The sequence below is a fragment of the Aphelocoma coerulescens genome, chromosome 3, assembly GCF_041296385.1.
Source record: "Aphelocoma coerulescens isolate FSJ_1873_10779 chromosome 3, UR_Acoe_1.0, whole genome shotgun sequence".
NCBI lineage: Eukaryota > Metazoa > Chordata > Aves > Passeriformes > Corvidae > Aphelocoma > Aphelocoma coerulescens.
In genome coordinates this window covers 58,218,666-58,284,178 of record NC_091016.1, presented here as the reverse complement: position 1 = coordinate 58,284,178, position 65,513 = coordinate 58,218,666, and the positions used below count along the sequence as shown (strand labels likewise).

Here is a 65,513-nt window from a genome sequence, read left to right as displayed (position 1 = left end):
TATGATGAATTGAAGACACCTGAGGGTTAGTTGGTTGATTTTTTTTTTCCACTTGGGGCTTTTAGGGTGATATTTTTTGTTGCTGTTTCTTTTATTTAAAATGCTGATTACTCATTAAAGCAGTGAGGAAAATGCTGTATCTTCTTTGCTGATCACTGCACTGGCAATGAATTCTATCTTTTAATAATTGTAGTATAAGATCTGCTGTGCTGTTTCCAAAAACATATGTTGTCAGTAGCACAGAGTTGATACTAAGAAGCCAGTCTTTGAAGACCTGAGAGAGAAAAGAAAAAGAAATAGAAAAGATTTGCATAGACAAGGAGATGGCTATGTGGCAAGGTACTATACTGTTTTCATATCTGTCTGTTTTGAACATATTAAGCACTGATTTTATTACTGCAATGTAATTATATCATGAGTAGGAGTTTTCTTGAAATTCAGTATATTAGCTTTTAGTTCGTAATTGTTAAAACTGGAAACATACACATACGTAAATATATCTAAAGAGCAAGAACTCACCTTGTGTATGCAGCTGTATGAGCTACAAAGCTTTCTGTAGAAGTTTTTTTTTTGATCTGTCAAATGCTTGATGAAAACTGCCTTTTTGTCAAAATGATCTTGAAAATGCTGTAAAATAAATATTTTCTATTTATTATTTAAAAATGGAATGCCAAAATTTTAAGATTTTTGTTTCTTGAGTAGAAAATAGTCATGTTCATTGTTCCAGGGCTTTTCAGCATCATGAATAAGAGATGGTGGGATATTTAAATGGAGGTAGGTATCAATTGAATTGTGTCCTGGAGGTGAGATGGTGGAGGGGTGGAGGGTTTGTGCTTGGATAAAAACCCCCAGCTTTTTGCCTTCCTAATAAAATTCAGAAGAACTGTAACAATGCATTCAGGCAGACAAGTTGTAGAAGAGAATTCAATGGGAAATGACAGGAAATTTTGCTTCCCAAGGACATGGGAAAACACCAGCCCTTCTCTGAAAATAGTCTTTGAGATGTCTCCTTCTCCCATCTGGGAAACTGAAATATGCTTCTTGACAGCTATAAATGATAGGCATTGATCCATCCCAGCATTTTGTGTCCTACCTTTACTGCTTCTGTATAGAGCAAACTACAGGGACTCCTGACTCCTTCTCTGCAGCTCACAAACACTGTGGCTTTTTGGTGACTCCTGAACTGCTCTGTGCCCCAGCAAGATGTATTTTGGAGTGCTGCTGAGATTTTCAGACGAGTGGCACTAAACATAGAAAATCTAGACATTTTTGTCTGTACACTTGTGAATAGGTTTGTGGCTCCTTTGCTTGGATCTGGCCTTGCAAGAGCCCATGCCTGAGGAGTCAGTCCACCTCCAACTACTGCAATGCAAGAGTACAGACAATGACATTGCATACAGTGGTAAGTGTCAAAAGTTTGGTCTCTTGGTTCATAGAGGGTTTTTTTCTTATCCCCTTATATTTTTGTTTTCAAAACCTTTTCCGTCTGTCTTAGTAAAGGTTCTGCTGAACCATTCAATTACAAAAACATCCCCAGAGAAACACAGCACTTAACTCCCCTCCAGGGTACCCAGTGCAATGTTGCACAAGCTGCCAAAAAAAACATCTAAAGCAACTTTTCAGTGGGTGAATGGATGACTGGACCAGAACCATAGAGTAGCAAAGCATACTTGAGATTTAGTCTTCAGCTCCCTGCCAAGGACAGAGTGTTGGCAGCTCCACCAGCCCAGTCCATGGCTGTCCACCCAAGCTCTGCTCAATAGCTTGGATCTCCAGACTGGTGTCATGTATGCTTTGCATGGAGTAAATGGCTACCAAAAGAAAAAGGCAATGGAAATTTGGAGTTCTATTCATCATTCTTTAGAGCAAAACAGAGGAGCAGGTTGCTAATATCTGTTCTACACAAGGTCTGAGTAACTGTTAAAAATGCTTCTTATATGGGAGTGGGAAAATGTGGGTTTGCAGATTGCATTGTTGTGGTCGTTTTTTTTTCCCAAATAAATGAGTCACTAGACACTTGGCAAGTATCTGTCTGCAAATCATTGGGAAGGAGAAGCAGACACTGTAGGCTATTTTTATCTGTGTAAGATTCCCAACAGGGATATTAGCAAAAAAGAAGATAACGAGTGCCATGCAGCCAAGTGCGTAGTACTACCACAGGCCCCATATCTGGACCTGGACTCACATTTTGGCAAACCCTGCCAGCTCCCAAGCAGAGAGGAGTGACTTGATGCCACTTCCAGTGCTACAGGTAAAATGTATCCAACTGAGAAACAAGCAAGCTATTCTTTGCCTTTGCTAATTCAACTTCCAGGTCTCAGTAAATCACACAAAAGGGGAGTGCTCCCCACCTGAGAGAGCAGGTCACTCTTTGGTATCAAGTAAGAGCACTTGTTTTCTACTTGGTTTCAAGGTGGGTGTAAGCAATGTATCTCTACAGAAGTGAAATATCTTTGTGAGTTGTGGGTTTCCATAACCAAAAGGCCTCTAGGTAGGTGGAGAAGCAGCTGGCACAGATACCAGTGCAGACAGATAAGAGTTTAGGAGTGGTATGTATCTATGACATTTAATCCACCCACTTTATTTATTGCACACCGTGCAATGTGTAGGTGCCATGAGATCCATTCCCCCACCCACTCCACGGTATGGTGTGTGGGACTCCTACCTCCCCGTGCTGCTCTGAGGCTGAACTAGGAACAGATCTGCAAGACAGATCCTGGAAAGATGGTGTGCCTGGAGGACTGGCTCAGGGAGGGTGAGTCTTTGGTCAGCTCCCTCTAACTCCCTGTTTTCCTAACACAGGGTGTCTTTGCAATGCACTGACAATGTATTTTCCTTGCAAGCATCACCTACAGAAGGGGGATTTCAGTGCTGTGGAGTGCCTCGAAGTAAGTTAACAGTTTAAAAGGAGCTGTTTCCCAAGCTTCCCTCCAACAGCCCATGGTGAGGAGTTCCCCACTACAGCTGAAAAGACCTGTCAGTCCTACAGCCATAATCCAGGGGGTGATGAGCTGTTGCTTTATGGAATGCCCAGCAGCCCATGCTGCCAAATGCCAGCAGTGCACGTACAGCCCTGAGCACGTGCTTGCTGAAAACTTCACGCTGTTGCTCCCTGAGCTGCTGGTGCTCAGAGGTCTGAGGCACTGAGGGCTCGTTGTGGCCTTCACTGTTCTTAATGGCACAGAGAAAGAGGAAGAGCAAAAGGAAGACAACAACTTGCCTTTATCTCTCTTGCAAGAAAGGCAGGCAGGATTGTGCTGTGGAGCCAGCAGTGTATCCCTTATGGCTTCTGACAAAGTCCTGACAGCTGCTCTGATTTGTCTTTCCACAGACACAAAGAGTTGGCCCTTCATTCTTTAGCTACTCTTGTTAGGTAACACTAAAATAGGCAAACTGCAAAATTATCAAGGCAAAATGCTTAAGTACCACCACTGGGAGTGATGTCTCTCATGGAAGCTTGAATCTGAGCAATGTTTTCAAAACTGTATGGTACAGGAGTTTTTTAATATGTCTTTTAGACTTAAAAATGCACTGACAAATGGATGTCTTTTTATTTGGGGAAGGAAGCAAGAATGAGTGTGTTTTCCTGGGATGTGTTATACATGTTTTGTTTGAACACTTACACAGAACAATTACACTGTATTTTAATTTGGCAGGTACCTTGGTAATTATTCAGATTTTTTTGCTGCTTGGGGGTGGTTGGGTTGATTTTTTTTCTTTTCTGCTTAAAAATAATGCCTATAATACTTAGCAAGATTATTAACTGTGCCAGGATTTTCATGTGCATCTGTGTGATGCTAATTTAGAAACTGAGCCTCTAAGTGCCGAGATCCTCAATGTGTGTGAATCAGCGTTAAGTCCTGAATTATGTCATTTTCCTTGAGAAGTTGGCTGAGTACCTATGCTATTAACTTTTGATTTTCCTAAAGATTCATTTCCCACCCCAAGCTCCATTTCACAGTTGTGAGGATCCTGTTCTTATCTCTCTTTTTGAGGCTGCTGTTGCTCATTGTTCTTACGATTTGATGCGGTGCCTTTGCACCAGCCTTGGCACAATTGCAGGGGGAAGTGCCTGTCAGGCTGCAGTTCCCCAATAGTGCCAAGAGATTTTCCTTCTGAGCTCCATTTCCCTTTTTGAGAGGTGGTTATGCAGCATGGCCTGCTCTCCAACGTGCTGTTTGTGCTTGGGTAATATGGTTGTTCACTTTAAAAACAACAAAATGATAAAGTTTTGCCCTCCTGTTGTCCCTGACATCAGCATTTTCCCAGGTATGTGTATCCAGTGCTCATACAGGGCAGTCTGGCACAAGTTACACTGTTGGGCAGGAACTTGGTGCATCATAGCCCAGCCCTCACCTGAGTCCCCAGTTCAGCACTTGATCCTTTTAGTGACTTCAGGACGTTCATCTACCCAGGGGTGTTTCAAACCCGTATACAGGAGCTGGGTGACAATTTACGATGGACACAAGTGAAAACTGGGCTTAGAAATCCTTTAGATACCTTTAAAAACTCAGCCGGTCTTTCCTTCCAACTCAGGTCTGGACACAAGAGAGGGGTGTATAAATAAAGGAAGATTTTCACAGCCCTTTTATTCTCTTTCTCACCTTGATCTCAATGCCAGTTCACTCCTGCTCATTCTTACCCAGCCTCTTTTTATAGCATATATCACACAGCTGTGGAAGTGGCACCATCCAGTTCAATAATTTAGTCTTGGGTCCCTCATTTTCCTTATTTCCAGTAACTTCATGATCAGTGTTAAAGGAATATTTGGGATATCTGTGAAAGCTTGTGGAATAAAAAGATCACACAATGAGAAGGCACAACAGTCACATCAGCTGGGGCAAGCTCAGGTGCTGCAGCCATATAAATCATCAAATAAGACCACAGTCCACAGCACAGTTAACCCTGAGGAGGACAGAAAAGCCAGCAGGTCTAAGAAGAACTAATTTTCCCAGCAAGATCCAGGCTTTGAGCCTCAGCTTTAGAACAATGATGTTTGTCAGATTGCAATACCATCATTTGCAAAACCCACTTATTGCTGGGTTGTTTATTTAAGATAGCTATCATCATCTTTACTGGACAGACCTTTCCCCATCACTTACAAAACATTCCAAGCCTTTCTCTCCTTAATGCTGTTTTTTAAGATAGGTGTCATCAACTTCAATGCAAGGCATACCCTGCCCACAGCAGACTAGGCATGGGGCAGTGCTGGAGCAGGATCAGGACCTGAGTAGCAAAAGCTTTCTTGTACAGTGCACTGCTTTTAGACATTTGTGTATTACTGTATCCCGCAGCCGTAGGGAGGAGAGAAGATCCAGCAGGAAGGAATTGTGCAGCAAGATTTATTGATTTATTGATATATTTAATTATTTTACAAACTCTTTTATAGACTTTTTTTCTTCATAGTCTAATTGAACAAAGGATCAGCCACCCCCCTGGGGTGATTGGCTAGAAATCCTAAACATCCATTGTCAAAATATTTTTCTACTGTACTATAAACAAGGCTCTGCAAGGTCGCAGGTGTTCACAGTTCATAGAACTCTGCTACTATCTTCCATGAGAGAGAAAAATATCCCACGGCTTAGAAATAAGCAGGAAAATTCCTTGCTAACAGCATTTTTGTATCCACATTTGTGTTGTGCTTTCCTTCTGCATTTAGAGCTCTGTGAGGCTCAGCACCTCTGTTCACAGCGGCATGAACAACACACAGCTGGCAAAAACACCACAGCAAGCAGTGTTTACTTTTTGACCTCAGTTTCCCAGGTCATTTGCTAGGACTTTCCCTTACCTATGTGCCCCATCTTCCTGTCACAAACAGCTTGTCACCTGTGACACAAAGTAGCAAGCCTGAATGAAGAAACAGGGGAGACAGACACTTTTCTGTGCAAAGACCTCTTGGTGCTAAACACAGGTAGCCCTGGGAACGCTGATTTACAGAGGCCAGGCGTGTCCCACAGCAGAGTCCCCTATGTGCACAGGAGACCAGGTGCCCACACTGCCACACTGGCTGAGGATGTCAGGCAGGGCAGATGGAGCCCTCTCGGGTTCTTTGAGACCACAGGGAATTTCACAGGTGCTGTTCACCAATGCAATCGAGATGTATGTGTGACCAGTTTGGGACAAAGAGCTTTGAAAAGGGCAAGGATGGGAAGTTCCCCCTTGACATTCTCCTCCAAGGGACTCAGGTCATAGTGTCTGTGTGAGTGTAGGACTTGCTGCTACACTCACATAGACACTTGTGTCAGGGACAGCCTACAGCCCACCAAGCCTCAGCATCCCTTCACCTTCAGACCCTCCTGAGCTCCAGCCCTGGCTCTGCACAGAGGTTTCTCTCCTTCCCCAGGGGAAGATGCCTGCAGGGGGTTGCAAGATTCTGGTTGGTTTTTTTGCTTGCTCCAGAGGTCTCTGCTGATGCATTTTCATCTGGCTTCTAAGCAAAATGCAAGCTGAAATGGGAGCCACTGTTTGTTCCTGCAGGCGCAGGAGCCAGTGGGTGGTCTGCTGTCCCTGTCCTGGCTGGGAAGGGAGAGCAATGGTGCCAATACCCAACCATCTGGGTACTGCACACAGTGATAGAAACAAAGGGAGAGAAAGAGCTGCATGAAAGGCCTCTGTGAGTTGTTTCACTCTGATGTCTATGAAATCCTGTCTAAGTCATGAAAATCCAGAGTTCTGACTGGGCTGGATGAGAGAAGTGGTGCATGCTGTCCATTAGACCTTCATGTGTTTCTCCTTATGGACCAAGCTCAGACATCCCTGTCAGCTGTGGATTCTCTCTGAGTCTCTACTCACTGTCCCAGTGGATCACACTGGAAAAGACAACAGAAGGAAAACACCGAAGAGAAGGAGCCCCATTAGGCAAGAAGTGCATGTCTCAGCAAGAAGAGCTAACTTGAAAGAGCTACTGGACTTTATAGCTGAGATGTTACAAGTTATTTCAGGATTCTTCTACTAATGTGTTAGGCTCAGTCCAGCCAAAGGCTAGGAGTAATGCTTAGCAGAGTATCAAGAAATGAGAAGAGTCATAGTTCTGTTGTAGTAACACCATGACAAGGATTTCTCCATCTTCTTCTTTTCCAAGAAAATCTGAACCTTTTAAAAAAATTTTTAAGTGGTACTCTAACACCCAAGTTTCACAAGGACAGCTAATATCAAGTGACCAGGACAGAGGAATAAGGATCCAGCCTCTAACATAAGAGTTACAGAATACAGTGGTAAAATGTCTTTTTCTTCTTTAATCCATTGAAAGTATAACTGCATCTGTATAATAATTAAAAGGAAACTTGTATATTTTCCTACCAGGAAAGGTTCACTCAAGCAGTGAAATATCAATTTTATTATTTAGTTTACCATACTGTAAAAAATAAGCCTCCTGCAAACCATTGGGTCTACATAGAAATTGTATCACAGCTCTCACATCAGCCAGGGGGCAAGTTAAGTCCTACCTTACTGAAAGAAGGAAAGGAAGAGGATTCTCCAATTACAAGGATTTTTCCCGAGGCACTTGGTCATGTTTTCTTCTCTACAAAAACAACTACATATAAAGATTCAGTATGCAGGTCTTCCATGTTGCCTAACACATGATGTGTTCAGCTAAAGCCTGATGCTAGTCATCCAGGCAGGCCAGTTTTGCTAACTTTTCCAAAAGCTCTCTCTCTTGCAGGGAACTCATACCTGCCATGAGTGGCTAATATGTAGTTACCAAGGTTAAGAAAAAGAGTCCTTAACAGAAGGCTGGGTTTGATTTACTTCCTTGATTTTGAGAGGAAAGCCCTGCATAAAACCATAAAGAAATTACACTTTACACCATATCTTTCTCTAGAAAGACATAATTAGGTGTTTTTCAACAAAAGATTGAACTACACTTGTCTTCATCATTGACAATCACATCAAACCATGACGAAAAGGTACTCACTGATTTAAATCTAATAATTAAGAGACATGACTCCCCCTTTGAATTGTCAATAAACAGCACTTTAATTGGAAAACAGAGAGTGAACAAATTTACCTTCTCATGCCTACTGAAACACTGAAGTTAGTCAAGAGAGATTTAAGCCTCATGAACATCTGCATTCTCTGTCACAAGTACCTCTAAGATTTTTTAAACAGATGTCATGGCATCTTGCAGAATATGTGTTTGAGCAGCTTGAGCAGCTTAGCCCCAAGTCCTTTCCGCCTCTGATATTCATGTCATTTTTCATCCCAGTACAAGACACTCCAGCTCTTCAAAGACTTCTGGAGGGCTGTGAGCACTCCTTTGCTAGAGCTTTACAGAGCATAAAATAGTTACGGATTCAGTCTCTCTGTAATGTAGCGTGTTTGGGTGGGAAGTAGCACTGTCCTCCCCATTTGGCAGGTGAGGAGGCTGACACATCGTATACTAACACCAACATTTGCAAATATTTTCCTAAAGCTAAGCACTAAGTTCTTACTTTGATATTCAAAGAAAAAAAAAATTAGCCTGTTTCAGTTCTCGTCTTCTCCTGAAGTTAATGGCAGCTACAGATATTAAGCACATATATATAAAATGTGAGCTGTTGTGCTCACTTCTAATGGTTTTAGGTATTCTTCTGGAAAAATGTTTCAAACTATTGCTCCAAGGCAAGGATCCTCTAGCACAAATGAGAACTCACGGCAGTGAGCAGAAAGAGAAGAGATTCTTGTCTTTCTACCCTACGATTATTTATCAATACTCATATTAAACATGAAAGCCTGCACTAATGACCCTTGGTATGATCTAGCCCCAGACCTGGCATTCTGGAATAGGGCATGCCCAAAGCAAGACTGATTATTCATCTGTAGTTCAGATTTCTTTTGACATTCCTTAGGTCAAAGTCTTCAATTATGTCACTACATGACCATCTTCCATTTACAGGAGCTCTTCCTCTCTTGCAGTGCAGGGAATGTGCTGAGATAGTGAGTAGCTTCCCAATGCTTTACTGGTTTCCACTGATGAGAAGGTGAGCAAGCTTTCTTTATTCATTTTTTTTCAAATTAATCACACTAATTTTATGTTATAATTCTCCTGTGAGACATGGGGCTTAGTCACAAAAAGATGTATATAAAACTGAGACAGGGAGAGAAGGGTCACACCATTAACTGTGGGTCCTCATTTTGACCAAGCTACTACAATTTACATAAAATTATAATACTATATAGAAGTCATCCATAAGATCACAGCTTTGCTCCTTTGGCACCACATATGACTGCCCAGAGCTGGAAATAAAGCCTAATGTTTTAACTTGATGAAAGACCGATGTCTTTCAATCCCCCTCTTCATTTACTACATGATTTTCATTTACCACATACTTTTCATTTACTACATAAACCTCATTCATTCCTAAAACAAGTTAATCCTGTTATTGAATAGGAAAATAGCCCATAGGAGAACGGTGTTTGCTCCTGTCCTTAAAAGCTCTCTTCACTTCTCTATACAAAAGGAACAAAACAAGGTTATGGTTTTTAAACATGTTAGTATTGTTCATATGGGGAATATTGACCATCTTTTTCAAGCTGTAACACGGCCTGGGTTTGCAGTCAGCAGCAGAGCAGCACCACCCTCATGGCTGCTGCTCACGGTTTGGGCTGTGTCAATTCATTGCTCAGTTCTTGCAGTACCTGAGTGGCAACAAGGGATCCTCACCCCCACCACAGCCCACTGCTACAGGACGGTGGGATGCTTTTGCCAGGGAGTTTACAGCATGTACTGGGATCTCTGACTCACTCTGGGAGAAGTGATCTTTGTGTCAGATGTGTCTGCTTCTCCACTGTTCTCCTAGAACTTCTCTGCTCCAGGGAGTGTCCCAGTCTCTGTGCCCAGTACCTCATACCCCTTTGGCAGACACAGTATAGGCCCAATCCCCACAGTAAATTCAGACTGAATTTCAGTGCTTGTTAAAGAAAATGTTGGATGTATTTTCTTTTAGGTGACAAAAGGAAGTCTTTTATTTGAACTCTTAAAATATGAGATTGGTTGAACTGTTGGATAATCACAGCCCAAATAATTTAACAATGTTTCAAGCAGCTTCAAGCAAAATCTTACAGCAGGAGATGATCTAAAGCTTTAAGGCAATGCCAAGCAGCATTCCTCAGCAACACATGTTGGAGGAGACCATCAGCCAAATTCAGAAGTAAAGGAAAGCACCTTTGCTGCTCTAATTCATGTTCAATGGCATATTTTTTGCAGTCCCAAACTATCGTCAAGCAGTCTTTCTGGTTGAAAATCTAGATGCATCCATTATCCCCTGACATTTATTGTGACAGTGTGCTATTAATATGAAAGAAAAGTTATTCATCTGGGAATCACTTGACAAGATAAATGGTGCTATTTTGAGCTTTTGTTGCCACTACAATTAATCAAGTGAGAGGCAGTCAGTTTGGTGGTTTGTTTTCTTTTTTTGCCTAGGTTATAGTTCATTTAAGAAATCTGGCAACTTCCTTTGCTAAGTAGTGCTAGTTTTGATATTCTGTCCCATTATAAGGCCAGTTTTTATCAGTTTAGCAAGAAGGATTCTATTCATTCAGTAGTGTCACACGCTCAGAGTTAATGGGCAACATACAAAATGAAGGATGTAAAAAATGCAGCAAAGACCGATAAAGCTTTTTTCCCATAGCTAGTGACACGTACAGACACTGGCAGCCACGCACACCCAGTCTGTTCCACCTGACAGCATTCCCATCCATTTCCCTTTGGTGTAGTTATGTGTATGTGCAGTGGGGCCCTGGTATTACATCAGATCCTTTCAGTGGAAGGGAGCATGAGCTGCTGGGGAATGATGTAAGAAGCCACAGAGGAGCCATCAGGTCTCTGGTGTCTCTGTTTCAGTGAAATAAATGGCAGATTTATAAGAACACCAGAAAGTGCTAATATATTACTTCATAATCCACTCTATTTGTGAGAATGCTACTTACCTACTGCAGATAGATGTAACATGAGATAACAGCCTCTAATGGATAATTTACAAGTGACAAATAATTGGTACTGCCAACTTCTTCTTTTCTATAAATAAAAGTCAGTGAGCTTCTCCACAGCAAGGAAAAACCTTCCCAACTGCAATCTGAAAAGAACAAAAAATCAAATAGTACTATGGTTCAAAAATGGGATAAAAGATATCCCATGTTCATTAAGACAGACAAGCATCTCAGTGAAGAAAAACAGGGAGAGAAAAAAGAGAAAAAGCTGTAAATTTTGGTTACTTAGGCAATTTCCTTATAGCTTTAGCAACGTATCAGAAGTAAGGGACAAAAAGCTCAGGATTTTTAATATTTTACTTAAACCTTTCATCAGCTTCAAAAGATTCCATCTCTTTCCCCTTTCACTCACCTGAACTTAAAAGAAATGTATATATCAACCAATAGGAAAATAAGAAATAAATAAATAAATAGATAAATAAAATGGCATTTTATGTAATTTGCAAGTACACAGCAAGTGGAACTGGGAGTAACCAGGAAGAAATAGTAGATGTGGTTTTATCTTTTTGCTTGGATGCTCCTTCCCTTCTTCTCTTATTTTGTAATTCTCTCTGAATTGCAAATTTTATTCTATAGATGGAGAATTCGGCACATTTTTGGATTCCATTAATGCAGAGCTCATTATTCCTGAATAAATAAGTAAGGTTTCTGTTATTGGAAGGTAGAAAAGCAGAGCTTTTTGCACTAATCCATTTTGACTGCTGCATCCAACCTACAGGGTCAGTGGGATACCAGTCATACAGGTAAATCATTGATATTCAGTGGAATTCCTAAAAAGGCCATTGATCAGAGACTGTGGTCTCATAACATCACTAAGAAGGTAGTCTTTTATTATTCCACAGTGACACATTGAGACTCCAGACATCCACAGGGAGTCCTTGAGCACATTCTCTCCGCAGGACACCAATGTACACATACACTTGAATTCCAGACCTCCTTTCATCTGGGGTTATTCACAAAGCATGGTTGGTGATACATAATGTGAGGCTGACAAAGCTGGCAGTATCCTCTTAAAAAAAGTAGTCTGAGGTGAAAAAAATGAAGCATTTTCACGGTTCAAAATAGAAAAACTTCAAAAAGATTTCAGAAAGTATTATCTTGGCTGCGCTCCCAAGCACTTGAGGGCTGACTGCCAAAGTATTAAGTCTCCAATAAGATAAAAATATCTGTTCATACACACACACACACATTCAATATGCATCTAAACACCTATTCAAATAATATTAAATGATTCAAACTGGCACAAGTATGAAGCCTGCAGAGAATATGGCAATCCCTTGTCCACAGAAACTTTGCCAGAGTGAGATTCTATAAAAAGCCAAGCTCCAAGCACATCTCCTGCCTTACTGCCACAGCACAGGAGGCATCTCTTCCAGAAAGACTTACAGCTTCTTTCAAAATTTAGGGCACCATGTACCCTGCAACACATTATCTCCCACACTAACAGGGAGACTACAAACACAGGTGAACATATTTTTCAGCTACTGGCTTTTAATAATTCTGGAAACTTGCTGTGAGTTCACTTATTAATTAATATTTATTTGCTAAGTTTGTTCTGAAGGCAACTGTTGCTTTTACCACTTTCCTGGTAAAGGAATAATATCTAAAGGCACAGTTCTAAAGTTATAAGGTTCTAATGGTTCTTCTCTTGGTAAACAAGAAGCTAAATAGCAAGTGTGACTGTAAATGTGGGAACTAATAAAATCAGTCTTTGACCACAACATGCAATGAGCCCAGAAGCTTTGCAAGTGGCCACGTGGTCATGACCATAAACTTCACACCTCCTTAGTGTTTATGTCTTTCTTCTGAACCTAGGAGAGAGAACAGGGGGTTTAATGAAGACAGGTGGGACCTGGAACTGACAAAGCAATATCTTTTCCTCCTGAATAAGTACTTCACTAAAAGCTCCATGCCAGTTAGCCACTTGTAAGTCAGGATGAGATAGGGAGGAAATCTCTATTAAATAGTTAAGTGACTTTCATGTCTTTAATGTCTTACATTTCTACTTTCTTATACCACAGGACACATCATAACTTAAAAAATTACATGAAAGGATAAGTAAACAAGAGAATTCTCCATGCCTCCAGGCCAAGTAGTGCACCAGCTGCTCCATTAAAATGTCCAGGTAAAACTACTCAGAGCTGTGCATCTTGCTTAATTTGAGGAAGATGAACATTCAGCACATTTAAAACAGTCCACATGGAATATTCCTCAGTACTGAGGAGCTGTCATCATTTTGCATGAAGAAACTACAGGAGTATTTTGTTTTAGAGTGGTTTGGCTGCTAATCTGCACCTGCCTGTGCCTGATGAAAGCTGTAGTTTGAAAGCTTTGAGTTTTCTTTATCATCTGTAGGCAAAGCCTTGTACCAAGCCCTATATCTTTCCACTATGCCATGGCTTCCTTTCTCCACATTTTCAGTCAGAGGAAAGGCAGCATCTGATGTACATCTCTCACCATCTGCAGCAGCAGCTTCCTATTTATACGTTTACAATTGCACTGCTGGTGCTGAGGTCAGGGTGGCTGTATGGATTTTGTAGAAGGAAACATTCTGAAAAAAACTATGAGACATAAGAAACTGTAAGATGTTTATAATCTTTGTGTAAACATTTGAAAATTGGGATTTATAATAACACAATTGACCGGGTATTAGCCAAAACACCTATTGAGAACAAGACAAATGACCAGTCTAGACTAAAGAGGAGGGTATTGCAAAAATGAGGGTTGATGTTACTGCTTTTGGAGATTAGCTTAGAACTGCTGAAACACTCAGCTACTGTTCATTGTATATCCAAATGCTATGTGAACCTGATGGTGGGATACTGAGTCTACAGATTGCATAATTGTAGAAAGAAATACATTTTTCATTCTCTTTTAAGTGTAAAAAGTGAACTTTAAAATTATTGCTATCATTTGGACAAAATAATTCCAAAACTCTTTCAGTAAAAAAAAAGAAGTTATTATTACCACTACATATTTTAATGCTAGAATAAGTGAAGGCAAGTGTGCTTTAATTATGTGCTGTAATTTGAACCACAATTCAATCACTCAGTTTTTAATTCAGACACTCCACTATTTCAGTGTTTAGATGAAAACAAACAACCAAAAAAACCCCAACAAAACAACCAAAACACCACAAAACAAACCAAACAAAAAATAAGTCAGAAATGAGCTTCTGTTAGATAGACGATATTTCACAGAAAGATTGACAAAGGCAAAGATGTCACTGGGTTATTTATAAAGCACAATATCATTTGAATCTAAGCTGAGCAAAATCAGCTGTCAAAAGCTTTTGTCCTCCTGATGTCAATTCAACAGACTGCAATATTAAAATGCAAAGGTCACAGATCAAAGTATACAATTAACAGTGACATTTGAACTGCCATTTTTATTAATGGCATCAGTATTCTTTGAAAAGAAACTCCAAACATAGGCACAGGAATAATTTAAGACATGATTTAAAAAGCACAGGGTGGCAAATCACAATTTTTTTTATTAATAGAAAGAAGGCCATTAGCTTTTGCACACAATCTGCTTTCTTAAGAGTATTTGGAGGAACCCCCAGTCTGACTTTGTCCATGCTAATGTTCTTAATGATGTTTCTTCCATCTATACTACCCCAAAGGACAATTTCTTCTTGAGTTTGGAAGCTGGCTTTTCAGAATCACACCAACATTCCAGTAAGGATAAAGGCTTTTGCAGGTGAGAAGGCAGCTTGGCATTACAGAGCTCTCTTGCAGACCAGCCTCTCTGATGGGAAGTTGAGACATTGCTGTGGGTTTGGTCTTGCTTCCTCCCAAGTGCACAAAGTTTACCAATACCAGGGAATTTGCTTTCTGGGTGCCTGGTACTGTATGACCTTTCAAATTCACTCCACGTGGAGCAGGTCAGAGGTGTTGTGAGTACAGAGGCTGCAATCAGGCTGTTTGTAGAACGCAGCAAATGTGACAAGGACAATTGTCGAGTTCAAGTGTCAGGCAGCAGCAGGAAGGGGCAAGGCTTCTTCAACTCCAGCTCAACGTGTGCTGCTGTATGTAGGAGCCCCAGTGGCTACAGGGATGCTAAAGAGAATAAATCAGATATAATATCTGGCCCTGAATCATACTGGAACAGCACAGCTTGAACATCAGCAGTTAAAATTCCTTATTCTCCAACATCAGCAGTTAAAATTCCTTATTCTCCAACATAGGCTTGTCATACTTGGATTACGTTTGGGGATGGCTCCTGTCCCATGCTGGTGTTTGACCAACACGGAGGAACTGCTTGGGGAACTCCTCACAGGCATGTACCAAAAACCAAGATGGCATCTTCCTTAGTTTTTCTTTCATAAGAAAAAATATAAACAGCTCATCTCATGGAGTTACTTAGTCCTTGGAAGTGGTTGGCTTAAGATCGACAAACTTAAGAAATGAAAAAATTTATATGTTAGAGGAACACAGAACTGCACTTGAGTGGTGGTGGGAGCATGATTCTCTTGAATTTGCTGTATATTTTAGTGCCATGCACAAAACCAAAATTTAATTTTGTTCAGTCACTGGCATTTTTTAGAGGATACATGACAATAGGTATCAGCTGCAGTGAAAAATTCAATGAAAGCTTGCTGGAAGCCACAGCAGATAGAAACACCAATTCATAGATTAGCATTTCAGTGTTATTATTCTTCAGGCTGCGCAGATGGTGGTTTGCCTAGTGCCTGCTCTTTTCAGGCACTGGCCCTTGTTTCAGGCACTATCCATGCTTCATCTCATTTGCATCATTTTAATTTAAAACAATAGTCTTTAAATTTCACATTTTCAAGTCAAAGGTGCCAGAATGACCTGGATAGTGGTAGACATCTGGAGAAAAATACGGACAGAATCTGGCAGTTCTATGGATTATGCTTACTCAAGCTCCAAGATTTCCAGTTGTCTTTGGTTTAAAACTTTCTTCTCTCCCCAGAGGAGGTTTATACTTCAGTGCACTTCCATGCTTCTGAAACCACTGATGCCAAGAGCAACGCTGATTACTTTATCAGTCAGGAAGAATTGGGTTACTGATCTCAGTACTGAATGGCTGCTGTGACCTGCACTACATAGGACCAGTCTTATTGATCAGACCACTCTTCTACCCTAAAAGTATGAAAATAATTTATGGAGACTACTATGTTGATTTATTTTTGTTGACACTACAGGATTTCAAAGTCTGCCAAGAGGCTGAAGTCCTGGAAATTGTGGCCAGCTTGATACAAAGCTCCTGGACTCAAGAGACAATGGAGATTAAAGAGGGAGGCAGGTGCAGGAAACAAAGCTTGGCATGACAGATTATTCATCACGTGGCAGGGACAGGAGATGGCACCGCCAAGAGAGGGGCAGCACCCAGCAGCTGTGGATGGACTATGCACAGGCCAGTCTGCATCAACCTGCTGTCGAGGAAAAACAGCTCTCAGAAACTCCTGATTTTCCTTGTGCTTGGATGAAATGCTCACCACGGCCCCCCTTGTAGTGCAGAAAACAATTCTCTGTCTGTTTCTCACCTGCCCTTTAACTCACCAGGATTCTTATCAGCATGATGTAGTTTTCAGTCCGAACATGAAATCACAGCCAGCTTCTGTGCCAGGTGTGATGGTGAGACTTTAAGCCCATGCCTGAGATTGCACTTGGAGGCAGCATTACCTGTAAGTGGCCAGACTGGAATGTGTTTCACCCTCCTGGGGAGCACAGCCATCCACAGTTAGTATTACTGTAATATTACACTGATTAGGAACAGAAAAACCACTGTAGGTGCAACTACTTGCTCATGAAAGTTTCATCAGAACAGAAATACTGACTTCTTAGAGTTTTAAACAGTTAGTTTCCAACCAAAACTAATTTCTTAAATACCTTCTCAGTCATTCCTATCTAAAAATTAATATTATCAAGTTCCAGGTAATGCATGTATAAGCCTTAAAAATTGCAGGAAAACCAGGGTTGTAAGACAGCCTTGGACCCCAGGGTCAGTGTAGCACATTTAGCTCCTAGCTCTGAAGTTTACATCCTCTTAACAAATAAGCATACCTTATCTTCAAAAATATTTGATTGGAGTACATATCTATGTTATAAACACATATAGGTTAAACTATTTTGCTATTTGTTCCAACAGAAAAAAGCAAGCAGAAATACTTAGGGGGAAAAAACCCAAACAAACCCAATCCCAAAGCATTTAAAATAATCTTTTTCAAGAAACTCCTAATTCTGTAAGTGCTAGTACTTTTCTTAACATTCTCATAATTATATGGTTTGAATTTCTGATATAAAGGTCTTTTACCTAAATTTCCTTCTACTTAATTTTCTAAGTACTGAGAATACTCAAAATGGGATTTTAAAAATCTTTTTTATATTATTATTTTTCTGGAAAACATTTTTCAATTTATCTAACTGGAAATGAATTGAAAATCCACTTTAGTACTGTTTGCTCTGTTGATAACTGACTTTGTGCAAGTAACATCACCTGGCATTCAGTTTATCTTCTATCAAATGAGAACAATAATCCTTCATAATCCTGTTTCTCTCTCTGTCTCTTGGGTGGAGAGAGACTCCACTGTGCTCAGGGATCCCAGGGAATGCCTGTCCTCCAAGTGCTGTTGGACTTAATATAATAATAAATTTAATATCACTGAAGTGGAACCAAACAGTCTTTCTCTTGCCTAATATTTACAAGCATGATCGAATATTTTCAGAGAGTTTCGCAGTGTATGTAAAACTGAGTAAAGCTTTCATTTTGCTCTTATGAGGCAGCCATTCCAGTTTAGAACTACTTTATTTTAACTTTATTTTCATAATTACATTAAGGTTTTGTTATATTCACTTTCATTAAACTGAATTAAGTCTTCACTTTATTAAACTGTAATTCCCTTAGGTTAGGAGAGAGGAATTACAATAGCATGTGAATATTTCCATATTAAACTGACTTCTTTTTGCTCAGAGCTTTATTATTTAATAATTTTAAGATTCTTTCCAGTGCTAAAAAAAAAAATCCAGTTTCTTAGTATCATTCATGACTACAAGATTTAACAGTAAGCTTCTTAAAAATAAAAGCAGCAACACTACAAAAGCACCAGAATGCATTTATACATGGTACTCACCTAGAGATACATGAGGGATGCCAAGCCTTGAATATTGGGATCATCCCGTGGCTACAACACAGGGCTGTGTCCTGCTCCTAAATTTTCTTCGGACCTGCTCTGCAAACTTTGTTACATCACTGTAGCTTTTTGGAAACTCATCTATTCATATGTGAAAAGATCAGACTGGTAACATCTCAGCTGTGCTTGTCGACTGTTCCTGAGTTCCAGCTCTTCAAGGTGGCCATTGCAATTTCCCGATCACTTTTAGACTAAAATGTATTTTGTGAGTTCTCAGTAAGATATGCACAGTATGTTGCAAAATAAACTCCAAAAATGGAAAGGGCGTTGCTGGGTGACCTTAATCACTAAGTGGATCAAAATGCCTGTGTAAAAACTTTTGATGAGGGTTACTTGGAACACAATTTGTCTATTTGGTCATGATCCAAAGCTTATTTAGCTCAGTGCTCAGTGCAAAGACTGCCTACATAGGATTTAGGTTATAGTCTGCACCTCCATTAAATCCTTTCAGCCACTCCCCTCTTTCAGACAATCTCAGCTTCATTTATCTGATACTTATTTTGTGTCATGTCTTAGCTCCCCTTTTGCACTGAAGTGCCTGTGGGACATTGTGTCCTTATCCTCTTAAAATATTCTTGTTATGTTTTCTGAGTCCAGGAGATATTGAAAAATAAAAAAAGGTTCAAATATTTATTCTCACTGTAAGTGGCATGCAATTTTATTCAAAAAGTTTAAGTAATCATAAAGTCAAAACCAAAGGCAATGAATGACCTGATACAGATCTCTGACTCTCATCTTTGCATGGTGCAGCCCCACTAAGGAAATGCCTTCCAGAGGTTCAGAGTTCTCTGCTGCACTGACTCCAGCTCCTGCCTCATTCCCACGGGGGCTGCTGCTTCGGCTCCTCGGAGTTCCCCTCCAGATGTGTGGGGCAGAGGCAGCTGAGCTGGTCTTGCACATCCCTTATCTTATCTCTTGGGAGTGGTGTGGCAAAGATGTCATGCTTGCAATACAGAGACTCTACTGTTGTAACTAATTTACCTTGTAGATATCAGCAGGCTAGGGAGAAGTGGGGTAATATTATAAATAAGAATGATCACAATGCTTTGCTCTGAATTGATAAAAGAGGTGGAAAAAAGCTTATCAGAGCAGATGGCTTGATGAATACAAAAAATACTTTGTGAATACATGATTAGACATGACAGTCCTTATTGTTTCACACACCCAGATTTTGATGGCAGAAGCGATACCAAAATTTTTGAATTGTGAACAAGGCTTTTTCTGCAAAGCTCCTGAGTAGAGACTTAGCATATATGAACAACTTCCCTGTGGGTTTGGCCGCATCAGCCACACAGATAACATAAGTGGAGCTGACAAAAGTTGCTTTTCTTCTATACAGTTACATCTGCCAAGGGGGCCTGGTGGCACAATGTCACCCAGTAAGGTGACACAACTCCACAGCACCAGCTGACTCTGTTAGACTGCGCAGCTCGTGCTAGACCTACCCCCCAAAGAAGCAGCGTTCAGTCTGGACACCCATACTCAAGATTCAGATCCATCTTTAACCTTAGTAGAGCACTGTAAAAGTTAACTCAGCCTGTAAAAACAGCAAACATAGTTGATCAGTCATTTTCAGAATAATTGTGAAGTATTTGTCCTGACTGCTACGGAGTTAGACCTTATCCCTTAAAAAGTCAAATGATTTGTTCAAATGCTCTGTTCAGGCACCTCTACCTGGGAGCTGTTTAGCCCAGCAATGGCTGACCTTGCATCAACAGAAGATCCTTGTCCCATTTTAGTCAATGACAAGAATGTCAGGGAGTCACGATAATAGGAAAGATCTCCATTAATCAAACAGAAGTGTTGGCGTCTTCCCTTCCTCAGAAAAACTGCTGTGCAGATAGAGTGAAAATAGTTACAGTAAGAAAACAAAGGACAAGGAACACTCTCTGTCTGACACATACAATAGGAAGTTATAAATGTGTTGGCTTTGCTAATGATTTGGTTTTGCTACAGTTGATCATAAAAGCAGAATCTTCCTCCTCTCTGGAGATCTTGTGTCTTTTTTAATGCAGGTGGGGATATCTCTTTGTCTACATTGTCAAAAAGTAGGAAAAAGAATCTGAACTCTGTACTCAAAATATCTCAAAATTGTCTAAAAAAGATAAAAGCTGTCATGATACTTTCAGGAGAAAAGATGGCGAAGATGGGAGAAAACTGGAGTGTGGTTACAATTGCTTTTTGCATGAACATCATTTTGCTCTTGATGGAAAAAATCACAGAAATTAGAGGTTTATAAAATACTGTCTAACTTCCTATATTTCATAATGCTTAGGGACAAGTTTGCTTTCACCTCTTTCAGAATTTTGAAAAATTATCACTGTCTGAGAGTTCTAACATTAAAACTAATTAGCAATACTAGGGCTCTCCTTGTCTGACTCTTGACTACAGTTCAACAGGTGGAGATGTGCACAAACTTTGAACACAAGTAATGCAGTGGCAATGTGCTACAATAACACAATAATTAGACAGGTCACTGGTGCTTCAGTCTTCTGTAAGTCAGGTCATAGCGAGAAGATGTCAGGTTACCGGAAAGAAATGTGACATTGTGAATGAAAAATTATCATAACCCAGCCTTATGGTAACTTCAAAAAAGGGTGAAAAAACCCTGTGAGAAGAGGGGACTTGAGCCATAAAAGTAATGATTTATGCCTCTGCAATTAGACCTGGTACCGTTATGTTTGGTGAAAACTGTACCATAAGCAGTTTTAAATTGAGAAGAAGTACTATCACTCTTTGGATTTAAGAGAGTAATTGATTCATTCAAATAACTACACATTCTAACAAGTTAAATAGGGAAATGTGATTAGTTTACAGAGAAGAACTGTAACTGTGAGAAAAATTTACACTTTTATATACTTCTTCTGCCTTATAAGACTAATCTTATTGGGATCATTATTGAATATAAGTAGGTCCCTGCAGGCCTGTTTTTAATTTAAGGGTGCCAAAGCTGAGAAACATGATGTACAAGCAAAAGCTTGCAAAGTAGAAATGAATGATTACGTAAGGAAACCAGATCAGCTGGTGTGAAGTTTCTCATCTGCACAGTTTGCTCATTACATTTCACAGCAACCCTACAATTCAAGAAACTCATTGTCAAGCAACGAAGAATACATTAAGCAATGTTTGCAGCTCAACCAAAGAAGTAATTCCTAGTTATGCTTGTCCTTCCTAGCAAAAAGAGGAGCAAAAAAGAAAGGACGGCCACGTCCTGTTCATAATCTGTAGAATGGATTTGTTTCACTGCAAATAGGGAGAGCTGTCCTGGAACAACCTAGGAGCATGTCATGCTGTGTGGAAATGTTTTCAAATGCTTCCATGCCTATTGCATGATCTTTCCTGAAACAATATGCACCTTAAATTATTTGGGAACATTTTCTCTTTTCCCTTGTTAATATTACATCCAGGAGCCCAATTCACTCAAGGGAGTGAGGTTTTATTCATTTTTGATATAAAAAACAAAGAAAATAGACAATGTACTTCAGGTTAGAATAATTTTATAATTCTGCTCAACTTGGCCATTAGGTTGTGAAGTTCATAGCGTAGGAGAATTGCCTTCCTTGGTGTCTTCTCTATGTGCAAGTAGGCTGCAAGTTCTTGGGGTTTACAATGACAGTAATTTCCCTTTGTAACTGCAAATATTTCCACTGCTGTGAGTTGCTTCTCTACTCTTTGAGCTCTGTGGGTGTCATTACAGAGGTTTAATTATATGCCACACATATGCTACCATCTCTGCACTCAGATTTTATACATGGGCTGCATGAACTTAAAACCCAACAATTTAGGTATTTAATTTTGGGGCTGTTTAAAATACTGTACCAGTTACCAGAAACTCCCAGATAACAGTTCTCACAGCTGTTCAGAGTTCTCATGGAGTGAGGATGCAAAATGGAAAACCCTGGTGTAATACAGTGATAGCTTAGGGAAGGCAGAAAAGGTGAGTCGTCATCCAAACTTTGAGCAGTCTCTAATGGCACAAGAAACACCCAATTCTCTTGATAATTTGGTGGCGTGTTTTGATCATTGTGAACTATTTGAAGTGAGCATAGCATGAGACAGACAGCAAATGCACATGCTAGTCAATGGTAAAGTGGAAGAAGGTCCCCCAGGCTTCACTGCATTTGTTTCACAAAGACTTGTTCTGGTATTTCCCAACCTCCACTAAAGGCCAGAGTTTCTTTGCTTGCAACCACGTTACCCAAAATGCCCATGGATCAAAGCACATATGATCTAGTTTTAAATCTCATCTGAACATATACCCCATCCAGCCAAATTAACTGCTTCCAAAAAGATCAAGGTTTGGCTAATTATCTATAAATGTCTATTCTAGACAAGCCCAGGAAATGGGTCTGTTTTCTGAAATTCTTTTGAAAAATATGCACTCCAAAACATTCTGAGGAAGGCATTTTAGCAAAAAAATGGACAATCACCATGCATTTATCATACAGCAATTATCATGGGACATACTGCCTTTGTTCTTTAACAAGTTTAACTGAACTAAATTATATTAACCAAGAGGCATATTTTGTCAGAAATATAAGGAAATTACACGATCCCAGGCACTGGTAAGAAAGTGCAGAGCTTTTAGTTTCTAGATTTTCAAACCAATTTATGTACTTATTTTGTGTCTGAATACATTAGCACTCTGTTGTCTAGTTTAAGAACATGACAGTTGAAAGAAAAGTATTTCAATTTACCTATTCAAACATCTTCTACTGCTATTATCCCTGCAAATATCTGAGCAGCCTTCATCTAAAAGAAGCTGAAAGAGCAAAACCTCGTATATATCTGTGGGTATTTTTGCCTTCTCAGAACTAGAAATACTTCTCTTGTTGAACATTGTTTTCTTCTTCTGTAGGAAATAGAAATTGCTCATGGTTTGCCAAGGAAAGATAGTCTATGTGTTTATAAAGACTGCATGTTCATTTGCCCATCCATCCTTCAAATACCAGGTGCTGAACAAGCTCATTCATTTCAGTCATATGTAGGAGGCTTCCAGCCTTAATTAAGTCCTAATAACTTTCAGAGAAGTAAGGAACGGGATTTATGCTACATGCCCAAATCCCACCACAGGAGAGCAGATGGAACAGCCCATCCCACACTCAGTTGGGAAGCAGTGTTCCAGTTCCTGAGTGGTCACACTAGTTCTGGCCTGACAGTCACCCCAAGTGTAGCTCTGTGCCATCCCTAGCACGAGTGGTGTCTTCCCCAGTGGGTACACTGAAGAAGTGACAAGGAAGAAATGTGGGTTTTGAAGTGAGAAGGAGGAAGCATTAGGACAACAAAAATACTCAGTTTCATTCAGTTTCATCATTCCATTGAAAAGCTTGTTTAAATTAGGCATTTGCTTTTGTTGCTCCAGGTGTAGAACCGCTGCATGTATCTGGGCTTTTATCTTCTGGTTGAGCTTTTTAAGATTATCAGCACTGTGATGGTGAACAGGCATGATGAATGCTCAAAACTGCAAAGTCAGTGAGAGCCAAGGCTGCTCAGCACTTCCTGGAGGAAAATAGTATCATCCAGGAGAATGTGCACTGGGTTGGGCCCCAAATTCCACTTCTGCCATTGGCTCCTTGCATGGCCTCCAGAGAGGATTTTGTTCCACTTTTGTGGACATCAAATGGAGATAATGATGCATTTAATCTCATAGCAGCCATACGATCATTAAAGTTCATGATTCATTTGGACACCTTTGCACTCTAGTATGCTCTGGAAAGTATCATGGAGAAAGAAATAATTCTGCACTCGTTCCATGCTCTAGCCACCAGTCAAGCAACAAGGATAAAAATAGTGAAAACAGATGTTGGATTCTCTAAGCATACTGCATTACAATGAATGGAGCTGGGAACAAGGGAAGAATATAGTTGTGCCGTTAAGGACTGGCACATATATGGTGCCAAATTGAGGTTGGATGGACAGCCGCATTTCTGGCATTTCATAATTTTGAGTGCTTGGCTTTTCAAGTAGAACATTATTTCCTAACAAAGCAAAAAGGCAGTTTTAGTCACCTGTACTGAGCGAAAAAGTCCACTGAAAAATACTCACCAAAGTGACAGCACGTGGTTAGAATTCACGGTTTCTAGAATGGGCAGCAGTTGCTGGCATATTAAACAAAGAGGTTAAGAGACCACTGGCTGGTTCTTCAATCCAGCAAAGGAGGGGCAGGGAAGAAACTCTCACTGCTGGATGTGGCAAATCTGTGTAGGTAACCTGTAGACTTTGCTCTCTCAGCAGTCATTTGAGGGAGCACTGGAACATGTTAGCTTTGAGGCATAAATCTCAGCTTTCCTACACCAACTCATATATTTGACACTAAACATAACTTAAGTACTGTGTTAGATTGAGACTGTTTTTTGTCAGCCTTGTAGTTTTCCAAAAGTACTAAATTTTCTCCAGGCCTTACCCCATACCTTCTTCCTTACTCCATACTGTAGCTGAGAGATATAAACTAAAAAAACATTGAAAATAAAATCAGGACTCTTGAAATACATTATTGATTTTTTAAAAAAATCAAATTTGCTGTTAGGTCACACTCCTCAAATTTCAAACATCTTGACTAATTTTCTGAGAAGAAGCAGAATAGCAGGTCATCTGGGGGAAAAAAAAGGACTTGAGACTTCTTTGAAGTAGTTTATAGGAGGCTGCCAGAAAAAATTTTTTTCATTTAAGAGAAAAAGAACAAAAAGAAAAAAAAAAACTTGGTTGGTATCCATACATGTCGTGTGACAAGCTGCTTTTTGAAAAGACTGTTTATGGTTGTTAAGCTTTATACGCATTTCAGAACCAATTTTGATAAAAAAGCTCTCTGATCTCTAGCACACATGCAATCACATGTAAGACAGAAAATGTTTGCTACGTCCAGCAGAAGGAAGTAATGTCAGCTGTAGCTCTGGGACATTTTAAATAAACACCTTCAGTTCTAAATTGAACTTCTATATATGCAATCTGTAACTCTCTGTTCTGTAAGTGATTTTCCTTCTGCCAAGAACTGGATTCTTTGGTGTTTTGCATCTATGACAGCAAGAAACTGCAAAAGTAGCTGAGAAGAGATGAGACCTGAGCTCTATGACCAGCCAGCTTGTTAGGAAGAAAAAGTCCTTCATCTCGGAGTTAGGTGTGAAGAACTTAGTATATCTGTCACAGAGACAAATCACTGACTCAGAGCTGCAACAGCTTGGAAAAGGAGTGGCTTTGCATTTTGTGGTCCACAATACTTTATCCTGCTGAATTTGCTGTGTGGATGTTTGAGACAGGGTTAATGCTTGAGAACTAAGACGAAAGCAAATAGACACCCTTAAAATTGTTGAGCTCAATACCATTAGTTACAGGATTAGATTAAACAAACAAGGCAACAAACTGCAGACTACCTAATTTCTGAAGTAATCAGGTACTTTTCTTCTATAAATTAAATGACAGACTAACAAATAGTGTCTGGTTTGTACACTTAACAGAGTATCTTAATAAGATATTTAGAGAAGTTAAATCTCTTTAGTAGAATGTCTTACCAGGAGAAAATAATAAAAAGAGACATTGAAGAAACTAAAATAGGTACTGATAGAAAACCAGCACTTCCTTTTAGGCTACAACAATTTTCATCATGACTGGACTGTGAGATGTCTGTGCTGAATTAGCTGCTTGTGAATGATATAAAGTGTACAGCCTGAAAATATTATCTCTGACATAAACAGACTGTTCACAAAATGAGGTACTTGGAAGTAGAAAGATTTGGTACATAACTCACGTTACCATGGTGAGATGGAAAGTGAGATAAAGATTGTAACTGCACTCCAAGTACTCCAGCTGGAAGAACAATACTGAACCTAAATATGTAACCCAGTGGTAGTTTTATGTACTCTCTTGGCAGTACTTTGAAAACTACCAAATAATAATCTTGATAGCGGACATTAAACCAGATGCCCCTTTCCTTGCTCATTGCTGCTCATGGAATTAGCAACATATACATTCTAATTTTCAGCTTGATTGTTATTCAGCTTGCAAAAAATTTCCATATATATTTATCTGAGATGAGTATAGCTTATTATTTTCTTTAATTAGTTCACCTCTCTAACTAGCTACAGAGCCTAATGGATTAAAATAAATCAACCAAGCAAAAACTAGTGAACCGCGGCTTTTGAAATATTATGTATGGACAAGTGCAAAATTATTTACTGACAAAACCACCTGCAGCTACCTTTTAGAAGGGTATTTCAAAAGCATTAAATGCAGACATTCAGTCCCTGGGATTTATGCCTAGAGTGAGGTCTTTATTTCCTTTTATGTTCAGAGATGTGTAGGCAATGAAGTCTCCACAGAATAGAGGCTGATGCACTAAAGCTGCAGCTTAACCAGATCCAACTGACAGCAGCTTATGACTGTTGCTAACAGTGCAGAGAACAGGCAGCAGTGGTTTAGATGGTCACCACAAATTAAAGTAAAATCATGCAAAAATGATGCATAACTACAGCAAAAAGAAGCTGTGTGTATGTAGAACAGCAGTAGAGTGATGAAAACTGGCACTGAGCCAAGAGTCATGCCAGTCTGAAGGACAAGAATGTCTTGGGAGCTGACCAGAGCAAGCATAGATAAACTATTGTCTTTGTCCCTCAGCTGATCAGCCAGCTGGCAAAAGTGCTCAGACCCCATTCCCTGGCTGCCAGCTCTCTGTGGACTGAGTGGTGCTGCTCCTCAGGAAGGATCTGGCAAAAAAGGCACATACAGCCAGGGGCAGGTCAAGAACTGGAACACCGTGGTGGAATACGCACTCAAGAAAGAAAATGGCTTCAAGGGCACTCTAATCCTGCTAAAACCAATTAAAAAAAAAAAAAAGGAAAAAAAAAAGAAGTGTTTTTCTCAGTGAATGATGAATCTAAAGACTCTTTTTTCTGCAAATACAGGTAAAGTGATTGGGCATTAAACCCAGCTTCATTCTCACACAGCTATACACACACTCATAGAAGTCACACACGGTCTTCCAAATATGTTATTTCCATACTTCTCCTTAAAAAAAGATGACGAAAAACCCACTGTTTTGTTTAGCAATATACATCTTGATGTATTATTTATCAAATACAATTTTATATAGATTGAGTCTGACAGACAGGGTTTTGTTTTGTTTTTTGTTTGTTTATCGGTTTGTTTGTTGGGTTTTTTTAAATGGTTGAGAGCAGGGCCATACCTATAAAACCATAGTCCAAATACCTACAGAACAGAGGAGCAATGAGGATGATACAGTATTGCAGCAGGAGCTACTAGCTTTCCCAGTAATGAAGACTGGGAATCTCCATTACTGTTCTCCATTATTTAGCCTGCTTGAAAGTTAAGCAAACCTTATCCCTGCCAGCTATCTGCCTCAGGCTGAAAAGCTCTAAAACCTGTCAACAAGACCTGTTCAAGCATTTCTCAATAACAAACTAGTGGGGGGGGAGGGGGGAAATGATTGTCCCAAGTCAAAGATCAAAAACATTTAGACTGGAAAGGTTTGAACTCCTGTGCTTGGCAGCAGGATCTTGAAAACTGACATGGGGAAGCCCACATCAAACTTCACGTATCCATAAAAAAACCTCTTCAAACTGGTCAGGTTTTGGACACCTCAGTTCAAACATTAATTTTTGCAACTTGCAGTTAAAACAAGTTTTAAGAAAGACATGCAGTTGCAACCTAAATTCCAACACAATCTCCACATAAATAAGATTGAAAATATTAATTTTTTTTATCATAATATGGCTTGCTTCATTATGTGGCCTCATGGTCTGTTTAAGCCACACAGCAGCACTGAGGTCAACAAAACATACGTAAATATGGTTACTAACCATAATTTGTTAAAGCTTGCCCTTTTGAATGTGAGAAGAGAGAGGAAAAGGCATAGCCATGTCTTCTGTCATTGCTGTGAAATTGTGCAGCAAAGAATGCAGAGGAAAGCATCTATATTTTCAGGTGAACCTGTAATGAGTGAGTAAGTATGATGTATATTTGTGTCTACATGCATATTAGCTGTATTTCCAGGTCTGCTGTAATAGTTATCTTTTCCATTCTGTGTCCCACCACAAAAAATAAGAAGCTGGCTGCATGTGATGAAGTTCATGCACAGGAATGAACTCTAGAAAGTGCAGAGGATGGGATGAGTATGATAACTGAACTTCTCTTGCTTAAGTGTGTGAGCAGAATGGGGACTTACTACAACAGTTTACAAAAGGTCACAGAATGCTTTTTGTTTCAGTTTTCCTGCTTAGCTCCACATGTAAGATGCAACAAATGCTGCTGCTTTAAAGGGTTGTTACAAATTAAATAAATTTTACTGAATTAAAATTAAATATGTCAATCAACATGGATTTATTTATAATATTGTGTAGTTGTCACTCATCACTCTAAGTATCTACGTAATTTGGTATCTATGTTTCCAAGTCCTATCTTTAGTCACAATTCTGTAGCTGCAGATATTGTGCAGTGTGGTATAGAAAAAGTACATTTCTTAACCAAGATAAGCTAAGAATGATAAGGATTTTTAGTTGAGTGACACAAAACATTATGGTGAGTTATCAACATAAACATAATTAGGAATTTCTAGTGCTTTTCAGTACTTCAGTTTTAGAACCATTTAAAACACACAAAAAATGCTTTCATAGGGCAGCCTATGTCTGGGTGGTGCCTACTGCAGAGCCCACCCCTGCCCAGGTGGAGATGCTACAGTTTGCTGCTGATTGAGCAAATCCTCTCACCTCTCCCCACCTAGAGATGCTAACAGCCTCCATGTTCGGCTGTAGATGCTATGGTTAGTCATCCCCACACAGATCATTGCCTCATCTTCTATGCGGATGAGAGATCAAAATGACCCTGACTTTATGGAAGAGATCAGATGGAGTCACAGTGCATGGAAAGTGAGGGCCTTGCATGGAAGAACTTCTGTTCCCTTCCTAGCACATGGCTTGGGAGTACGGAGAAGAATGAGGGCATGGCTAGTGAATGTGGGAAAAGGTGTTGCGGGAATAATGTCCACACACAAGCTAGAGTGGACAGATAGTAAAGGAAGAAAGTTTATCACAATTCCCTCAGTATTTCAACAACTATTCCATCTTGCTTATCTGAATCCCAGTAAATGGCTGTCCTCCATCCTGGCCTCAATCTTCAGACTTGCAATGGTGCTCTGTAAATATTTACCTATTTCGCCACAAATCTGCCTGCCAACAACACTCTGGAGGCTCAGCGCTGATAATGAAGGCAAAGAATTTACCACTCTCATATGTAAAGAGGAAACAATAAATATTTGCAGTGGAGACAATTCAAAAGCTGTTTCTTTCAGTCTGTTGTCTATGCAGATGTAGATTTACCAAAAGAAGTCAGGGAAGAAAGCAGCAGATCTATAGCATTTTCACTACTGCTTGCTCCTGCTTTACATGTTGCAGTCTCAGGAAGATGATGAGTCTCTCAGTCACTCAGTGCCTCAGCAGTACGGTATCCATTCACCTCCTGATAACTGAAAAGGCACAAAAGACTTTTGAAAAGAACAGAAGTAATGATAAAACTGACATAGTCCAGAATGTGGGTAACAGGAAGCCTGTAGCTGAGGAACAAGTAAGCTTGATAGCTGTGTGAAAATGGTATTCCAAGTCCATCATTTACATGCATAGATTACAGGTGGGCTATTCTGAGGAAGGCTACCCCATCCTCTGTGCAAGACCATGAGGCCTCATGAAAGAGGCTTCTCCTGTGATCATCAGGGGTCTCTCCAGGCGTTTGCCAAAGACTGGTAAACATCACTGTTTGACACGACCTCAGCTGGTTTCTCTCACTCTTCTGGACAGAAGGATCCCTCCATTACTTCACTTTGTACATCATTATTTTACTGGCTTTAAATAAAAATTAATAATTATTTTTCTCTATTTTCCAATATATATTTATGGTTGTCTAATAATAGTTTTGCATGTATGCATCTGAGATATATTTTACGACTGACACAGAAACAGTACTTCTGTATTTTTCCAACTACATCTTTCAAGTATCAGTAGAACTCTCCTATATGCTGAGAATGTATTACAAGTTCACATCTGCATCGCTCAGTTAAATTTGTGGTCAGGAGACAAGAGTGTGTCATATTGCCTGGCAGGAAGTGAAGCCCCAGGCAGGCTAATACTAACACATAATCCTAGCTTTCTGTTCATGCGTGCTCTCATACAGCTGATAGACAACATTTTAAGTGGGCAAAAAGTAGTCATACATTTGTAGACTGTGAACTCATATCTAAGTTTCAATTAACATTAATTCAGTCCCCTTGTGTATATGCTTTGTTGTCCAGTGATTTACTTGACCATAGAAGCATTTTTCCAAAATATCCCCAGCCTTCCATTCCTACCTTGGTCTCCACTGTTTGTATGTTACTATCACTAAAAGCAGTACTTTGGGATTTCCCTCAAAATCCACTGTTAAATGAATGCATCCAGTCACCTGTGCTGCTCCAGCAGTACACTCTGTCTGTGGTCACGGTATTCTTGTACCACATCGATTTATTTTTGCCCTTGACTTTTGGGAAACACTACATGGAGCAGAAAAAGTGCTCTGTGCATCCCCCAGCAGATCAGAGAAGCACATAGATACACATGGCATGCAAACCTGCTCAGTCATGGTGTCCAAGCAGCTCTGCATCCTCATATGCACACAGGCAAACTGTCCATGTGTTGTTCTTCCACTTTTTGAACTACTCACACCACCTCTTCAGCTATGAATTTGACTTCTAATGCAACTGCAGAGTAAGTTAAATGCATCCCTCTGCTTCAGGCAAGAATGTGCCTCCTGCAGCTTTCCTGGTCTAACTGGCTGAACCTGCTGCTGTCCCTTTCTCACCCCTGGCTGACAAGTAGAAACATGAAAAATATCTCATTCACTTCAGAGGAGAGAGAAAAAGCTCAGAAGAACAGGAAAGTGAGATTGAAAGAAAGAAATCATGAAAAAAAGGGTAAAAAAATGAAAGGCTTAAACTGAGTTCAGGAGAAAAAAAACATTCAAGGGAAATGGAAATAAAAACACAGGGGAAAAAAGCAAAGAAAAAGAAGGCAAAAAGGGAAGTTGTTAAAGAATTACAGTTGGTATGATGAAAATAGAAGGGAGATAAGGCAAAATGGTGTTGTAGAGGAAGTGGAGGATAGACTAACATGGGAAAGATTAGAAGAAGCAGTCTTGAAGGAAGAGAGCTACAAAAGACATTATGGATCAGAAAAAAAAGGAAGCTACAGTGTTGTCTTACTATTTCACCAGTTCATTGTGTAATGATCATGAGGCTATTAAAATTTCTGTAGCATTACCAGTGGCCAGCCAGTTCCTTAAACCCAGCTGCTGTTGGAAGCCAAAGTTCTGACATGTGGATAAACATTATTTAGCAAAGGAACCCAGTGGCTGGACAGGCTAATATCAACAAACAGCAACTGAAAAAAACCCCAAACCTATTCAGACCAAACTTCAGCCTTTAGGATGAGAGGGTACCAAAAGCCTGTTTTGTAAGGTACACATTTCTCTTCCTCATTCCCGAGACCTCAGTGCACAGAAAGAAAAAAAAAAAACACATCAAAATCAAATAGCTTTTACTTCGTATTTGAAATATGAAGTACACATCTTATTTAAAGGCAATCAACCAGATGAGCTAGGTAATACGGCCAAAAATAACCCCTTCCTGGTTTCCCAGTTCAGGCAACTGAAGGTAAAATTTAATGTTGTTATCCAATTATTGTACCACAATGTCAACAGCCCTTGTTCAATAGAGTGTTTTTGTTGACATTCAAGTGACAAAGGGAAGTCAGTTAAAAAGTCGAATTACATGTAAAAGACCAAGTGACACAGAAATTAAGCTCACAATATGAAGATTACCTACTCTGCACTAGGTGGGTGTTGATTGTATTTTATTCTATAACCTCATGCATGATTGATTGCACTCCCCCAGAGTCACAGGACTGCAAATGACTGAATTTCTCCAAGCTGTTTCACACAGGTATCAGCCATGAAATTTATGTGGCTGACACTTGTGTGAAACAGCTTGGAATTATATATTAATGAAATTAATATTAATGAAATTAAGGCAAATTATTAGTTTAGGCAAGACCTACTGCTATATGTTTGGCATTATATAATGTAATTAGTACTGATTAAGCCATTAATCATGGCCAATTATCAGTCACATTTTGCCCTTGCTTTTTTTATACTGACTCTTCTGTGAACAGATGATGACTTTTATTGACTTCTTTGGTTTTGATGTTGATTCTAAGTGCTCAAAATCAGTATGTGAGAAAAAAAAATTAAATTACAGGCTTCCTTTGTAGTGTTGACATAAAAATTAAGTATCCTGAAGTACTTGTATTCAGTTTATTACTACTAGTACAGTTAATAATAGCTCACTTAGTTGATATGATAACTCTATCCCAACCAAAAGCAGAATATCTGTCTTGCCTTGCTTGTGCAAAGAAAAAAAAAAAAGTAGGAAGAATGGAGGAAGTACTGGGAACAATGGATTTCTATGACATGCAAGGAAAAACCATATATCTAATGTTATGAGAAGCCTGCAGTCAACATGCAAGCATTCCACGCCCTGGTATATAATTCCAGAATGGACCTAGTAATCAATTAATGTAACTCTCCCAGAAGGTAGGAAAGTAGGGTAATTACTTACTGTCTCACAGGTGGGATATAAAGGCTCAAAAACTCCACCTAAGCCTGAGGAACAAGGCTTCTTCGTTCATCCCAGACCCCAGCCACATCCTTACATGAGCATGTGACAATTCATTTCTATCCCACTTTGGTTTTTGCAAGACAGAGGAAAACTCTGGCACCTACCTGGGGAGAAACTTCTGTGCATGCAGGGCAAATTCCCCATCTGAGTGGACCATAGTTGTGACCAAACAGACCTCAGTCTAGATACAGATAGAGAGGTTTACCAGAACCCATAGTGGTTAAAGTAACTGTACGTGAAATAATACTGTCTCACAGCCACTTTCAACCTCCCAGATAAAGACAGTGGTACTTGCTTGTCTCATGTCTTGACAGGAACCTGTGCTGCCCTGTGCCTCCCTCCATCAAGGAAAAAAAAAAAAAAATCGAATTTCTAAGTTACAGTCTTCCCCCGGTTTATATTCTGGTATCATTGCTCCAGGTCCAGTAAATACTAATTACTAATTACAATTATCATGGAGTTAATATAGCATGACAAATCAACAAATTTAAACCAAAATCTTCAAACACAATTTTCCTCCAAGAATACTGCCTTTTTTTGCCTTATTTTGCCCAACAGCTCTTCTTTTCACCTCCTTCCATCTACATTGCATGCACCATCTTTGCGTGACATAGAAGGACACATTCTCCAAAGGCCACATGAGAAAATCTGGATCATTTCGCTGAAGCCACTAATTTAAAGCATAGCAAAGAAATTACTATGTGCAAAGAAACTATTATAGTATCAGGAGCAACTGATGCTTGTTTGATGGATCAGTTACCATCTATTTTAACCACTACTTTCTTTCCCAATAAGCCCTCCTCTGCTTATCAGGTCTTCTCATAGGTTACTTGCCTCTGTACACACATGCTGTCCCGACAACCATGTAACATTTCCCTTTTGGGGTGGTTGCCATTGCTCTCTGGAACAAAATAGTTCTGTTTAGGTTATTTACAGGATAAACAAACGCTATGGCCTGAAGACAGTACCACTGAGATGCACGACTTCATCCTCTTGTTGCAGGCACAGACACCTGAGGTTGTAAGCTCCACTTGGAGAGTATGTTAGCAAAGATTTTTTTTTTTTCCTGGCACCTGTAGTCAGCACACGTGATACGACATGGTCCCAAGGTCAGGAAACTTGTTTTATTACGTTGGTTTCTGACAATGTGTCTGTTTCAGAGAGGCTGTGAATGCCCCATCCCTGGACAGGTTCTAGGTCTGGCTGGATGTGGCTTTGAGCAATCTGGTCTAGTGGAAAGTGTCGCTGCCCATGTCAGAGGGGTTGGGACTGGATGATCCCTAAGTCGATTCCAACCCAAATCATTCTCTGATTCTATTACACTATAGTGTAATTTTTAAAACAACTCGAGAACAATAACAAGTATTTTATTAGATCAATTTAGGATCAGGAAGGAACCAAATACAGCTGTAGGTATAATCCTGCAGATGAGGAGGCGATTTCTTCCCGGGTCACCCGAGCCTTTTCTGCAGAGCGACCATGGCTGCGTCACTGCTGCCGCCTGGGAGCGGCCCCGTTTGCCCCGGGCGGGCTCGGCACGGCGCTGCCCGCACTGCCAGCCCCGTTTGCCCCGGGCGGGCTCGGCACGGCGCTGCCCGCACTGCCAGCCCCGTTTGCCCCGGGCGGGCTCGGCACGGCGCTGCCCGCACTGCCAGCCCCGTTTGCCCCGGGCGGGCCCGGCACGGCGCTGCCCGCACGCACCCCGGGCCGCAGTGCGGGCCGTGCGAGGGCGGGGAGGTGGCCGCAGCGCAGCACCCTGCGCCTACAGGTCCCCAACCTGGTTTCTAGGCATAGCGACTGGGAGCGATCACGGGCCACTGGAACCCCCCTATTGCCACGCATCCTGATAAGGCCCTCTGTCCCACGGACCCCTGTGCCATAAAACACTCTTTGCCGGACGGCGGGGAGAGAACCCGGGTGCTGTCAGAGACTTCCCCGGGAGAAAACTTCGCTGCCGCCACCACCTCTAGAACGAAGCACAGGATAGCACCTACACGGAGCTGACACTTCCCCAGCCCAAGCCCTCTTCTGAGGCTCAACCCGCGCTACAGTGATCCCGCTTTGCCCTGCCGCTCCCAGCCCGGCCCGCCCTAAGCAGCCACGGGGTAACTCACTCCCGCGCTGGCCCTTTCCCGTTCCCACCCGGCGTCCCAGAGCGGCGGGGCGGGCCGAATCCCTCCCCCCGCCCTTCCCGTCGCCCTCCCCCGGGCCGCTATAAGCTCGCAGAGTTTCCGCGTCCTGTGACTGGAGTCAGGTGGTGGCTGGGGTTGGTTGCTTGCCGCCTAACCTCCGTCCTGCTCCGTCTTCCCCCGTCCGGCGAGGGCCGGCCCTGCGGGGAGCCGGCTGGAAAAAGTTGGAGGAAAGTTGCTGGCTGGGAAAGTTTAAAAGAGGGAGAGCCGCGGCCCCGGCAGCCCGGCCTCTCCGCCGCACTCCACGGGAGGGAGGGAGAGCCGAGGATGGCCGGCGGGGAAGGAGCGGGCTGCGGCGCGCCGGAGTGTCGGGAGCACCTCTTCAAGGTGCTGGTGATCGGGGAGCTGGGCGTGGGCAAAACCAGCATTATCAAGCGCTACGTGCACCAGCTCTTCTCCCAGCACTACCGGGCCACCATCGGCGTGGATTTCGCGCTCAAAGTCATCAACTGGGACAGTAAGACCCTGGTGCGCCTGCAGCTCTGGGATATCGCAGGTACGGGTCGGGGCGGGCTGCTCCCGGCAGGGTGCGCGCCGAGGGCGCTGTGAACCCGCTGTCGGGGGCCCGGCGCACGGCCTCTGCGGAGGAAAGCGTGTTTTGGCTGTGAAATCTGTCTTCTTGGTTTTCGTCTTACCCCCGTTATCAGCAACGTCTCATTCTTGCCTTTGAGGCGTAAGTAGAGGGAGTCTTGATGTGGCAATGGATTTTTTCACTTTTTACAAGCTTTGTGCTCTCCCGTTAGCGGACTTGGTGGGGCTCTTGGCTTGGCCCAGGGTTTTGCAGCAGTCCTCAACCAGCTGCTCTGCTCTCACTGCTGCATCCAGGGCTTCCGGAGTGTTCCTGCTCATACTACGCCTCCTGACCTCCTGTCTGGGTGGTGGTGGCCTTGGTTATGGCTACTGCTGAAACTAATTCAGGGTTACAGCCCTGTAGTGCATGTAATGCCCCATGCTTTACAGGTTAAAAGTAACTCAAATAGCTAGAATTGTCCTCAAAGGAAGAACGCTTAAACTTTTTGTGCTTGGAGTCACCTGGTTAATTTAAAAGCAGCTTGCATCCCTGCTGCACCGAGTGAGGGAATTGAACTTCTGTTATGCTTAGTTCTACATTCAAATCACAAATTTGTGTATTAGAAACATACTTGGAGCACATGTAAACAGAAAAGTCCTGTTCGCTTGCCGAAACCATGCATTATTCCTTTCCTGTATATCATTCAAACCTGTTCTTTAACATTTCTCTTTCCAAGACTCCCAGCTGTATGCCTACCTTGGTTAACTATGCTTATGCTGTGCTATTGAATGCCACAAAACAATCTTTGTTTAGCTGTGGTCTCGTAAAAAGTCTGTCCCTCAGCTCTGTAATCACCTTGGTTGGTATTGCATTTCTAGTTTTGTGTGCAACCCAGGTGTTAGCCTGCAGCTCTCCTCATCTCTATCCCCCTCAGTATATCCTTGAATATGAGAAAGTAGACTTTATTTCAAATGCTGGTGTTTAAACTTGTGCTACTGGAAGACACAAGGGAAAAAACCTGGTAGCTACTGTTTCCATGAACTATATTCTTATCAGTGGAAGCTCAGAAATGAGGAAGTGTAACATGTGGCTGCTGTAACCCTGTGACAGACCAGCTGTACATCAGCTTGTGGTCTTTTTACTCTAAAACACTTCAAATATGATTCCTCAAACTAAAAAGCCTTCTTATTGCCATATGCTGAAATACACCATGGATCTTTCTGTTGCTGGCCTGTAGGGCAAATGAAAATATTTTCTAATAGCTGTTTTGAAGAGCAAGCAAAATGTTGGCAGGCTTTCTCTTCTGATGTGTTCCTTTTGTGAATCAGCTTTAACTTTCTGTGAGTCAATTAACAGTATCAGTACAAACTGCTGCAATCCTCTGGGTATATTTTAGCGAGCCTGGGATTCCAAAGATTGAAGAGGGGAGGCTGTTGGCAGGCTGCCATGCTTGTGTTTGACTCCTCAGCCCTTCGTTGCTCAGACTTGGGTAGGCTGTGTGCTTTGCCAAAGCAATCTGTTTCAACAGGATAGGCAGAAACTTAGCTGTAACTTGTCACAAAGTTTGGACAGAACCTATTTACAGTTTGGGAAGTTCTATCAATACATCCATACATTAATGTCAAGATCCAAAAGACAGCATTTTTCATTCTTGGTTATTGCCCTTAGTGTATTTTTGATACTGCTAGGTGAAGACTGAGTTAAGAGCTGCTGATAAATCCCTGGAGGCTTGTGGTAAATTGATTGAAGAATTAAAATTTTTCCTGTCACTGAAATATTTTTCCTGTTTTATAAGACTTTTGTATGAAACCCCTGACTAGTCTTTTCCTAGCAGAAATGAAAAAGGAAGATACAACTGTTCTGCAGTTAGCACTCCAAACTCTTAGCCTAATCTGCTAGTTTAGGGTATTCTGTTTCCAAAGAGCTGAGGGAATCTTGCCCAATGAAAAAAAACAAGCGGGGAAGTAATCTTGGTGATTTTTGATTGGGTTGTGTTTAGCCAGTGTGACAGCAACAATTTGGACTCTTACAGCACTTGACATTTGAGAGTTAATTAGTAAAATAAAGAATATTTTGGTATCCATAGGGGTTATTTGATGGTCTTAAAGCTGCTGAAGTCCTCAGCCTGGGAGTGCAGCTGTTTATGTATACAATCAGGAGTATTTCTAAATACCTGAGGATGTTAACAGGTTTATATTGCAGTTATAAGTTGAAGAACCAGGTTAAGGATGGCTTCTGTAATCATAGACAATATTCTCTAAAGCGCTTTACTGAAGTGTAGCACAGTGCCTGAGCATGTGATAGTCATTCCTTTTTAACTCATCAGCCCAGCTGTCTTTTGGCTTTCAACAACTCGTAGATAATTTTGCCTGCTGGTGTGTGCAGACAAACGGCTTTAGATCTCTTGAAGAGATCTGAATCGTATGGTAAGTAGCGTTACATGTGACTTCCCTGCAAGCAGTATGGTGCTGGCATTCTGAATTGATTTTGATGCATTTAAAAAGGCTGTTGAATTAAAATCCAACCCTTAAGCATAGAAAGGGATGCTATTTTCACTAGATTAAAGCTTGTACGTAACAGTTCATCATAAGAAGCTTTCCTTGAAGAGCTGGGTGCTGCAGTCTAAGGTTTTGTACTTAAGTCAATGATATGAACTGACCATGTAGTTCATGCATCAGCTAAAGATCATAATGCAGATAGTGTGCTGGTTTCTGATGTGATTGTAGGCAAGATGATGAATGTTGCACTGTTTATTGCAATGCAGCAGGTTACTGGATGACTTCAAATTCTTGTGCTAGCTGAGGTTGTTTTGGTTTGTTTTTTGTTTTTTTTTTTTTTTTTTTTGTGATTAGATAATTCTGTCAAATAGAGCATGACCGTGTTACACTGCTTATGCTTTTTCTTTTTCTGCTGAAAATAGCCCTCTTGTTGTAAGGTACAAAGTAACGCAGATTCTTGCAGTGACATCAAAGGGGAGGGGACATAAAATGATGAAGAGGGAGGAAGGTTACTGTTGTGCCTAGACTTTTGTATTTCAGAGATAGTCAGGCATTTTAGTTTTTAGACACACGTTGTAACTTCTTGAATTAGGGGTGATGAAAAACCTTGAGAGTAGGACTGATCAGTCACTGTCAAATTATCTTGATTACAGCATAGAGAAAGAAGCTGAACAGATTATATGCATGTTCATGCAGGAATTTTAGCTGCCCTTATTCTTGGTTTTTTTGTTTGGTTGGCTTTTGTGTTTTAATTGTTTTTGGTTTTTTTTTGTTTTTGTTTTTTTTTTTTAATCTTGATGTATGAAGTAATGAAAAATATATCTTTCTGGATAAATTTTGAAAGTGTTAGAACCAGGTTGACCACCTTGATCAAAGGGCATAAATGATTGGCAAAATAAATAGGAGGTAGGAATGAATCATTGTGGTAAAGAGATGCAAAACAAAGAAATTGTAATGATAGGGAAGTACTTTTATAGTCTATTTCAATACACTAGAGATTCCTGTTTGGCAAGTGTTGCCCCAAGACAGCACTGCACTGGCCACAGCGTGCTCAGGAGGTGTATGTGGCATATTGGTGAAGCTGTCAGGTGATACTGAAAGAATGCTTAAAGGGTTTTCTGTATCACAGAATCCTTCAAGCTGGTCTAATAAGACCAACAACTGAGTAGTGTTAGCTGCTGCTTTTGTGCCCACATTGACTATCACTGTCACTCACATCAGCCTGCATGAACATGCAGTTTGCTGGAGGGCCAGAGTGGTAAACATCATAGATAGCTTCTCATGAAGACTGTCACTAATGGCAACTGGTAGACAAATTTGGTTTTAAAGCTTTTTCTGAGGAATTCTGAATTAACTTTGGTGTAACAGGATTCTTCTTCCAGGGTTTTGATTAGAATATTTTTTGTATAAATATTTATTAAAACTGAAGTAATGCTTTATCTGGCAGAGTATGACTGTGAAGTTGGCCAAACAGAAGAGGAATCATTGTACTTTGGTATTCTAAACATGCTCTACAGGCTTTCAAGGGTTGAATGATAAGACTTGTAGCATGTAAATTTGTTACTAAAACCTTGTGTGTCTCCTTGAGAGGAACTGAACTCTAACTTGTTATAGGTATATACAAGTCCCCAAGAGGATGGAGAAATCACATTAAGTATTTTGGTTAAATACTAAGTTGAGGAAGAGCTGGAATAACATGTCTTTTCTATGAAGATAAATGAGTGTTAAGATATGTGAGTTGATGTTAAGAGCAAGTTAACTTTCTAAATAACTTTTAGGCTTATCTATAGGAAGCCATGAGAAATGGGACAGAGTACAGGAAACCATGGACATGGTTGACTTTCAAAGGCATTCAGGCTGTTATAGTATGTGAGATAGTTTACTTCCATGTGAAAACTCTAGTTTCAAGCAGCTCTGTATACCAGTTAGTCTGCACTTGTGCCATTGGCATGTCATAAAGGCTGCCAAGTTGCTTCTATGTACTGGGGCATTAGCTTGTTTCTTGAATTATGGACTGGTTTTATTTATTTTTAAATAAGGTCTAAAGCGAGTATTAAGTGATGTTAATACATCCCTGAAAGTCTATAGGGAAACAACCAGAAAACTTCTGCTGTTCCCTGTCCATACCCGGCTCTGTGCCAGAGGCATGGATGCTTCAGTTGCTTTGCAGAGAAGTCTCTCCTAAGTATGAAGAATTTAGAGGCAGCAGTCTCTAAAAGTAGTCAAGGTATTCTTGTAACAACTTGTCCTTCGCCACAATGCATATTGAAGGAATTAAAATGGCAACTCTAGCAAAGAAACCATGAAAAGATTGCTTAGCTCTGTGCCTGGTACAAGTGAGCATAAGGTGGAGGCAAGACAATCCAAGGTAAGTTGCCCCCAAATTTGGGTATTTTTTTCTCAGCACTATAAATACTCTTAATGAGTGAAGAATGTGCCCATAAACAACTGTATCAGAAATGGATGCAGAACTTGAAGCTTAGAGCTTTTTCAGACGCTGGTAGGTTTTTTTTTTGTTTTATATGGTGATGGAGGTTCCAGGAGCAGCTGCCTTCCTATGGAGGTAGGAATGCTATCATTTTGCTTACAGCTGAGGCAGGTCAGAAAACTCCCAGTCAGGGTTGGAGAACCTTCTATGTGATTATGTCTACACAGTCATGGAAATATGAAAGACTTGACTTAATTTCTGACTGTGTCCTGCTCACACGTTTAAATATAAATCTTGTGAGAGAAAATTTACTTAAGGATTGTGCTTACTGAAAACATACAAGACTAGCAGATAAAGTTTGGGGAGGGGAAGTGGAAGGCCGGCTAATGTAGAAAGATTTTGAACACAGAAGCAGTAGAGGCAAGAAACAGAACTGAAGGTATACTTTGTTTCCTTCTAGAAACCACCCCTCTGTGGGAAATCTTGTGTGGGTGTCCTTTCTTACTACTCTTGTGGAATAGCTGGATTAAGGTTATGAGCTTTCAGTTCAGAATGACTTGCTGTGCTTGGAGCTCTACAGCTAAATATCCAAATGAGTGCTGAATGTGTTAAACTTGGGGTTTTGGTGTTTTTCCAGCTTTCAGAAATCTGAGATACCAAAGCATTCATAATGGCAAAGGTTCTTTTGCTTATCTTATTTACCCACTCAAAGTACTGTATATGTTATCTTGGACTAAACCTATCATCATTGTACTGATAGAATTCCTTAGGCATATGGGAAATGCTACTGTCTTGATGTTGGTGTTGTAAGGTAGTCTAGTGTGGTAATTTTGATTATGCAAGGCAGGACTGTTCAGTAAAGTGGGAAAATTGAGACAGATGTTCTTTGAATGTCTTGGAAATAAGCTTAGAATTTACCCATAGGCCTTTCAAGGTGTTCTATGAGAAATGGGGTTAAATATGTGATCCTAAAAGACCACCCGATTTAGTACAGGCTTAAAAGAAAGTTCAGTGTATTTATCTTATATGTGCTTTTAATTTCTACAATGGAAATGCACTTAGTGCTTGAGCTTCTATTCACTGTGAAATAGATGGTGCTTCAGCCTTATTTTCAAACAGATGTCACATAGCAGTTGCTCAGGAGTTTTATGCTTTCCACAAGATCACAATAAAAATGCTTTCCTAGTACTCTGATACCGAAAATAAGGAATGACTGGATGGATATACATCAAACGGACAGGGGAAATCTACCTTAAAGGCAAACAATACCCAAATTCTTATGTGCAATACAGTGGACAGGAGGGAAAATAATATATAGTGCTCAGTGTAGCTAATTTTTTTGAATAGTTTATGAAACAAACTAGAAAGCTTCGCAGAAATAATAATCTTACATGGATCACCCACTTTTCTGAAGGCAAGTATTAATTAAATTCTTGCCCTTCATGTAATACTTATCAAGTAGTCAGAAATTAAGCTGATTTGACAGGTCAAGCACATTGCCCTTCTGAGACAAACTGGCGCAGACAATATTGAATATACGCTTTCCTCTTATTGTATGGCATTTACATGAATGTAAATCAAGCTTTATCAACTCTCCTTGCATCTTCAGAAGCTGCAGCTTCAGATTCTTGATGCTTAACCTTATTTACATCTCCACTTTGCCTCTTACCAGTTTGGTTTTCTTTACATGTGCATTAGGACAGGGTGTTACCAAAGTGCATATCCACAAGTGCAATTTGAGTTGGCAAGTGCTATAAAGGGGCAATTCTCAACTTATGACATAAAGGAAAGAAAATAATCTTAGCTTCCTGGTTCCAGAAAAGACATTAGCATGCTGTAAAAAATAAGATTCTTCTCCTCAGTAGTGCCTGAGACCACTGGATTCAGTCTCACAGCTGTCAGAGATACCTTCCATGAATTCCAGTGGTAACCATTGCTTTGCTTTTGTAGTCTGCTGTGAATGGTTCCTTCCAAGTACTTGCTTCAGAGGTTCAGAAGTGTGATATGCCATGTTAGAAAGAAGTGATTTGCAGGAAGGGAATGTCTGTTTATATTTTTGCATGAAAATACAGGAATAGCTCTTGTGAAATTCCTGCAGGTGTTAAAGCTAGCATGACCAGGAGTGACAACAAAGCACAGCATGCTTCTCAAACTACTGTGCAACAATGTTCAATATCCAAAGATCTCTTCTGGCTATGGAGGCAAAAGAAGAGGATAAATGGAGTGAGAGTATGCTTTGAAAAATGGTGGGATTTTAGGGCTTTATAGAGCTTGCTTAGAAAGAAATGTCTTAACTGTCTGGAGAAGGCTAGCAAACTGTCAGTAGCCATGGCTTCTACATTAGCAGGTAATGAAAATAAATATTCCTTATTGTATGGATTTTAGCAGCTTTTCAAGTAAGAGATTGAGAATTAGCCTCTGAATGTCACCGCAAACAGCGTATGGGAGCTTGTTCTTTAAATGCTCCCAGGCTAGAGTGCTGGGTAGAGCAAAGTGGCAGCTTTTTGATACAAAATTCCAATCACACACAATATGCCATGACACATTGACCATTTTAGAGATTAACATTTTTCCAGTCTCGTGATAAAGTTGTTCTGGAGACAAACTGAGTTTAGAATTTTTCTCCCGTGTGCTATGAAATGCTGTAGTGCTGTGCAGCATCACTGTGAAGTACACAGTGCAACTCTGGCCACATGTCAGCACACCAAGGGGTATGGATCAGAGGGTGTCAGGTGTGAAATAGCTTAACTCTGGCAGATTACTTGTGTGGGTAAGTCTTGTTAAAGCAAGGTGGGAAGTACCAATTCATGCTGTTGCTGGCACTAATTGGACTATGTCAACTTTTTAAAATACTAATGCAGGAGAATTGTTCCATACATGTGGCATTTGACAGCTAGTTAGAAATTGTTTAGCTTGGTTGCACTGTGATTTTTCTGGGGATTGAAATCTGGTGCTTAAACAGGGACTTTCTGTCTTGCTGTTTAGCAAAGATGCAAAAAAAATAGGTGGTTTCTTATACAAACATGGCTGTCATACTGCTGCATAAAATACAGATGATGCTGGACAAAACCCATTGAACTCTTAAGTGCAGGGTATTGCCTCTAAACTTCTTAAAGACAGAACAGTAATCTGGCAAAGTCAGTTTGGACAATTAAATAATTAGATTAGCTGAAGACTACAGGCAACAATGAAAAGTTTCAGTTTTGCTGTAAAATTCCCCATGAGAGCTTTGCAGTTTGAGGGAAAATTTTCTGTCTTTGAGAGAGAGAATGACATGCCTTTTCTACTAGGTTGATAAATCATAGTTCCTGGTGTAAATCAGGTGTCTAACTTCTGAGCACTTGCCATTTCAGTGCTCTTGCTGTTTCACTGGTAGTGAACAGGACTGTCCTGTGTTAAAGTATAATGATAGCACACAGTGAATGGAAAGACTAGTCATGATTTTGAAATTTCATGTAGTTAACAACTTGTTCGGTTAGAAACTGGCTACGTTGTGCAATGGAACTATAAAGCAAACTGCTTCCTACCTTTTCAGAATGAAATAGTGACTTCTATGAACATGTGGAAATACTTTGTGTTACATAAATAATCAAAATACTGCTGCACTTAAACTGATAATGTTCAGTAACTTTTCAATGACTACAGAGTGTCTCATACATACTGTGTATGTACAGTATATTGTCAATGTCATGCATCTGGCACTGCATCATTAACAGAACTGCTTCAGCTGCACCCTGCAACTTTCTAATATAGACATAACCAGAGGATCAAAGGTTGTCTTTTACAATAAACTGTGAGTCAGTCAAACAGGGATTAACTGGCTTTTGCCCTGAAGACTGTTCTGAAGCATTTGGGAAAGGGTCAGTGTTGGGAAGAGGTCCATCCAGTGGTTGGTTAACTTACCCATGCCACCCTTAGTAAGAAAGGACACTAGCAGTTGTAATTGTCTGAGGCTTTTGTCTGTTAGAAACTGTAAGTACTGCAGTCAGTGAAGCTAGTTCGAGTACTTGTCTCATACAGGAAGACACAATGTTCTAGTAATTCTCACTTCTTAACCTCTGTGTTTGTCACCAGAACCACAAATACCACTTTTTCACAGTGGTGGAAAGTAAAAGCCAAGCTAGATGTACCGTAACACTACAGGTTTCTAACATCTAATAGAGCTGCTAATGTCATAGGATGGCAGAATGGCTTGGGCTGGAAGGAACCGTAAAGATTATCCAGTTCCAACCCTGCTGCCATGGAAGTAGACCGTAAGTTGTGTCAGAGCCCCATCCAACCTGGCCTTTGAACATTTCCAGGGATGGGGCATCCACAGCTTCTCTGGGCAACCTGTTCTGGTTCCTTACCACTCTCACAGTGAAGAATTTCTTCCTACTATCTTATCTAAACCTACTTTCAGTCTAAAACCATTTCCCCTTGTCCTGTCAGTACATGCTCTTGTAAATAGTCCCTCTCCATCTTTCTTGTAGGTCTCCCTCTAGGTAATGGAAGGGTTCAGGTCACCCTGAAGCTTTCTCTTCTCCAGGCTGAACAATCCCAACTTTCTCAGCCTGTCTTCACAGGAGAGGTGGTCCAGCCCTCTGATCATCTATCTTCATGGCCTTCCTCTGGACATGCTCCAACATGTCCTTCTTCTGTTGGGGGTCCCGGATGCTACACTCCAGGTGGGCTCTCACAAGGGCAGAGCAGAGTGTGCAGAATCACCTCCCTCACTCTGCTGGCCATGCTGCTTTGGATGCAGCCCAGGATACAGGTGATTTTTCTGGGCTGTGAGTGCACATTGCTGGGTCATGTCCAGCCTCTCATCCACCAGCACCCGTAAGTCCTTCTTGGCCCAGCTGCTCTCAATCTGTTCATCCTTTAGCCTGTGTTGGGACTCCAACCCAGTTGCAGCACCTTACACTTGGTCTTGTTAAACCTCATGAGATTCCCATGGGACCACTTCTCAAGTTTGTCCAGGTCCCTCTGGATGGCATTTCATCCTTCAGGTGTGGCAGCTGCACTACTCGGCTTGGTGTCGTCTGCAAATCTGTCTATGTCATTAAATAGTTCAACATCTCCATGTTTTTAACATGTGGCAGCTTTTCACTTAAAGCTTAAATGGATAAGACTGAGGAGTGGGGAGTCATCTGGTATTAACAATCTTGGAGTCTGCCTACTCTCAATCTGTGGCTGCTATCCATGGGAAAAAGCAGGTAGATGCACTTGAACGTGAGCTGTAATATTGATAGTGGTTTGGTTAACCTACTTCTTGCAGAATAACAGATCCAATCTAATTAGGTAAGACAGTTCTGGGACAAGATGTGCTGGTTTGGGGAGATGGGGGGATAGCTGTCAGCAGTGGTAACTTGCCAGTAACATGTTTATATATCTTTAAAAAGGAACTTCGGTCAACTCACACATGACCCTGGTAATACTAAAATGTACATTAGATGTCTGGAGAACTGGGAGATTCCTCCTCAGGGCAGTTCTGGATATTTACTGTATTGGGCCAAACATCCAGCTGGCATTCAAAGTGTGGTCTTTTCCTGCCTGTGGCTCTTGAAGGGCCTAGATGAGTTTTGAAAGTGACCGTGGTTCTAACTCAATTAGAGGATTGAACTATGTTCCCAGCCATTTTGGATGGTGCTTTAGTTTAAATCTATCCCACAGAATGACATTAATTTTACTGAGAGGTGGAATTGTAAATATGGAATTGTCACTCAGGTGTTCCTGGAAAAAAAAGAGCTTTCACTTATTGTTCAATTGGTCTTTTTTACCATCTACATTGAATAAAAGCGCAAATGTCATATGGTCCTGGAAATTGATTGAATCATTTAGTTTTGAAGCTTGGCACTGAAGTTTAAGTGCTGGAACTGTGTTTGCATGCTGATCAATAAAGTCAGAGTAGTTGATAGCAAGAACCTAAGTGCCATGGTGTTGGCAGTCAGAGTTAGTCTGACTGTTCTTGAGTTTTGGTGTGAGTGACTATTAGTGGTCATGGTAAATAGTTGGTCTGAGAACCCTTCTCACAATGCAAGGAGATTTTTCAAGTATTTCCAGACTAAAAAATTGTTTATTACAATTGGTCACCATAGCTTAACTATAGTGATTAAGCATTCTGTGATGCCTGTGATCACTGCAGTATATAGTAACTGTTGATAGAAAAGCAGAATGAATAAAATGCACTGGTAGGAAGCTACTTCTATGCATTTTGAGCTAACTGAATTTGTTTCACTAGATCTGTTGATCATTTTCTTTACTACTGAAGTTGTTGCTGGATAGTTTTTTGGGTTGGTTTTACAAATAAAACTTTTCCTGTGTGGCTTATTCCATCTGTTGAACCTAAACTGCCTTTTCAACTATTTGAATTTTCATCTTCAGTGTTCTGTAGGACAAAATTGGTGAGAGATCCTTGAATCTATTCATAAACTGAGGACTTTTTGATATTTGCTAGACTTTTGGCAACTCTATTATTTGGTCCAGAAAAAAACCTGCTAAGTTTCATTTCAATGGTCTTCCAGTTAGCAGCAAACAACTTGGGAGTAAAGCTCTTCAGCTAGTTGTACACTGACTTTTGGGTGACTGCAGTCTAGACTATACAGCTATAGGTCAAGGTTTTTTGATGTGGAACTGCCAAAGTTGTTAAAATCATATTTTGAGCTCTGGCTACCCATTAAGCTGATTAGCCTGTTAATGATGGCTTGAACTAATATTACTTTAATGGAAGAAACTACTTGCTCACTTTTGCAGTTGTCAGACTTTTATAACCCTTGGTCATCTATCTCTTCCTTACTAATGACACAGCTTCTGGAGGATTCCAGAACTGTTAATCTCATCTGAAAGAGAAGAACTTTGTCCAGTTGTCCATCAGCATTCCTGATGAGATATTAAGGTTTTAAATGCAACTAACACAATTCTCTTTTGAGTTGTGTGGCTTCAGGTAAGGTAAAGCTTGGGTTTTTACAAGATAGCGGAACTCTTGCTACACTGTTGGTATTGACAGGGGTAAGCCAACCTTTACCTTCATAGCAAAAAAGAATAGCTGGAGGAACTTATTCTAGATGGGCCCTTTTACTCTCTTTGAGCAAGTTCTTGTTAGTTGATATAAACTGAATATTAACTCGTGAATAGAGTAAGTAGTCTGGGAGAAGGAAGCCTAACAAACTCATTATTGTGCATATCCAGTGGTCATTTGTACATTTTCTAACCCCAATTCCCATCATGTAGGAAGAGTTAAGAGTTGGAATAATGAGAGTGAAATAACAGGAATGTAGGGTATCTTTTGCTAAATACACACAAGAACTGCTACAATGATAAGTCACACTGCTGTAATAAACAGGACACTGGTGGTTTTCCCTTACACTGGGAAAGACTGCTGTAGAAACTCTTTCAAATGTACTTCAAGGCAAGGTTACAATGATAACTTATCTTTTGCAGTAAAGGACAAATACAAAGCTTCTAACGTCAAACCTGGCTATAATTTCTTTCATGTAGATTTTAATTTGCAATTCACCCCCATTACAATGTAAACTGGGGAGTGAGAATAGCTCCCAAGTTCTGACGCAGCTTTAAACTCAACTTTATTCCTGTAGGGCCCTGCTGTAGGGAGCTGCATTACTTCCTGATGAATGTCATTGTGCAAATACTTCACTTAAGGTTGTTGCAATTACTGGAAAATACGGTGACAATATGTGCTGAGTCATTTCAGTCTGAAGACTTTGTGGTTAGAGAATGCAGAACTTTGCATTGTATGAAGTCACTTCCATACCCCCAAATTAAACTTCTGATCCCTGTGACTGTCCTGTAGCTTAGTTCCTCATTTATACCTGAGCTACTAAAACACAAAGTATACTTTTGTGGTATCAGGTTTAGGTCTAGTCACTGGACCTACCAGAATGATTAAACTTGTGATGTCCTTTCTATTGCTGTACTAAGCAATTAGTTATCTTCCTGCTCTCTTCCTGAGATTATACACACTGGGGATTTTAAGTCTAGTTTAATCTGATCACTTTTAGCCTTTTTCTCCTCTGGGGGTATGATCCACTTCCTGTGCTGCTCAACACTATTGTCACACATAGAGAAATGACTACAGTGAATATCCTGCTGGACAGAGGAAGGGGCATGACAAATCTCTGAACTGTACATGGCAAAAGTTGAGACATTTAGTTTTAAGAACAAAGAGAATGATGCTCAGCCTTGAAAATTTGGAGGAGTAGTGTTTTCTAGTTTGATTTTTCTGTATGAGGGTTTTGGGGGGCTTTTTTTTGTAAGCAGAAAAGTGCTTGCAAAAGCTCTCCCTGAAAGTCCTGTTAAATTTTCAAAAGGCTGTCTAGAATGCTCTGTGTCCCCCTACAAGAAGCTCAGCATGTGCTGTGTCAGTAATGACAGGATTGTACAGAAAATCCGCTCAGTTTAAACTGAATTCTTTTCCTGCCTCATGTTATATATGTTTCACCAAACAAAATTCTTACCTCTTGGGCAGGCCATGTTTTACTGTTCTGTCTTTGTATGAAATCCAGTATATCCATCTTCATTAGGCCTCCAGACAGTTGTAATATTTAGGTCAGGTTTACTGTTAGTGGATGTGAATTCTGGAGGTGAAAATAGCTCTGTAATAACCTGGTTTGAGGTTTGGGTTACTCTAGAAAAGGGCAGCAGTCATATTGGGCTGTAAAGGCATTAATTTCTAAGAATACAATGATGTTGAGCTTGTGTGTGTTTAAGGATAAGAGATATCAAATCTTCCTAATATAAAGCTTAAATCTAGTAAGTAAAGATAGAAGCTTTTGTACTGATAGGCACATCAGTTTTCTACTTTCACCCAAATTAAAACTGTGGAAGAATATGTATTAATGTTTTTCTAAATCTAAAACTCATACTACAAGAGAAAGATTTGACTTCTATCAATAAAGCTTGCTGGAAATAAGATTTAAATGATTGTTGTGGACAGCCAAAGCCCATGGTTTATACTGTGGCTGCTCTAGAGTACCAAGTGACATACAATTCCATGCTGGCTTCCATTCCTGCCAGAACTGCTGTCTTCTTACACTGTGAGAAGCCACTGTACAAGGCCAACCCTGGCATCTGCATTATTCCAGAAGTCCTGAATCTTCGTGTTAGCAGCACAACCCCATTTACAGCGGCTTCTCCTGGTCAGGCCATGAAGGGATTCAGCTGGTCTGAACCAGTTTTGCTGCAGAACTACAGTTGTTGCCTTTCTGGCACAGCCTGTCTGGCAGATGGTTGCATAGTGTTAAAACTTCACACAGGCTGGAAGATACTGGGCATGAGAACTCACCAGTGTCAAGGAATGGCCTGCCAGGCCACCTTGGTTGCAAACCAGTGCAGCTCTCCAGCTTACTGTGTGTAAAGATGTTGGGTCAGGCGGGTGAGGGCTATGGTAAAATGATGGACTTCTCTTGGAAATGGAATGGGAAGGTTTATCTGAGTGATGATCAGAGTTTCTGGCCAAGGCTAGGTCCCTTGGTATTTCTTTAAGAAAAGCCATTGGGTGGTGTTTCAACTCCTCAAGTTTGGTTCTGAGCTATTCTTTGTAACTTTTGGTTTTGGAAGCTATATGTAATGCTGTACTAATTTCACCTTTTTGTACACCTTAAATGTACTGTTGTGCATTTTTCAGGAATGATTATTGCTATAGGAGGCTCATATGGCCACTTTGCCAACTGTTTTTGTCTTTAAAGCTTTTTTGGATGGGAGAACAATAGGCAGGAACGGATTCAGTCAATGGTAATGCCCTTCACTGTGCTAAGTGATTGCAGCCATATTTACCTACAGTGTGCACTGCTGTCTGAGAAATGATAACTGCCCGATAACTTTTTCTGCAATTCCTAAATAACTGAGCTTTCATATGTAGTGATCATGCTGTGTCTACTCCTTCTAGTAACAGTCTAGCAACCCTTCCTACAAGTAATCAATACAACTTAATTTTCTTGTGTAGATGTTCATCAAGTGTTTGGAAAAACTTACAGCCTTAAGTAAAGCCTGGAAACTTCCCAGCTCTTCAGCAACAGAACAGGGAAGACTGATGGGACTGTTTCCTTTGCTGCTTCAGATTCATGTTCAGTCTCATGTAAATAATAGTGAGCTGTGTTCAATTCTGGACCATTTCAGGGCTCAATTGAAGAGCTCTTTCTGTAGAAGACTGAGGCTGGTACAGGGCATTTTAGACCTTGAGATTACACTGTTTGTGTTGTGGGGCTGTCCTGTGGTGTGAAGGGATATCTTCCTGAACTGGACACTGGAGTCAGTGCTTCAGCACAGTCCAAGATGTTCCTGTGTGGCAGGAATTGGTGGTGATACTGACAATTGAACAAATGGGGAAGCTGAGAAGGATCCCCTCAAAGCTTGTGTGGTGCCCTATGCAGTGACTGGCTTAATGTGACTGAATTTGACAGTGTGGGACTCCATCAGAAAAAAAAAAAAAAAAAAAAAAAACAACTCCCAAAATCAAAATCCCTGCATTCTAAGAGTAAAGCTTCTTCAAATGTGACATCATTGACCTGCAGAAGTAGTAAAAGCCTTCTGATCTAACTCTTTCCTAATGGCACTTGATTTGTGGAAACAGTGGCCGATGGTACAATTTGTACTAAGGCTATACTAAAAACTGCTTTTATGCATGAGAGTCCAGGCAAAGGAGACAATGTGAGTTACTTGTGTTTGTTTAGGAGAATTGTATTAGCAATGTGGCTTTTCCAGATGAAGAGTCACAGAGATGCAGGCTTGGTGCCTGACTTGTTGCATGGCCTTAGAAGTCCATGGCATTAATGCTGCTTCAAAACTTGAGCTTTGAGTATGGAGATAAGACCTTTCTTCTTGGATCCTGCTTGTTCTTACACAAGATAATCGGCCAGTAGTGACAAAAATAATGTGTAATTTCCATTCTGAAGAGTATGCTGGATAGTGATGCTGTTTTCTGCAGCATCGTAGTTTAAAGTGAATGGACAGAAATAAAGTCTGCTTCTTGATAGTTCTCTGGAACTTTACTGTGGCTGCTGCTGTTTTCAGGCAATTCTAACAGCTGCTTAGGCAACCTTTTCAGAAAGTGTCTGTAGGGAATGAGCTAATCGTACTGTGAAGTACTGACATTAAAATGAGGCAATTGAGCTAGAAATGCACACTGCTGAACAATATCTCTTGTCAACTTCCTTCATCTACTGAATTTCTGTCTCTTTTAGAAGATAACACACCCAGTTCTCCTTGTATCTGTTTGTCCTTGCTAATCAAAGGTGGACTTGAATGTTTATAAACAGAGGACAACTAGGTTTCCAAATACAGCTCTTTTTGTATTCTAAAACCTCATATGCACTAAAGGATAAAAAGCCAAAGTGATGATACACTGTAAAACTAAATGATAGAGTGCAGGGACTGCTTTTCCCAATGAAGACTTGCAAACAAAGCAGGAAGTTATTTTAGTAGCTCAGACTTCCTAAACAATGTGCTAAGACTTGATACTGCTATACATACTCAAATGTAAACACATCATGATGGTCTGACCAACAGAAGAATAACTGAACTGACACACTTTAATTTTACATTTTGAGTATTATGGCTACAGTAGTTGTACTTAATAAGAAAAGGCTTTTTTAGTTTCCTCTGCTTATGGGCAATTGATTTTTTTTTTTCTGGATTTTTGTTGTGAATAACGGTACTTTAACTATTCTTGTTTTAAATCTTGGGATTGCTGTAGAACTTCTATAGTTGAAAATTAATCCGGAGAAAATCTTTGACTTTAAAAATGAAGTCAGAGATAACAGGTTTAGCCAGAACTGTTAAGCTAGCAGCTCCTTTTGAATTTTTCCCTAAGGAAAAAATCTATAATATAGGTGACTTCTTCAGAAGATGCTTTGAAGGCTGTTAGCCTTGAAGCTTGCAAAAGCCCTTGTTGTTCACCATTCAGCGAAAGGCTGAGTTTGCTTAAGTCTTTAGCTGAAGTAACTAGATTTAGATATAACCCTTAATATTCTTTGATGAAATAATGATTTGTGCATAGCTGCACTGGTAGTGTTTTTAGGCATTACTTCTACTCAATAAATAAGTTTAAGAAAAATTCTAGGTGGTAGTTGGGATTGCAAACTGCTTCTAGCATCTGACTTGTCTTGTATAATATACATAATAGCTATTACAATGAATTTACATGAGATAAAGGAGGCAATGTTATATGAACTAGGTGACTAGACCCAAATGCTGAACTTTTATGAATTAAGCTGGTACAGTAGTCTGTTTACATTGAATACAGTTCATGCTTCAATATATGTATACTCTGTGACTGTCTTCTCTTTCAGGCCAGGAGCGCTTTGGAAATATGACCAGAGTATACTACAAAGAGGCAGTTGGTGCTTTTGTGGTCTTTGATGTCACAAGAGGCTCCACTTTTGAGGCTGTTTCAAAATGGAAGCATGATTTGGACAGTAAAGTACTACTTCCCAATGGCAGCCCCATCCCTACTGTTCTACTTGCAAACAAGTGTGACCAGAAGAAAGATGGCAGCCAGAATCCCTCTCAAATGGACCAGTTCTGCAGAGAAGGTGGCTTTGTTGGATGGTTTGAAACATCTGCCAAGGTGAGCATAATAGAAAAATATTTTTAGTCTCTTGAGTATTGGCATAAGAAGGGATGAATACAATTGTGTAGGAAATAAAGTTACCAAGTATAGGAAGTGACAGTGAAATATCCAGTGTTCAGCAAATGAAGCGATGTGCAGGCTAGCTTCACTCCAGAGGAAGATGAGGCATATTTGGTTTAGATTAAAACTTATCTTAAATTCAGAGAACCTTGAAACTATCTGGAAACCTTGATTATCTGAATTTGATAAGTTTTTTCATTTTGCATGTGTGAGGATCCATCATTCTTTAGATGTTAATACTACTAAATGCTGATCAAGCTATCCACAAGATACAGGTAATCTTTAGGTGCAGGTTTTTAAATGCACTTTCTGCCTTCACTGTTGTATGTAGAAATGGCAGGATTTGAAGCGAATGAGCTATTTGCTTACTCATTACTACCAACCTGCAGTGTTGCTAAAGCACTTTTCTATTTTATCAGGCAATGTCAAGACTCAACTGGAGAAAAACAAATTGTTCTGAATAGTAATTTAAGTTAAGAAAGACATCTGGTTTATTCAGTTAATGTTGAGTAATTTCATTTATTGTATAGTTTTAGTCTACAGACTTTGTCAATGCACAGATTAAACTGGCAGCATCTTAGTTGGAAGTGAAATCCAGTATTTACTTAAAGCTCGACTGATTCTTAAAACAAAGGACTCCTCTAGATGAGGACACTGTGGCTGACAGACCAGATTACTGGTCTGGCTGATAAATCCTTCATAAAGTAAGATAAGCCTCAAGGTCCCACTTTTCCCTTGGCTTGCCTACTTCCTTTAAGTGCTGCTGCTGAAGTATTACACAATGATATTTAGACAACTCTTAAAAAGCAAAGAGTCTGGAAGAAGAACATAAGAAATAAAGTAACAAGTTGATCTTTGATTGCTTTAAGAGAAGGATACACAGTGAAAGGAATTAGTTAAATTAGCTAACAATTTATTTGCATTTGAAAAAATATTTCCAAACTCACCCATCTGTTGCTAAAAACTCTATTTCTAAGGCTCTTTATACTCAAAAAGAATACCAAGATTCTGCTTTGGTATAATCTTCCTGGGAGCTTTACCTGCCTGTAACACTGCCATATATAAAGTGCATTATGGCTTAAAAATAAATGAAAGTAACATTAGAACAAAATCTAATGTGAAATTCTAGTGACAACTTGCATTTTAGGTGGCATTTAAGATAGGACAAGGTATAAACAAGGTTCTTGGTGTAGAGAAAAATCCAGATGATAACAGTCCTAGCTTAGATATTATTGACTTGTTTAGGACTCTGCAGAATTGTAGGTAAAATAGCAAAAATTTAGGACAACTTTCTTGTTTTCTAGGCATACCAAAATAGTTCATGGTTTTAACTCCTGCCCACTTAAATATCCTATTAATCTGCTTTTGCCTTTCTAGTGGAACTGATAAGTGGATCCTAAGTCTAGTCATCAATAATATACTGGGCTGGTATTTCCTTTGGAACCAAAGATGAGCAATTCCAAACATGGCAGCCCTGTGCTAACAGATGGCCCAGCCAGGTCAAACCTGTGGCTGGAGACTCCTTGGCACTAGGCCAGCTTGGACCCTCAGAAACTGGGATGTTCTGACAAGTACATCTCTTAAGTATCCTGCACACATGCATTCTTTAGAGTGTATGTGAATGTAGTTTTCATAGTATGCACAAGAATATGTAGAGTGGCTAGATGAGGGACTTGGAAATAGTTGTGATTTTGAGGCTCATGGAAAAGATCCTTTTACATAAATAAGTGCATCCAAACTCTATCAGAAACAGAAAAAAGCTCCAAAAGGTAGGACAATACTACAGATGGTGTAATTTAGGATCTTTCCTGAGACAGAAAGGCACTTTGGCATTTGTGAGTCTTCCAAATGCAGGTGACACTCATTCCCCTGACTGCCTACTAGATTAGAGTCAATATTCCGTTTGTAATATGGGTGAATAATTTTGTCTCAAACCTTTCTGCTAACTTTTTTTAAGAAAAAAAAGTGTGAGCAATGACTTCTTGCACCTAAACTGTTTGTGTCCTGCTGATGAGACTTTTTCTTTTTGGACAGCTTTTTAATAGGAATATGTGACAGTTTCAAAAGAATCACTGACTTCTTGCCTTTCAACATTTTTAGGACAACATCAACATAGATGAAGCTGCTCGATTCTTGGTGGAAAACATCCTTGCCAATTACAAAACCTTTCCTAATGAAGAGAATGATGTGGGGAAACCAAAACTGGACGTAGACCCATTGAAAGCAGAGAGTAAATCACAGTGCTGCTAATGCTACCACCGTTCAGTAAATGTGATGGGATGAGCAGCAAGACTTTGCCTTAAATCAAAATGCTGCTATGGTGCTGTGTTGTGACAATCCATATGGGGTGTCTGGTACTATCTGGATTGGTGACTCATTTGGGTGTTTACATATTCTTGTTTATCATGAAACTGAGTATCTTGTGAGTTATCATTCCATTTGCTTGAGTGTCTGCATCTAAGTCTGATTAGTGTCTTCTTACTTGAGAACATAAGGTAGTGTTTACACTCCTAAAAAGGAGCAAAGACAACATTCAGTGTCTAGGTTGCTTCTAGGGTGTACTCTACATTCCAAATAGGACTCACTTTTAGCTGAATAGAATCTTGCACCTTTAAAGTACGTTTCCTTTGTCACCATTTATGTCCCACTTGAGCCTTCTCACTGGCACAATTGTCCCTATTTATTATCCCCCCCCATGAGGATCTGTCTCATTGCTAGTTCTCCTGGATTGAGACATCCCAGAAATCTTGAAGGGGCCAATGACAGATGGGAGGTATCTTTCGTAGTGTGATCACTAAGACTGAGTGGAGTAGATGGCTCTTACCACTGAGTAAAAACAAGATGGTTAAATTATTGTGTTTAACAAGGGAAAGACATGGTTATAGAGATACTAATAAAAATGCAACTCCAGCAGTTTAAGGCTGAATATTTTCAGCTAATACTTTACATATGAAACACATTCATGAATACAGTTGTACTGCTGGCACATAGTTATGGTAACCTCACCCCTATGCACATCCAGAAATAAACATCCACTAACTTTTTCATGCATTAACACTGAAAACTTTACCAAGAGTACAAAAAGTAAGTATCTTACTGTCCTGTGATGATGAACTTGCTTCTTTTTTCTTCTGTCTAGAGATGGTTCTGAATACCATGAGCAAGGAGAGAGGTCTTGAGGGAAATAGCTTAATTGGTTCATGCTAGTCTGTCAACCTTTCTGCCCCAAGCTCTGTCTTTGTCAGTTTTAGAACAGTGCTGTACTCTTTTGACTGCTTTGAACTGATGAACTGGCTTACCAGTTTGTAAGTGTATACTGAGATGCCTATGTTTCTTTGTTATAAAACATGTCTTTTTGGCAGCAAATGAACTTCAAAAGGATTAGAGAGATTTCATGGGTCCTGAATGCATTCTGGAACTCCAGCTCTGCTTGGCTCAAAGGCTTTGAAGTTCTTTATTTTAAGGGTTTCTTCTGTCCTGGTACCTCATTGCTACTGACTTCAGAAGTCTTATCTTGCTGGGTTTGATGGTGCTGATGTTTAAGTAAACGTCAGAATTAGGTATATGCAGGATTTGATATACTTTAATCTATATTGAGATTTCTTAGGCTTTCTTTTTTCTAAAGAGTAACATACTTTTTAAGAGTTAAATAAATATATTTGGGCATCTTGTGTGTTGGTGTATGCTTTTGAGAACATGAATCCTCACATATGTTCCACCCTATACTCAAATGCTTTCATTGTCATTTGAAAACAATGCTATGTTAAAGGCTTATTTAAAATTACCACAGTAAGGCTTGGCATAAACTAAAACTGGGCTTATTTAGCTTAGGATCCTAAGATTATTCAGCTGAAAGGGATCTTAGGATGTCTTCTATGCCAATGTCTTTCTCCAAGCAAGAAGATCATAGCACAGTTCTTAGGTGTTCATGTGGTCTGGTCTTAACCTCCAACAGTGGAGACTGTATGGCCCTGGGAAAGTTGTTTCAATGCCTGACTGTCCTTAAGAGTTGAAACTACCATAATCTTCCTATTCAATCACTTGAACAACTGCATTTGAACTGTAAACTCAATTTTAATAAGATGCTTAATCTCCACTGTACTGTCTTTTTTTAAACTTTAATTAAAGCTGCACAAATGTAAATGCCTACTTTACCTCCATGGGCAGTTTCCCCAGCTATAGTGGATTGTGGATTTTTGTTTTTGTGTTTAGATTCAAGAGCAGAATGGAGACCAAACTCAAGCTTTGTGACTCTGCCTGAATATATGAATCTCATCTGGGTCCTGTCATTGGTAATATAATCCTATGCAGGTTATTTTCAAGGATGTCTGTACATTTTTGCTAGAAGAGTTACTGCTGCTATATTTAAGCACTTTCCTTGTTCCTTGTTCTGTACATAGCTTCTTCTAAACCTCTGCATGAATGTAGAAAGGCCAGGATTCTAAAACTGGTGGAATGTACTGGTTTTGATACAGGTTGTCACTACTGAGGCCAGTAGTATAAAAAAAATATTTTCTGTCTGCATGCTGGAAGTTGGTCTTTCTCTTTTTTTTCTCAAATCTTCTTTCACTTTTCTGAGGAAAAGAATGTGAGCTATGATAGAAGGCTAGTCTTGTTTTGAGCTACAAACTGCGTTCACTACCCCTCTGTGGAGAGGGAGCATTGTGATGTTTGAGCAGGTGGATCAGGAAAGCTGATGCAGTCAGAACAAGAAAACTGTAAGAAAAGTCTGGCTGAGGAAGGAAATGGTAGCATCTCCCTGGTAGAGCAAAATGGGACTGCAGTTCATGGAGAAGTGTTTCAGGTCAGTTGAACTAGTCATGAAGCCCTATCCTAATTAACCCAAAAACTTTGATTTGGAAAAAATATGTGGAAGACAGACACAAACAGTGATTTTTTCCAGTATAGAATTTTTTGGTATATCTTAACTGCAGTACTAGAAAAATACGAGCTATTCCAAGCTCCAGAGTTTTGTTTAAACTTTGTGTTAGGCCTGTTGAGTTGTACTAGCGTTCAGTCTCCTTAGATTGAACAAATCTTTGTTTCTGTATAATAATTAATCTTTGGGGAATAGTTTTAAGTCATTCCTAGAGACCCAATACTTGATGTCACCACAGAACAGGTGGATGCCAAAGGAGTCTGTGATCCTGTGGGAAGCCCATGCTGGAGCAGGCTCCTGGCAGAACCTGTGGCCCCATGGAAGGGCTCATGCTGAAGCAGGTTTTCTGACAGGCCTTGGGACCCTGGTGGGGAATCCATGCTGGAGCTGTCTGTTCTGAAGGACTGCCCCCCAATGGAAGGAAACACTGGAGCAGTTCATGAAACCTGGGGCAAGAACTCACATTGGAGAAGTTCAGAGGATTGTCTCCCATGGGCAGGGCCCCATGCTGGAGCAGGAGAAATGTGAGGAGAAGGAAGGAGCAGCAGAGACAATGTGATGAACTGACTGCAAACCCCCATTTCCCATCCCTCTGCACCACTGGGTGGAGGAGGTAGAAAAAATTTTGAGTAAAGATAAGGTCAAGAGGAAGGCAGAGGTTGGAAAAGGTGTTTTTAAGATTTAGTTTCTATTTCTCATTATCCTACTCCAGTCTGATTGTAGTAAACTAAATTTACCCCAGTCAAGTCTATTTACCCATGACAGTAACTCGTGAGTGATTGCTGCCTGTTCTTATCTCAACCTATAAGCCTTTTGTTATATTTCCTCTCCTCCATCCAGCTCAGGAGGGGGGTGATAGAGTGGCTTTGGTTGGTACCTGGTGTCCAGCCAGGGTCAACCCACCACACAGGCAAACTACTTTGCTTGAAACTTAAAGAATTGCTGTTTTCAATGGTACTTTGCCACAAGATGCCCAAAATCGCTGCCTTCTAGTATTTGATAGTTTGAGGAGCAAGAACTTTCATGCCATTTTGTTTCCTTGGGTTATTGTTTTAAGCACAATGAGATGAGACTATAACTCAAATGGTTATGGTGGCACTTTGCATATGGATGATGGCATAAGTGTTGCAATAATTTATGTACTTTTTATGAGTTTCAGAAGTTAGAGAATGTAAACTGTGTTGTAGTTTGGTTTTTCTATTTAGAGAAGATGATATACTTTTATTTGATAGATTCAGAAAACAAGTTTGGAGACATCTTACATCAAGCTATAGTCTTGTTTTTAACTTTCATGAAGAATGTTAATCACATTTATATTAAAACATTTATCCAGCAATCTTACATTTTGCATTTTTCAAATAGTACAGCTTTTTGCTTTTAGCCTGCATATACAACTGCAACCACACTTAAAACACACTAAAGTTAATCACTGTTAAAAAGGATTTGCTATGATCGGCAGCATGCCTTTACTTAGAACAAGAAGACGTAACTCTTTAAATCTCCTGCAAAAAGGTTACATTCATTTGGTAAAAACCAAAATACGGAAGCAAAACAGTATACTAAGAGATTTAATAGGTTCTTCATTTCCGTAGTTTCCACTACATTAAGATTGTGTATTCTCATTTTAAAAACAAATAAACAAATACCCTTCTGTTCCTCAGGCTACAGTCACAATTTCATTGTATCTTTTAGCCAAATATCTAGAATTTTTTAAAGAGGTAATACTACTTCCTCTGTCCAAATCCCAATTTTGTAACAGTTCCCGTAGTTAGAGTATCACAGTTGTCTTTAACTTCAAACTTCAGACAGGGTTTTCACACTATCAAACACAGAAAGCCTTTCATTTTGACATGGAAAGATATTCCTGTTATGAATCATCAAATGTAAATTTACAAAAGAAAGGTAATGGCTCTGCATGGTTCTCTGAGCTGCTTTGATTTTCCCCTGCTGCCTGCTCTTGGGGCATACACTGTTTTATCCCTATATTTGAGTGAAGAGATGATCAAAGTTGTGGTGGTCCCCACTTCACTTTGACCTAAATAAGTGTCCTGAGCAATCCCATGGGACTTGATGGTATTGCTGTATTTAAATTGAACTTGAACAGCTGCTTGAGATTTGATAGAGTATTTTGGGTGTGTGTTTCTCCAAATGAGATTATAGCATGAGAATGTGATAAAAAAGCTCTCTAGCAAATAAAGAACTTGGAAAAAAAAAAGGTAAGTGGAAATAGTAACATTAGGTGGGGGTCATCAGAGTCCTTTCTGGCACCATTATCAAATTCAAAAGAGGCTGGAATGTGGGAAAAACCAGGTCCCTGACAAGATCAGATGAGACATGGTACCGTAAGGTATTTTTGAAATGGCAGTGGGCAGAAAGTCCTGTGCCTTGGCAAAGACTATTTTGTATTATGCAGCTGGTTGTGATTTTTTTTTTTTCCCCTATCTGGTCTTATTCCATCAGTTTACCCAAGAAGGCTCTCGCAATCCATTTCCCCACTTTACTCCCTAGCCTCATGTTAAGAGTTAACAGAGTAGAGCTGCCTGTGCATGGTTTCAGTCCATCTATTTGAGGACGGTTTTGCTCAAATTCAGTTCCCTGGCCTGTGTCGCCTCAGTGACTGACTGTTCCCAACTCAGTGCACAGACTGCTCCTCACAGGCTTTACCACATACTGCAGTGTTTTCATTTTCTCAGGCATTACCATTCTCCACTCACAATTGCTCTTTTTTTGATCACCCTTCATGCTTTTCCTCATCCTTCACTGCCTGCTCTTAATGAAATGCCAATGCACTGCTGTCCTCCTCTGTTCACAATTTCCCACTGACCTGTACCTTCCTTACATTTCTTCTACACACTCTTTCACTCAGCAAATAGATAAAAGAGAGTATTGGAAGCTAAGGGCAATGGGATTTCTTATCTGTTAAATGCATTAATTTCAGAACCTAGATTTTCCTATCATTTGATAAAAAGACATGGGAAAAAAGTCTCAAAAATACAACATCAAAATCCATTCTATTTCCCTTTAATCTCGTGACTGTTGCAACCTCATGCTTGAAAATGCAGCATCTCCTCTTGCAGAAGCCTCTAGCTGATTTTGACCTTAACCCTTTTTTCATGGAAAACTTCCCAGAACCACAGAAATGGGTAAGGTTGGAAGTGGAGTTGAAGATCATGTATTCCTACACCTCTGCTCAGACCTTGAGTAGGTTGCTCATGGTCATGTCCAGTTTGATAAAAACTCCACAGTCTTGTTGGAAAACCTGTTCCAGTGTTTGACCACCTTCACTGTAGTTAAAATAAAATAAAATTTTATTTTAAGGAGGAATTTCTTATATTTTAATTCTCACATTGATTCTAATCCTGTCACTTGACACCGCTGAGAAGAATGTTTTGGTTTGCCCCTGTACCACACTCCCAGGTCTTCTCTTAAGGCAAAAACTTTTACTGCCTTGTTCTGGAGTCCTTGTGCCCTCTGTAAAATCAGAGGAGAGTTAAGTCTAAGCTCCAAGACCCCTGAGGAGTTTTGGTAGTGTTCCTGTTCATACTTACTCTTTTTCTGCTTTTTCCAACTAATCTGTGTTGCTATAAAGTGCAAAATGTTCAAGATGAAAAGGCTAGTTTCCTACAAGTGCCTTGCATGTGCTGTAGCTGTTGATACGATGCTTTCAGGAAAAATAAGCTGGTGTTTTGAATGGTATCTTGGAAGAATGATGACCAGAAGGTCATCCATCCAGTGCTAACCAGTATGTGCTACCTTAGTATTTGTTTTGTGACATCTGAATGGGTTCCTAACACTTGTTTGGTTGTCTTGTGCATTTATTCCACATTTTCTGTCAGGCTGCCTCTACTCTAACAATTTCTTCCCCTCAGGCAGTGTCTGTCAGATATACTTCATGGCTTGAGACATTAGGGCAGTGAAACAGCTGATGTGACCTTACAGATTCTTTGCCAGTTAGAAAACTACCCTGTTTGAAATTCAGATTAATTTCTCTTTCCAAACAAGCTGTCCTTGTAATTGCTGTTAGGTTATGGAATTCTAAATGAAGTTCTTGCATAAATAAAAAGATGTAACTTGATGGATGTAAAACCTGAGATCCCTTTTATTTTTCCTTCACAAAACACCTAGATACATGCTTTTAATGCCATCACTCTTAGCAAACAAATTTATTGTAGGATTTTATGGCAAAAGGTCAGGTCCATTCTGAACTTCCTATGTAGTAACTATCATTTTAACAGAGCAGAGAATTAAAGGCTCTGTATTAAATATTCTGTTCTTCCTCTACCACCCAAAAATGCTTACAGATCCAGGCACTCAAACTTCAGTTGCTTTTATATTGTCTTTCACATAAATGTATTCTGAAAGTTTTATTTGCTGGGATGCTGCAAACCTCATTGGTCATCTGCAGTGGGATCAAGGAAATTTTCCTACTATGAAAACTTTTACAAGTGACTCTTACATGTATACATATGTTTAATAGATACTTTTCCATACTATTTTCTCTGCCCAGTAAGTATAGGAAAGGAAAGGGGATTCAGAGAAATAGAAAGTTTGTAATTTCCATGGTGCTTTTATCTGCATTCTGGGTCACAAACTGAATCCTGTCCCCAGTCTACGAGATCGCATCAACATGCAGCAAGGTGTGGAGGTGAGCAGCCCTGTGCTGGTATTGAAGAGGTGTAGCCAGATGTTTGAACTCACCTCTGTCTCTGCTATTTTTTATCTGTTTGCCCTAATCAATATTTGATAGCATAATTGAATGAAGATCAGCTGTTCAGTCTGAAAAGAAAAAAATAAAATTGAAATGTTTACTTGGCTCTCAAGTGAGAAGTGTCCCTAAGTACCTTATTTAAAATGGGTGCTGTTGGACATAATGCTGAAGGAAATGCCAAGATGTAGAAGAATTCTCCACTTTGAAATTTATGAGTGTATATTTGGCCACCTGTCATCTTGATATAAATCAAGATCTGATATTTGTCTAAAATAAGCCTCTAGATGTAGCAACATCTGCATATTTTTCCTATTTTTCATCTACTCATGCCCTCCCTCATGTGACAAATTGATTTTCATTGATTTTTACATTTGAAAAAGTCTTAGCTTGAATAAGAATAAATGAAGAAGTATATTCTGTTTTACCAAGGATTTTTCATCATTACAGACTAGGAAACAGCAAATAGGTCAAGAGTTAGAAATAGGAGCTGTTGGCAATAATGCAGTCTCTAGAATGTACCTGAAAAAAGTCTGCTTCTAAACCTAAGTTGAACTCAACTATCTGCTAAATTCAAAACCAGCAGATTAATGCTAATTTTATCTGACCTTGGTGGAACTGCATTCACTTTGGTAATCACAGGCTTCATATCAGGAATTAATTAGTTGCCTCAATTTGAAATTATAAAGGAAAATAAAGACTTGCATAGTCTAGTTCTAAAACTTCTCTAGGCTGCCAGGGCAGAGCTGACTCATAGTCAAGTTGCCATCGACCAAGCCCCCCAAGTCCCTTTCTGCAGTGCTGCTGTCCAGCCTGTTTCCCAGTCTGTCCGTACATCCAGGGTTGCTCCGTCCCAGGTGCAGAATCCAGCACTGGTCTTGGTCAAAAGTCATACAAGTGGTGATTGCCCAGTCCCTTCACTTGTCCTGGTCTCTCTGCAGGGCCTCTCTGCCTTCGACGGAGTCGACGGCTTCTCACAACTGATTACCGCCGGCAAGAAGACGAACTACATTCTTTGGACATCTTCCTGACGCTGCCGCAGAAAATATCTGTTACCTTCGAAGCAAAATCTTGCCCGCAAAGGCACGTCACGCCATTTCTTCGGCTCCCCGAAAACGCAGCGGGTGGCGAGGGCCGTGTCCGGGCTAGGGGCGGGCGCGGCCCCTCGCCCCTCACCGGCCCGCGCGGCCCCTCCCGCGGCGCCGGGACAGCGGCGCGGCCCTCGGGGTCGCCTGGCAACGCGGCGGACGCGGCGGCAGCGACCCGCGGCCATGGCGGCCAAGGGGGGCAAGAAGAAGGAGCTCTCCAGCCGCACCAGCGCCTCATCCAAAACGTGAGAGCCCCGGGAGAGAGGAAGGGTGGGCGCGCCGGGAGACACCGCGGTGCCCGGCTTGGGCTGCTGCGGCCGCCTCCGGGGCCGGCTGGGAACTTTCCCCGAGGCTTCCCTGCCTCGGCCGGGGCGGCCGTCGAGGTCGGCAGGGCACCTGTGCGTGGCGGCCCTGTCGCCGTGGCACCGGCCGTAAATGGGTGCGTGCCCGTAGCTCTGTGCGGGGAAACAACTTGTGCTAAGAAAGTTCACTTGCTCGTGTGGGTGCTTCGTTAAAAGTGGTTTCTAAAGACGAGGTGGGATTTGGTTGTTCTTGGGGTTTTGCTTGTTTGCTCAAACTGGAGGCCCAGCTCGTGTGGAAGTTGTACTCCCTCGCTGCTGTGCTCCTTGGGGCGCTCCTGTGTGGTAGCGCCATCCTTCCCCGCCGGTGCCGTGCGTGTCTTGGAGCACCCCTGGTCTGGCAGACAGACCTCGGACCTTGAGCACAGCAAGGGCGACGAAGCCTTCAGCTGCTGCTCGGGAGGTGTCAGAAGTTAACAGCTCACTGAAGTGGTTTGGGGTTTAAAAGAACCTCGAAGCTGCGAACCAGGACAATAATTTTGGGAGTGAGGGCTTGGTATTTTAACCAGGTAGAGGAGCTAAACTATCTGCAGTTTCGGGGGCAAAATGATTAATGATTCTTATAGCACATCAGTGTCACTTACAGAAGGGAAAGACAATTCCAAGTGCTTGGAATGTTTGCTTTATGTTATAAAGAATCTGAGGAAAGCAAGTATGATTAAAAAAAGAATTCTTCCTGGTAATTTCTTAAACATTTCTGTGTAAGTAGCATCTCTTCAGTTATTTTTAAATGATTTGCTGTTTGCTGGATGTTTAGTGTGAATTTGTATATTTCTTTGTAAATGTCTATTTCTTCCTGCAAAGACAGATAGAGTACATTGATATTCACTGTCACTGTTTTGACTTGTGAGTTCTGTTTCTATGGTGTCAGCCGCTTTCTCATCCTAATGTAAGCCTGAATGCATGGCACTGTCAGAATTCAAATGCAAAAGGTATCTGATGTATGTGCTTATGGCCTTTTCTTCTTTTTTTTTTTCTGCCATAAATAAAGGTTTTACTTATTTCTCTCCTGAAATCAGTCTCAAATGCCTTTGTGCTTATTTCCTATCTAGTTACACAGCCTTTACTACACAGTAGTTTCTTATTTCGTATTTTCATGTTTCTATTTTATATTTCACACCTTGATTCCCATTTTGCTAACTTTTCTGGTGCAGGCTGCCAGTATCTAGTTCCTTCTCCCCACTGCAACCTTTGCTTAGTAAATTTGCTGATGCTGTTTTGGCCATGCTGTTTTGGCCATGTCCTTCATATTTATTGCTTCAAACAGTTTATCAAATTTTTTCTAATGATGTTTAAGCTACCAGGGACAATTTTTGGTTTTTAGCTGTCAGAGAAAATAAAGAAAAGTTATTTTACATAAGGTGGAGTAGCTTGAAGATATTGTAGTGGTG

At 40.4% G+C, this 65,513-nt stretch overlaps 1 protein-coding gene across 1 annotated transcript; it reads left to right on the top strand.

Moving 5' to 3' along the window:
- Positions 1–35,085: 35,085 nt before the first annotated feature.
- Positions 35,086–57,607, top strand: RAB32 (RAB32, member RAS oncogene family). The gene is made up of 3 exons (XM_069010432.1): positions 35,086–35,522; positions 52,751–53,028; positions 55,192–57,607. The coding sequence occupies exons 1-3, from the start codon at positions 35,294–35,296 to the stop codon at positions 55,339–55,341; spliced, it is 657 nt and encodes a 218-aa protein (XP_068866533.1). The 5' UTR covers positions 35,086–35,293; the 3' UTR covers positions 55,342–57,607.
- Positions 57,608–65,513: the final 7,906 nt, after the last annotated feature.

What these genes read in the sequence shown, in the direction of transcription:
- RAB32 (XM_069010432.1), top strand. Translation starts at nt 35,294, where the DNA reads ATGGCCGGCGGGGAAGGAGCGGGCTGCGGCGCGCCGGAGTGTCGGGAG. An exon ending in GCAGCTCTGGGATATCGCAG is followed by an intron (nt 35,523 to 52,750) that starts GTACGGGTCGGG and finishes CTTCTCTTTCAG; the next exon opens with GCCAGGAGCGCTTTGGAAAT. An exon ending in GGTTTGAAACATCTGCCAAG is followed by an intron (nt 53,029 to 55,191) that starts GTGAGCATAATA and finishes CAACATTTTTAG; the next exon opens with GACAACATCAACATAGATGA.